Source organism: Vigna umbellata, chromosome 9 (assembly GCF_029865625.1).
Source record: "Vigna umbellata cultivar VRB3 chromosome 9, Vumbellata_1.0, whole genome shotgun sequence".
Classification (NCBI taxonomy): domain Eukaryota; kingdom Viridiplantae; phylum Streptophyta; class Magnoliopsida; order Fabales; family Fabaceae; genus Vigna; species Vigna umbellata.
The window spans coordinates 33666828-33734621 of record NC_142173.1 but is presented as its reverse complement, the minus strand read 5'-3'; the positions used below and the strand labels follow the sequence as shown (position 1 = coordinate 33734621).

The 67794-nt window shown below is 39.4% G+C and overlaps 2 protein-coding genes and 1 long non-coding RNA gene across 4 annotated transcripts; 1 reads left to right on the top strand and 2 right to left on the bottom strand.

Annotated features, from left to right (window-relative positions):
* The first annotated feature begins 11618 nt into the window (after positions 1-11618).
* On the top strand, positions 11619-16404 carry LOC148193320 (prolycopene isomerase 1, chloroplastic-like). 2 transcript variants are annotated; one of them, XM_088098240.1, is made up of 3 exons: positions 11619-12929; positions 13464-13670; positions 13762-16404. In XM_088098240.1, exons 1-3 carry the CDS (start codon positions 12489-12491, stop codon positions 13897-13899), a joined length of 786 nt encoding a protein of 261 aa, XP_087954366.1. In that variant the 5' UTR covers positions 11619-12488; the 3' UTR covers positions 13900-16404. The 2 variants fall into 2 exon arrangements, with proteins under 2 accessions (XP_087954366.1, XP_087954368.1); XM_088098242.1 differs by having other exon boundaries at positions 11624-12929; positions 13464-13686; positions 13762-16403.
* A 10219-nt stretch (positions 16405-26623) lies between these two features.
* LOC148193319 (APO protein 3, mitochondrial-like) lies at positions 26624-33964 on the bottom strand. The gene is made up of 6 exons (XM_088099543.1): positions 33733-33964; positions 33530-33659; positions 33324-33404; positions 27991-28387; positions 27258-27688; positions 26624-27165 (listed from the first exon to the last, which is right to left on the bottom strand). Exons 4-6 carry the CDS (start codon positions 28362-28364, stop codon positions 26756-26758), a joined length of 1215 nt encoding a protein of 404 aa, XP_087955669.1. The 5' UTR covers positions 28365-28387; positions 33324-33404; positions 33530-33659; positions 33733-33964; the 3' UTR covers positions 26624-26755.
* Positions 33965-39302: 5338 nt separating this feature from the next.
* On the bottom strand, positions 39303-40334 carry LOC148193318 (uncharacterized). Its single transcript, XR_015781829.1, has 2 exons — positions 39801-40334; positions 39303-39669 (listed from the first exon to the last, which is right to left on the bottom strand). It is a non-coding gene; the product is annotated as an uncharacterized LOC148193318 (long non-coding RNA).
* Positions 40335-67794: the final 27460 nt, after the last annotated feature.

Here is a 67794-nt window from a genome sequence, read left to right as displayed (position 1 = left end):
GGTGTGACGAACGCTCCAGCAGTCTTCATGGACTATATGAACCGGATCTTCAGGCCGTACTTGGACAAGTTTGTGGTGGTGTTCATTGACGATATTCTCATCTACTCCAAGAGCTGTGAAGAGCATGAAGAACACTTAAGGTTGGTACTTGGAGTGTTGAGAGAAAGAGAGTTGTACGCTAAGTTATCTAAGTGTGAATTCTGGATGAAGGAAGTACAGTTCTTGGGTCATGTTGTGTCCGCTGATGGGATTTCAGTTGACCCAGCTAAAGTACGAGCGGTATTGGAATGGGAGAGTCCGCGCTCGGTCACAGAAGTAAGAAGTTTTGTGGGACTCGCGGGCTACTATAGGCGTTTCATAGAAGGATTTTCTAAGATAGTAGCACCGTTAACACAACTGACCAGGAAGGATCACCCGTTCGCCTGGACCGATCGGTGTGAATCTAGTTTTCAAGAGCTGAAGCAGAAGTTGACGAGCGCTCCAGTTTTGGTAATTCCGGACACCGCCAAACCTTTCGAAGTTTACTGTGACGCATCTCACCAAGGTTTGGGGTGCGTTCTTATGCAAGAGAAGAAGGCAGTGGCGTACGCCTCTCGGCAATTGAAGATACATGAGAGGAATTATCCGACGCACGACCTGGAGCTGGCAGCGGTCGTCTTCGCTTTGAAGATTTGGAGACACTACTTGTATGGATCCGTTTTCCAAGTCTTCAGCGATCAAAAGAGCCTCAAGTACCTCTTCGATCAGAAGGAGTTAAACATGAGACAAAGGAGGTGGCTTGAGTTCTTGAAGGATTATGACTTCGAGTTGCTTTATCATCCTGGTAAAGCGAACGTTGTGGCGGACGCGTTGAGCAGAAAGGTGGTGCATGTGTCGTCCATGATGGTACGTGAGTTGAGCCTTGTGGAAAGCTTTAGAGACTTAAGGTTGCAGTTCAATTTAGAACCGGACAGCATCAAATGCTGCAACCTTAGGATATCCAGTAACGTGTTTGACCGGATCAGAATGAAGCAGCTTGAAGATGAGGAATTGATGAAGATAAGAGGCGCGCTCGGCACAGATCAAGCAAAACATTTCAATACTGGAACGGACGGCCTATTACGTTATATGGGTAGGACGTGCGTTCCAAATGATGGAGAGCTGAAGCGAATCATATTGGGAGAAGGACATCACAGTCGTCTTAGCATGCATCCTGGCATGACTAAGATGTATCACGATTTAAAGCAGTCGTTCTGGTGGCCAGGAATGAAGAGTGATGTCGCACGTTTTGTGGCTTCATGTCTAACTTGTCAACGTGCCAAAGCTGAATATCAAAGACCGGGCGGCCTACTGCAACCTTTGGAGATTCCAGAATGGAAGTGGGACAGCATCTCAATGGACTTCGTGACACACTTGCCTCGCACATTCAAGAATCACGATTCCATTTGGGTGATAGTGGATCGTTTAACAAAGAGTGCTCACTTTCTAGCCATCAACCTGAAGATGTCATTGACCAACTTGGCAAAGCTTTACATCAAAGAGATCGTTCGTCTGCATGGAGTGCCGTCCAGCATCATCTCTGACCGAGACACCAGGTTCACCTCTCGGTTTTGGCAGTCGTTGCAAAGCGAACTGGGCAGCAGACTCCAAATGAGTTCAGCGTACCATCCTCAGACGGACGGTCAATCCGAGAGAACAATCCAAACGCTAGAAGACTTATTGAGAACGTGCGTGCTGGATCATATGGGCGTTTGGGATGAAGTTTTGCCGTTAGTGGAGTTCACCTACAACAACAGCTTCCAGTCCAGTATTGGAATGGCTCCCTTCGAAGCTCTTTACGGACGTAAATGCCGCACACCACTTTGCTGGTTTCAAGAAGGAGAAAACCTATTGACTGGACCCGAGCTCGTTCAACAAACGACTGAAAAGGTGAAATTAATTCAAGAGAGGTTGAAGACGTCCAGAAGCAGGCAGAAGTCATACGCAGATAAGAGGAGACGACCCTTGGAGTTCGAAGCTGGCGATCATGTTTTCCTGAGGTTAAATCCAACTACTGGAGTAGGCAGAGCGTTGAGATCAAAGAAGTTGTCTCCCAAGTTCGTAGGGCCGTACCAGATCATGAGGAAGATTGGGCCAGTTGCGTACGAGTTAACTTTGCCTCCACAATTATCCAACCTTCATCCTGTGTTTCACGTCTCTCAACTCCGAAAGTACGTAGCTGATCCCTCGCACATATTGGAGCTAGAGGACGTTCATCTTCGACAAGACCGAACGCTGGTGATGAAGCCAGTTCGGGTGGAAGACGTTCGTACTAAATTACATAAAAGGAAGGACGTTCGTCTCGTGAAAGTGGTGTGGGATGAAAAGACAGGCGACTCTACATGGGAAGTTGAAGATGCCATGAAGGACTTATACCCTCATCTATTCCCTGGTAAGTCTTCAATTTTCGAGGACGAAAATTTTTGTAGTTAGGGGGATTGTCACGCCCCATTAATTATTCTGCTTAGTCACCTCTCCGCTTCCATTAAAGCACCATGCCACGCAACTCAATGCATTAAAAATCCACTGAGAACGAGCCCTGCATGCACGCCACTTGTCAATTTAGAAACTTCTGAAGTCAGTAGTGGGGTGCAGGTGTCGTCTAGAGGGACGCTCGTCCGTCTGACAGTGGGATTTGAACAAAAGTAACTTTCTGGAAAATCTCCCACTCTCTACGCGCACCTTCTCCCTTTCCAAACTCAGACTTTTCCTTTTCTCCTCCATCTCTCTAGAATTCTGATCTTTCTCTCTTCTGCAACTCACCATTCTCTACTCCGTTCACGTTTCAGCACCGTGAGAATGACCACTGCGACGTGAGCTTCATTTTGGACCGAACCATTTCCAGTTCTGGTAAGTTTCCTTGGGCGATCGTTTCTGGATTTACTACAAAACCTGATCCAGCTGCATGCATGGGTGTAAACTCAATTCTTCCATTTTCGTTTTGTTAAATTTTAGTTGAAGAGTTTAAGAGGAACCTTGAGAATAGAAAGCCACCTTTGGACGAGTAGAAACAACTCACTTTTAGGACGTGCACTACAATCCGGGTAAGGGAAGCTTATTAAGTTTAATTCTTGTAATTTACTGTGATGTATGAATGTAATACGAATTACATGTTTTGTATGAGCGTTCTGAAAATCTGTATGCAGTATGATGTTTGATATTTGATTTTTAGTATGATTCGAATTGATGTATGGAAATGATGAAGTATTCTATGGTTTGATTAAATTGAAAGTGAGCTGTATGATGAGTTGATGCATGAAAAAGTATGGATTTTGTCCTATAATCTGAGTAAATTGATGTATGAAAGTTTATACTGAAAAATGTGTTTACCGTAAGTTGAATTTAAGTATGAAATTCTATGATAATGAATGTTCGATATCGAAACGGTCTTTGACCGATCGGTATTTTTAGTAACTCCTTTGAAATAGTTGAACTCTTTCATTTGGGAAGAATTCTGGTCGAGTATGTGTTGTGTCGGTCTTCTACTTAGAGCTCATAATGAACAGTATCAAGTACCGTTGTTAATATAGATCATCCATCTGTGTCGACCGACAATGTCGAGTACCATTGTTAATATAGATCATCCATCTGTGTCGACCGACAATGTCGAGTACCATTGTTAATATAGATCATCCATCTGTGTCGACCGATAGTATCAAGTACCATTGTTAATACAGATCATCCATCTGTGTCGACCGACAATGTCGAGTACCATTGTTAATATAGATCATCTATCTGTGTCGACCGACAGTATCAAGTACCATTGTTAATACAGATCATCCATCTGTGTCGACCGACAATGTCGAGTACCATTGTTAATATAGATCATCCATCTGTGTCGACCGACAGTGTCGAGTACCATTGTCAATACAGATCATCCATCTGTGTCGACCACCCTTCTTAATGTAGGTCGTCCATCTGGGTCGACCGACCGTGTCGAGCCGCCTTGTAATATAGGTCGTCCATTTATCTTGAAGCCGGTATTACTTTATCTTGGAAAAGGGCAAGTTCTTCGGTCTCGTTCCTCACATTAGTTCTCGTTATAAAGAGGTAGTGATTTTAGGTACTTGGACTGAAAGACAAAAAAGACAAAAATGAAAATAAAAGTGAAAGATTAAAAATGATGAACATTATATGAGGTGAACTATGGTTGTGAATTTTTGAACGAGCGTTCCAGGGAGGAACGACTCTTGAATGGAAATTGAGATTTGTAAGTATGAACGTGGTAAGCTTAGATGGTGGTTCATCCTGATATTCCGTGAGTGCTCGTTCTCAAGTAGAGAGGAGTATGTCATGCGTGGGAATGACAGGAGGTCTAGTCCATAACTGTAACTTGGACAGAACAGACTAACCTCAGGTGGCTACTGATGAGCATTCCAGTTACCCCACCTGAGTGCACGGACGCCTTAGCTACACAGGATTCATACAGTCCGGACGGTCGGTCTAGTATCAGGATTTGGATGGAATTATTGTATGAATTGAATGTATATGTTGTGAATTTAATTTCTGAATTTGATAAGTATGAAATATCTGTCTGACTTGAATTAAATTCAATAAGCTTACCCTTGCATTTCCATTGTGTTGTCTGTCTATGTATATCCGTCTTGTCAAATGCAATGATCATCCGTGTGGATGTGAGCAGAGGGAGATGCTTCTCTGGAGCAAGCGCTTGAAGAAGAAGTTATTGCTGAAGATAACTTAGTAGAAGTTGAAGTGAAGGCCGAACAGTGAAGGCGTTCGGTTATTTTAGTTAGTGTAGTTAGGATAGCGAGCGGCTTTGAGCGAGCGCTCTTTTGTTGGTTGTAAATATTTGGACATTCGGTCATTTTTTGTAAATCGTTCGTCCTCATTCATTTTGTAAACGCTCATTAATTAATACATGAAAGGCCGTTCGGCCATTTATGAATTTCTACTCCCTTTTATATTAAAACTGTTTTGCCATATTGATTAATGTGATTATTCTAAGTATATAGTTGATGACTGTATAATTTTGGGATGTTACAATTAGTCATTTGTATGAATTTATATTTATATATCATACTTTTCATAATTATATATCATACTAATTTATTATTATTTTTCATTTAAGTATTTATTTTTACTAAAAATTATTATATTATTGCAATTTATAAATGGATAGATTTTGTTAAGGTTTTTCTGATCAATTTTTTTATGTAACTTATGCAATTAAATTTTATTTAAGTTTTTATATTATAAAGCAAGCAAGCAGTTACTGAAGCAGTTAACTACGGATATAAAAGTTCAGTTTTTTAAATTTTTATAGTAAAGATAGAGTTTAGTACAGTTAGACTAATTATACCTAGACCTAGTAATCATGTGAAAATTATCAAAAATTCTAAACTCTATAAATATATTTAAACTCACCATTATGAAACAAGAGGAATAACATAGAAAACAGTTCTCTTCTGTCTTATTTAGAGACTAAAACAAAAACTAAAAATTATTCAAGGAAATCCAAGTACTGCATCCATATCTAATTTTATAAAGATTTTTTTTTCACCAAGTTCTAGGACAGACTCAACAAAAGGTTTGAGCCAATTCAGGTCAAATTCAAAACACTGAACCTGTTCCCATGCACGTTGGAGATCATCAATGTCTTTAATCTTCTTAGTCTTCAGAAAAAAAGAACTTGACCCAGTGAATTGAGAGAACATTCAATAAAACATTTACTTTTCCTCGTCCTGTTCTCAAGGAGGGAGGGATAACGAGAACACAGGAATGAATTCTTTCTGCAACTCCAGTTGCTCTAAGAAAGCTGAAGCTGAATTCCTATCATAATGAAAATCTTTAAACATAATTCCCTGTATGCCACAACACAATAGCAAAAGATTAAAACCCAAACAAATAGCAAAAGAAACAGATTTTCATCACCAAGAAACCAAGTTTGAACGTTACCCGGATGAGCTTCCCCTTTACGTTCTCTGTTTTCTTTGCTTTTCTTTCTGGTTTTCTTAACCTAATCTTTCTTATTTATAGATAAACCCTACTATTCCGTTCTGTTTTTTTATTGTTTCAAATGTTAATTATTATTTTTTTACAAAAATAAAAAATCTGATCAAGAAACATATAATATCCAATGTAAAAAAAAATACATATTCTTTTTTTCAATGTCAAATATGAAATAAACATTATAATTTTATAAATATTAAATAAGAATATCAAATAACAATTAAATAAAAGTCAAAATAATTACTAAATGACCAATATAATTATATGGAAGATAATTTTTTATATGACAATATAAACAGTTTGTATGGTTAATAAATATATATTATTTTTTAAATGATAATATTTTAATAAGTAAAAATAAAATATATTTCTCTAAATTTAACTTTATTAAATGACCAATCAAATAATTAGAAATTATTAAGAAACAAAATTAAAAATAATTAATATTTTAATATAAGTTATTATTTAATAATTTATTAAATGACTAAGTGTGAGACCCTGGATAATTAGCAAAGATAATTCTGACACCTCACCACTTATGCACGCCACATCATTTCTCAGCCATTAAAACCCACTCCCTAATCTGATCCCATCCCTCTCTGACATACACGGAAAGCCGCGCCCATCATTTCTCTGAAACATTAAAAACGCACTAAACACTGCATGCACACATGCCACCTGTCGCGGGAGAAGCTTCCAATTCAGAGTTTGGTGTGCAGGTGTCAGCTTGGGAGACGTTCGTTCGAACGAACGTGAGTATAACAAAACCAGAATTTTTGAAAACTCTCTCTCTCACCTGCACCACTCATCTTCTTCCTCAGCACCCAAACCCTTCATCTTCTCCAACTTCTCTCTAAGAACTTTCATCTTCTCTCTACTATTACTCATTCCTTTCAACTCCGATCAATTTTCAGAGACCGTAGGAACGTTCACGGACCAGTGAGCTTCATTTTGATCCGAATCCATTTTGATTCTGTAACCGGTAAGTTTCCAAACCATACCCTAGTTCTGGAGTTACTACGAACCCTGTTTCATTTGCATGCAAGGATATAAACTGAGTTTTCTGAGTTTTCTTTGGTTGGACTTAGTTAAGGAGCGTAAGAAAGAGATTTGGAGGGTAGAAAGTCATAGTTGGGCAGATTCAAGTTATACTGTTAAACGTACACTGCTGTCCAGGTAAGGGAAGCTTATATGTTTAATTTATACCTGCCTGTTGTATGATCTGAGTTGCATGTATGAAAAGTATGATGTTTGAGCTGTTATGAACGTTCACTGATATCGGATATGATTTCTGGTTTGTTTTGCATGTTAGTTGATACGTATGAATGATGGATGAATATTGTAATGTATGAGTTATTAATGTGATGATTGTTGAATGTGAATTAATTTGGAAGTGAAAGTTATAAAGTTCATAAATTTGAGAATCATATGAAGTATAAAGTATAAGTTAAAATGTTGAAATCTGGAAATTTGTTAAGGTTGAGAAATCTGAAACTTAAATCATTCCCTTTGATAAATGACGCTCGTCACCGTACGGTCTTAGACCGTTCGGTTTTCCTTAAAATAACTTAGAATGGAATTCTTTCATTTGGAAAGAACTCTACTCGAGAACGAGCGTCCCCTTTTGAATGTCTGAGCGTTCGTTCAGCTCAGCTGTATATAAAAAAACCTTGAACTTTAAAATAATTATGTAACGTTCGGTCTTATACCGAACGTTCGTTCTATATAGCGCTCGGTCTCATACCGAAGCGTTCGTTCTATATAGCGTTCGGTTCCATACCGAAGCGTTCGTTCTATATAGCGCTCGGTCTTATACCGAAGCGTTCGTCCTAAATAGCGCTCGGTCTCATACCGAAGCGTTCGTCCTAAATAACGCTCGGTCTTATACCAAGCGTTCGTCATGATTGGTGCTCGGTCATTTACCGAGCGTTCGCATTAATGAAGTGTTCGGTCTTAAGCCGAACGCTCGTCCTTATCTTTGATTTATTAAATGTAAATAGCGTTCGTCCAAATATTACAATGTTCATCCTCTTACGTTCGTTCAAATACTGGCATCAGTTCTGTATGTACAAAATTTTACAAAGGAAATTCTAAGTGTTATTGACCATCCTTGATATATTGAACCTGGTCCAAGATCTATGTTATAAAAAATTTTCTAAGTATCATTATACCTTCAATAGAGTTAGTTCATTTAACTGATCAAACGGAGAGTCACGTCCGTCTATCCAGTAATTTATTTGGACGTTCGTCCTAATTCTTCAAAGGACTGAACGTTCGTCCTCTTGTGCTCTTAAAGTTAAAGATGAAAATGATGATAAATCATAACAAATTACAGTGCGAACACTATATTGAGTGAATCTATGATTATGGATTTTGGACGAGCGTTCCAGGGAGGAACGTCTCATATATGTTGAATATTGAATTGGTAAAGTATGACGGTGGATAGCTAATGCTGGCTTGGTCCATCCTGATATTCTGTGATACTCATCTTCACGTAGAAGGGAGTAGTCATGTGTGGGAATGGCAGGAGGTTCTATTCCTTAGGGGTACTTTGGATAGAGCTAACCTCGAGTGGCAGCTGTTGAGTGTATCCCAGTTACTACATCACTCGGGTGCAAGGACGCCTGTAGCTACACGGTTCATACAGTCCGGACGGTCGTCTAATATACATATAAATTACTATGTTATATTATGTTAAATTTTATGTTGTGCGTGTGCATTGAAATGTTGAGTGTGTATGTTGAATGTATGAATTAAATATTATAAGCTTACCCTTTCGTTTTCCTTGTGTTGTCAATTGTCCATGTACGTTCGTCCTGTCTTGCAATGATCATCCGTGTGGATGTGAGCAGATGGTGGTACGTCCCTTGAAGAAATGCTGGAAGAAGAAAATTTGGATGACGCTAATCTGGTGGAAGTAGAAGTTAAAGCCGAGCCTTAGAGCGCTCATTAGGTGTTAATGTATTAGTATTTCTGTATTAATTGTGAACGTTCGGTTTGGTATTTTGTAAAACCGTTCGTTATGAGCGTTCGCTATTTTTGAGCTGTATATTGAAAACGCTGTACCTTTAACCGTTCGTCTTTTGAATGCTGTTAATTGTAAAGACTGCATTGATTACTGTTAATCGTAATTAATTATAATTTATGGTGATTACTATATTTTGGGATGTTACACTAAGTAATTAGAAACTGTAAGGTAATAAAACTAAAAATAAAAAATATAGAGCATATGAGTTAATGTTTTTAATACAAATTATTCTTTAATAATAAATATATTAAAAATATATTAGAAATTTTTTTAAGATGATTAAAATGTGTTTAAGGGCACACATTAAAATAAGTAATTATCTATTTATTTTTAAAATTAACAAATTTTTAAAATAACTTTTAGGAATATATATCATAATTAAATCAATTAATAATATAATTCAAATTTTATACATAATTAACATTTTGGATATTGATATGAAAATTTTAAAATTGAGAAAATAATTAAAAACTAAAATAATAATTTATTAGATATTATATGATAAAGTTGAAATATATTGTTATTTTTATGGTAAATTAGTTTAAAAACCAATTAAATTGATAAAATAGTAAAATAACGGGGACAATTTTTTACATGGTAGTATAAACATTTTGTATAAAAATTAAAATTTAATAAATTTAAATTATTTTATATAACTAATGTATTTTTAAAAATAAATAATTTAAAATAAAAATAACTTAAATTCAATATATTTTACTTTCTTTTAATTTTTAACTTTTATTAATCTGGTGCGATTCGGCAAAATTCTGCAGAAACGAGCGTACATCCGAACAGTGCTCGACCAAATCGTGGTCGGCAAAATATAGGTGATGTAAATGGAGCCTACGTACAAATAGTGGTAGGCCAAGTGAGCGTTCGGTTTTGTATTCTCATGTAACGAGCGGTAGGATTCTTCCTTGAATAAAAGTTAGTAATATATTAGACGTTCGTCCTTAATTTAGTACTCTCATGAAGCAATCTCGAGCGTTCGGTCTTGGTAGATTAATGATTGTGAGCGTTCGTCCTAATTTGGTAGTCTCGGCTGGTGAACCTGAGCGTTCGGTCTTAAATTGGTAGGTTTCAATCTTAAGCTTTCGGTCTTCGTGAAACAGTGATCGTAGGCGTTCGTCTTTAAATTGGTATTCTCAGAGAGAGATCTTTAGCGTTCGGTCTTCGTTCTGTATTAGTATTTTAGGCGTTCGAACTTAAGTTGGTGTTCTTAGGCTTCAATCTTGAGCGTTCGGTTTTGGTGTAATATTGATTATAAGCGTTCGTCCTAATTTGGTATTCTCGGATAATGATCGCGAGCGTGCGGTCAATCTTGAGTGTTCGGTTTAAATGTTGAGCGTTCAGTCTTTGTGACTTAGTGATTGTTTAATTGTGATTGTGAGCGTTCGGCCTTAAGATAGTATTCTTAGGTTTAAATCTTGAGCGTTCGGCCTTGGTGAATTGTGATTGTGAGCGTTCGGTCTTAAGTTGGTATTCTTAGACTTGGATCTTGAGCGTTCGGCCTTTAGTTGGTTTTAAATAAAAGTATAAAATTTATTTATTTAATAATATTAAAAAACTTTAATTATTAATTAAAGATGATTTTAATTATTTTAAATACATTTAAAAATATTTTTTAGAAATTATAAATGATTTTAATTACTAAAAGTTAAAAATTAAAATAAAGTAAAGTTGTGTTGGGGTACACGACTTCTCTTATTGAAGTCGTGAACCCCCCTACGATTTCAATTTTTTTTATATTTTTTTATTAAAAACGGTATGGTAATCGATTACAACATGTGGTAATCGATTACCATACCCTAAAGTCGTTTTTGGGGTGCACGACTTCAACTCTGGTCAAATGAACAGGGTGAAGTCATGCAGGGAGGGCACGACTTCTTCAATTGAAGTCGTTTGGGTCCCCCCACAACTTCCCCATTTTCGCAATTTTGGTTGAATTTGCCCATTTCGGTAATATTAAAGGCAAATATGCCTAGTTTGGTGCAAAAACCCTGACCGTGAGTTGTGGGCTGTGTGTGAATATGGAGGATGGGTGTTTGGCCGTGTGAAGTTCAATGGGGGATCATCATCAAATGTTGGAAGTGAATCGAAGTTGGAAAGTGATGAGAGAGTCAGATGATGATGATCATGGTGGAGATGGTGTGAGGATGGTAAAAAAAAATGGAGAAGGTCTTGTGATGGTTGTGGTAAGGTGAAGATGATGATATTGGCTGGGAGTGTGGCTGTGACTCAAAGATGGGTTCTTGGTGGTCCCGTGGAGGTGCTACCTAGTGGCTGATGAGTGAAGTGGTCACGGTGATAATGGCGCAAGATGGCTGGGTGATTTGGTTTGTGTTAAGGATCGCCGGATGCATGGATATGGATATGGTTTAATGATAGAAAGACGAAACAGTGAATTGGTGGATTATGCATGAATCTTCAAAATTCAGATTGAATAATGGGCATGGGAAAGATAACATGAACTCAGTGCAACATTATAATTCACAGTAACATCAACACACAAGATAATCTTTGACGTGCAGTCCAATATCATAGCTAAATAGTTTTACGTACCTCAGAGATGCATTTCAACAATGAATACAATCACAATTTAAACACACACCTCTTGAAGCTTCCTTTAGTTTCTTCCGCTCTCCGTAGCCTCCTTCAAGTGCCCTTGCTCTTTCCAGTAGCTTTCTCTTTGCCCTCCCTGTAATCTTCCTTTCTTCTTTCTCTCCGTTTGCGGCTTCTTCGCAACACTCAGAGTTACTCGTTTCGGGTCCTTCCTTTCCACTTCGGTTCCTTCCTCTTTCTATGGCATTCTCCTTCCCGTAGCCTCTCTAGTGGTTTCCTCTCTCTGGTGAATGAAGATGTGGACGTTGGCTGTGAGGTTAAGATGTTGGATATGGTGATGGGCGCAGGCCGTGAAAGCGAAAAGGTAAGGGTGATAGCCGTGAGTGAGGATATAGTTATGGTGACTGGTGCATATGGATGAAGGTGATTTCGGTGAGGGTAGGTGGTGGCCTTTTTGTGTTGGTCGAGATGATTATGCTGAGGTGATGAAGCTGGAGCTTGAGTCTGGTTTTGGTGAGGACGATAGGTGTTGAGAGTGAAAAGGATCGGTGATGATAGGAAGTGGTATCTAGATGAAGATGAGGGTGATGAGCGGAGAAGAAAATAGCCTTGGCAGGGTGTTGCACGCGTTTCAGATGCCAGACGGAATCAGTACAGGTGCCAGATGGGGGCTCGTGGGAGACCAACTCAGGTGGACCAACTCAATTAATTAAATTTAATAATTTGTCAGCTTTTGGATAAACTAATGACAAACCAAACATTGTGTGTGTTGGGCAGGAATCAAATTTAGATGTGAGTGGAATCCACACACATTAACACCATTACAGAACATAACCAGCATCCAAAGGCAAATGCCAGTTTTTCGCACTTCCACTTTCCACCAGACCACAACCTTCTCCTCCTTCTAATCATGATCCCTTCCCCTTTCCTCTCCCTTTGTCGACACTCCTTTTCCCATAATTTCCCAACAGGGGCTGCTTCTCAAAGTTCAAACTTTCTGCTAAAGTTTCAATCTTTTGCTTTTGGAAATCATGCAGGGAGTGAATTTCCATCCGGGTCTTTCTCCAATGCTCTCAGAAGAAAAAGGGTGTCCGTGGTGTGCTCAACGTCAACTCTGACTGTGGAAGAAGTGGCAGAGAGAGGAGTGAAGGGTAAGGGTGAAAAGTTTGATGCAATTGTTATAGGGTCTGGGATTGGAGGGTTGGTTGCAGAAACACAGTTGGCAGTGAAGGGTGCCAGAGTTTTGGTTTTAGAGAAGTATGTGATTCCTGGTGGAAGCTCTGGATTTTACCAGAGGGATGGCTATACTTTTGATATCGGTTCTTTTGTCATGTTTGGTTTCAGTGATAAGGTCAGTTATTTATTTGTTTAATTTGGGTGCATGCCTTTTTGTGTGTGTAATCATTTACTTTAATTTCATTATTGATGTGATGAAATGTGGATGGTATAGAAATTTTACGGGTGAGCTCATGAGTTAAATGTTACACTTAAAGGAATATGGATGCTTTGCTTGTGAGAGGGACTTTCTGTTTCTCTCTGGTTGTAATGCATTAAATTTTTATTTTATTTTTGTTTTGGAGACATTCATTTGTAAACAACACTTTATTTTGTGTTGCCATCAGTGTTATTGTGCTTAGCTGGTGCCTGGTGTTCATGAACAAAATGATTGCGTCTAGTTTTCTCTTTTGGTTAGTTTAATATTAAGAAAGATTTGGTTCATTATGTGAAGCTTGACTTTTGATCAATTAAGCTCCAAATAAATGTAATTTGCTCATCTTCTAATAATACCTTAGCCAGCAGTAGATTCGAGCACTTCTAATTGTTCTTTATGTTGAATGGTATGCTTCCTAGGATCATGAACACCATGTGCCTTAAATTTGTGAAGGGTAATCTCAATTTGATAACACAAGCGTTGGAGGCAGTCGGTTGTCAGATGCAAGTGGTACCTGATCCAACAACCGTTCATTTCCATCTACCAAATAACCTTTCTGTTCGAGTGCACAAAGAATATGATAAATTCATTGATGAACTGACTAGTTACTTTCCCCACGAAAAGGAGGGTATTCTTAAATTCTACAGTGAATGCTGGAAGGTTTGTCTAAATTGAGGTGATTGCAGCCCCCTTAAGGCATTTTTGCCTCTCCTTGAAGTTTACCTTTTAAGATCTTTTGTGTTATGGTTAGATTTTCAATGCGCTGAATTCCTTGGCGTTGAAGTCACTGGAAGAGCCACTCTACCTTTTTGGACAGTTTTTTCAGAAGCCCCTGGAATGCTTGACACTAGGTACTTTCATGTTGTTTATTTTAAACTGTGTTATGTAGTAAGGATATTTATGTAATAACATAAATATTTTAGACAGTTAAGATATTTATCAAAGCCACTAACCACATTTTTAGGTAAGGTGGTTATTTTTATTTTGCTTATAAATACAGTGACAGGACCAAAGTCCAGGTACGTTCTCTTTATGCTCTAGAGATCCTGAATAATATTTCAGAGCAGTATCATAATCATTCTCCTGAGAGCTTCAGCTCCATAATTCATATCTGACTTGAGCGTCGGAGTATCTTTGCAGGTACCTCCCCTCCTTTGGTGAGTATGAAGAACAACAATTGAAGATCAGCAAGCAACCCAGACAGCCAAGAACAGTAAAGACACGCAGGAAAATGTACACCGAAACATTTTGGCGCCCACCGTGGGGCCGAATGGCATCCCACTGAAACTGCAAGGAACGAAGACCAGCGTTCAATCTTTACATCATTGCTTCGGAGGAACATTAGGAATTTTCAGTAAAGCGAAAAATACATCATATGGTGATCTCTATGTGGAAGTTCATCAACAAGATAAGTATTATATACTGACGCACTTCTTTTATATTATAATAATATAATATATAATCTCACCCTCCCACGATTCCATAATAATATGATCAGGCAGCACGAAAAGCTCGCTTTGCATTTGTTTTATTCCATTTTATTATAGTTTATCATGCTTAAAAGGTTTAGAAGAATCTTGAATACGGGAATAGGGAAGGAAAAGGTAGAAGTCAATGTTATGAATGAAGAATCAAATTCTAAGGGTCATCGCATTCTGGCGGTGATTGCTGACAAGACAATCTCTATGATGATGATGATACTTACCACTTCTACTTTTGACTGTGAAAGCCAGGGATTTCATTATACCCCAAATTCATTACACTCCACCGCAGAACCATCGTCTTGATCGACGTTTCCACACATCGACGCCGCCATGGTTTCCCAGCATCAAACTTGATAGATAAGGTTTGTCGCGCAGGGTTTCATAGACTGAAATTTGGAGGCATAATCGGTTTTGGAGGTCCCTCGCCCGTGCGAGCGCTGATGACTGGAATGCACCGCCATTGCCTCCGGCGCCACCCTCACCCGCCTTGAGGAGCAAGATTCAAGCCTAAACCTACGACCCATTGCTGCTGCTGCAAGGGTCAATTCATTTGGTTGAGCCCCCGCGTCATCCGCCATACAGAGCTGGTGCACAAAACTAGGGTTTCTGGTCAAACCCATTCTCCACGTCTTCCGCAACCCTCGCGCAATCCACGCGTGATTCGGTTCTGCCTCCACGTCATTCAACCCAAAGTCTATTCCCCAAAATTCAACCATTCGGCAATTCGACGCCACAGCGTTCGGTTATCCGACCAAACTGACGCTCAGTTACGGAACCACCATAACGTTCGGCCACTATTCTCTCTGGTGGCCGTTCGGCCTAGAGCGTTCGGTTCACGGACATTCGACCCTATTGATGGTCCGCCATTCGGTGCAATTAACGTTTGACCTTAGTGACGATCGGCCATTCCACTTAACTTGCTCGACCATTGATCCTGACGTTCGCCCTTTGGTTTCGAACGTTCCACTCGGTCCCCAACGACGTTCGTCCACTCCGCTCTCAGTGATCAGCAACGTTCGCCCTCGACGTTCGGAATCGAACGCTCGACAATCAGTGTGTACGAGCGTCCAAACAGCCAACGTCACTTCGCTCATCAATGACGTTCGTCTTGGAACGACCCTAATTACGTTCGTCTGGGAACGTCCCTAACTCAGCCTCTCGTACGACATTGACGTTCGGCCTAGAGCATTCGTCTCTTCGCTCATCATCGACATTCGGTCCCTCGTGCTACTCGACCGCTCGACAACTCATGTGTACGAGCGTCCAAACAGCCGGACGTTCAACCTCGACTTTCGGAACCGAATGCTCGACAATCAGTGTGTACGAGCGTCCAAAAAGCCGGGCGTTCGTCCTCGCCCTTCGGACTTGAACGCTCGACAATGCCGGTGGACGAGCGTTCAAGCAATCAGCCGTTCGCCCTCGGACCGTTCGTCCTCAACCTAAGGTTTCGCACGCTCGGAAACGCCTGTGGACGAGCGTTCAAGCAACAAGCCGTTCGTCCACCAGCCGTTCGTCCTCTCCCTTCGGACTGGAACGCTCGACAATGCCTGTGGACGAGCGTTCAAGCAACAAGCCGTTCGTCCACCAGCCGTTTGTCCTCACCTTTGTATTCGGACGTGAACGCTCGACAATGCCTGTGGACGAGCGTTCAAGGAATAAGCGGTTCGTCCTGAAGCGCCCCAAGTTCAGACTCGCGTACGTCAAGGACGTTCGTTTTAAATGTCTCAAGCCCGCCTCGCGTACGTCAAGGACGTTCGTCCTGAGACGTCCCGCAATCAGCCTTGCGTTCGGCCTTTCGGTTTCGAGGACGTTCGATCTCTATCGCTCGACCAAACTTCAACACGAGCGTTAACAAACCGCTCGACAAGCCATGTGACGAGCGTTCAAACCGTCCTCACGCCCAGCCGCTCGACACTCCACTTGGTTTAGGCCGCTCTACAAACAATGGGAAGAACGTTCAAATCATCCCCGACGTTCGTCCACTTAGTCCAAAACGTTCGCCAACTCGATCACCAGCGACGGTCGTCCACTCTGCTCTCAATGATCAGCCATCCGGAGTCAATGACGTTCGTCCTCAAAACGTCAAGCACACGACCTCGCTAACGTTCGGCCTCGACTTTCGTGCTCGAACGCTCGACAATCAGTGTGTACGAGCGTCCAAACAGCCAACGTTCGGCCTCGACGTTCAGAATCGAACGCTCGACAATCATTGTGTACGAGCGTCAAAACAATTAGCCATTCGTCCTCGGACCGTTCGTCCTCGCCTCCTGGTTATGACCGCTACACGCTCCAACGTTCGTCCCTTCGACGCCATCAATGTTGGCCACCCCTCTCAACGACATTCGGACGCTTGGGCTCAACCGTTCGAACAATCCATCTCATCGAGCATCAATCGTCCAGCCTGCATCCTTAATAACGTTTGTTCTGAAAATCAGCATGAAGCGTTTCAGCATTCATCCTAATGGACGTTCGGCCACCAGGTTTGCAATTTGACCAAACGGTCTCACCTATATGCTTAATATTATTTCTTACAGTGCAGATAATCGTATCTTGTACATAAAAGCGGCCACCTGAGAGCCGTTCATCCTGAAGCACTCCTAGACCCGGTAGATGTTCGCCCAAGAACACCCAGGTGCATAAAGGGATACACTCCCGCTGGTAGATGTTCTCCCTAGAACACCCAGGTGCATCGAACAAAGGGACACACTCCCGCTGGTAGATGTTCTCCCTATAACACCCAGGTGCATCGAACAAAGGGACACACTCCCGCCGGTAGATGTTCGCCCTAGAACACCCAGACCATCAAACCTAGGGGACCATCCCCATAGCCTAGCTTATGTTCACCCAAGAACATCAACTTTTCAAAGATTCTGTCGTTCAACATCGAAAGTGTTCGTCATTTGGTCTCAACGCTCGACAAACAAATGCCAACGAACGTCCACTCAGTCAGTCGTTCTGCCTCAACGCTCGACAATCAAATGTCAACGAGCGTCCAAACATCGCTCGACATTCCGTTTCAACGAGCGTTCCATAACCGCTCGCCAATCCATGTCAACGAGCGTCCAAACATCGCTCGACATTCCATTTTACCGAGTGTTCAAGAGCCGCTCGTCAATTCATTTTAACGAGCGTTTAAGAAGCGCTCGCCAATGCATGTCAACAAGCGTCCAAACATCGCTCGACATTCCGTTTTCAACGAGCGTTCCATAAGCGCTCGCCAATCCATGTCAACGAGCGTTCCATAAGCGCTCGCCAATCCATGTCAGCGAGCGTCCTAACATCGCTCGACATTCCAATTCAACGAGCGTTCAAGAGCCGCTCGTCCATCCATTACAACGAGCGCTCAACAGCCGGTCGTCCATCCATGTCAATGAGCGCTCGACAATCCATTACAACGAGCGCTCAAGAGCCGCTAGTCAATCCACATCAACGAGCGCTCGACAATCCATGTTTACGAGCGCTCACAAACCATCCTCACGCTCAACCGCTCGGCAATCCATGTTTACGAGCGCTCAAGAAGTTGGCCGTTCGGCCTCAAATTTATTCAACCTTTTGGTTTTAAGCGCTCGACAACCCATGTGTACGAGCGTTCAAGACAGTCGGCCGTTCGACTTCCCTTTGCTTTCAACCACTCAGTCTCACGTGCCACTCGACCGCTCGACAACCTCTGTGTCGAACGTTCAAACAGTCCTCATGATCGGCCTCGCATGCCACTCGACCTCTACCGCTCGGTCATACGTATCCTCACGTTCGGCCTCACTTGCTCCAGCTTTTTGCCGTTCGTCTTCACCTCCTTTTGGTCCATCAAATTCCTCACTTGCACACGCTCTCTAATTACAGCGAAGACAGCCTCCCTCAAACTCATAAGTCCTATAGTTACCACGTTCATAAAACGGAACGGTTAACTCGGACTTGGGGGGCATGTTATGTAGTAAGGATATTTATGTAATAACATAAATATTTTAGACAGTTAAGATATTTATCAAAGCCACTAACCACATTTTTAGGTAAGGTGGTTATTTTTATTTTGCTTATAAATACAGTGACAGGACCAAAGTCCAGGTACGTTCCCTTTATGCTCTAGAGATCCTGAATAATATTTCAGAGCAGTATCATAATCATTCTCCTGAGAGCTTCAGCTCCATAATTCATATCTGACTTAAGCGTCGGAGTATCTTTGCAGGTACCTCCCCTCCTTTGGCGAGTATGAAGAACAACAATTGAAGATCAGCAAGCAACCCAGACAGCCAAGAACAGTAAAGACACGCAGGAAAATGTACACCGAAACAAACTGTAAGGCCACAAATTTGAACTCTTAACTTTAATTCCAAAGGTAGTATTGTTTTTTAGTTCCACTTGGTTTATCTTTTCGGTATTTTGGTAGATTGGAGAATGTATGTTTTAACTTATGAGTTAAAAGAATTGTTGAGGGAAGCAAAGGGTGAAAAAGAGAACAAATACGTCACTCAACTCTGCAGTTTGTTGCTTAACTCCACTGCATATAACTAGTTGACCACATCATAATTCATCTGTGTGGTATTGAATTTTTTCTAAACAAATAATTAGTAACTCATAATAAATAGTAAACAAATTGTTTCATGGGAAGCAAATTTGAAAAATCTAGAGGAAGAACATGAGTTATAATCGATGTCTTATTCAATATTCATTTCAAATGAATTTAAAATAGTAACTACATAAATTCCACCATTTTTCATTCTTATATACCAAAAAGGGGAATGATAACATTTCCTATTTTTCAATCTCTTTTCAATTTTTTTTTAATCTTTTTGTCCTCTATATACTCTAAGTTCTACTTCGGTTATTTCCCACTCTAATTAATATACTGAAGAAAAAACCATAAAAAAATATAATATAGTATAGGAATTGTTTGAAAAGTTGAAATTATTCAGAAAAGAGTATAAAAAGGGTTTTAATATCAGTTATCTGAAATCTTATAAATGACAAGAGTAGTGGTTTAGAGAAAATAATAATAATAATAATAATAAAATAATATAATAACAATGAAATGAAAAGTTGAAGGGGGCGGTGCCCTAAATGAGAGGGAAAGTAATGAAAGATGAAGATGACGTTGACTCGTAAAAAGTGTCATGGTGAGAGTGATGAAGAATTGCACACTATACACTCCATTCTTGTCCTTTCATTTAAATATCAAACTATTTTTTATTTTAATATATTAGAAATTTTACGTTTACTATAAATAAAATCAATTTAGAATATATATTATTTTATAAATCAATTTTATAAAATTAAATTAAATTTAAAGTTTATTTCTTAACCAAAATATTCTTATTTCTTTCGTACAAATTATTTAGTCAAGTTTATTCATGATATCATCTCTAATATAATATTTTAAAATTTAAATGTGTTATGTAGTAAGGATATTTATGTAATAACATAAATATCTTAGATATTTTAGACAGTTAAGATATTTATCAAAGCCACTAACCACATTTTTAGGTAAGGTGGTTATTTTTATTTTGCTTATAAATACAGTGACAGGACCAAAGTCCAGGTACGTTCTCTTTATGCTCTAGAGACTCTAGAATAATATCTCAGAGCAGTACCATAATTACTCTCTGGAGAGCTGAGGTTCCATAATTCACATCTGACTTGAGCGTCGGAGTATCTTTGCAGGTACCTCCCCCTCCTTTGGCAAGTATGAAGAGCAACAATTGGAGAAGAGCAAGCGTCCCAGACAGCGTCCCAGACAGCGAGGAGCAATAAAGACACACCGGACAAATGTACACCGAAACATTTTGGCGCCCACCGTGGGGCCGAGTGTCATCTCACAAAAACCACAAGAGGAGCACTCGGCCTTGATGAATCATTTCTTCGGATAAAGCTACTCCATGGAGACGTCTGCCTCATCGCCACAAGGATTCTCCCCCTGAGCCATTAGCACCACTGTAAGCACCGTTTGCGAAATTGTGCCTCTTTACGGGTCAGACCCAGCGCAGAGAACGCCCCCAGATCAAGTCCATCCATCAGCCACCGTCACGCCACCGGACACCGTTGTCACAGGGAGATTATTAATTCATCCCCACCGTCTCCCAAACACGGTCACGCTGATCCTACGACAGTGGTGGAGACCACCGAACTCCTATCCACGATGCGTCTCAAACAAGAACAACCCACACCAGCACCTTCATTAGCGCCACTCTTCAGATCCCAAAACGCGCAATCTAAACCAACCCCAATTCGAAAACTTCACAACCTCTACTCGCAAAAACAAAACGATCAAAACCACAATTCCAACCAATGAAAATCCAGTTACACCAGGAATCCCTAATTTCCCAATTTTCACAAACCCCAATTCCCAAAATCGGAGAAGAACAGGAACCCTCAAAGCTCCATGTCGCCGCCGTCTTTTCCGATCACAGCGTCGCTGCCCTCGCCATCTGCACAGCATTCGAATTTGCGAGCTCTTCACACATGAATCGAAACCCCCAAGATCATAATCGAGACCGAGAACAGAAAAACCCCAAACCGGGCCCTGTCCTGACCACGCATCACCCTCGTGATTCAAAAGCCACTGTCGCGCTCTTATCCTCTTCGGTGTCGCAGCGGTGGCGCCACCTCCGTCATCTCCAAACTCCATCAGGTGCGGCTCAAGCGACAACCACACCAGGGCCATCGCCATCAAAGTTCCACCGCAAAGCCGCTAAACATATCCGCCAAGCCTGGGGACCCCATGGTCTTCGATCATCTTGGATCACAGCTTCTGTCGACGACAACCTCATGATCAGCCGTTACACAGTGTGACTGATTCTAGGGTTTTTTGGGGGTAAAGATGGATTTGACAGAGAAGCGAGAAGAAGACGGTTGTCACCCAGGGACGAACCCTTTCGGCGTCCTGTCAGACCCATTATCCACGTCTTCCGCAACACTCGCGTCATCCACGCGTCATGCGGTTCTGCCTCCACGTCATCCAACCCAATTTCTATTCCCCAAACTTTAAACGCCAGCCGTCCGTTCAACATCTGTACGAGCGTTCGACAACATATGTGTCGAACGTTCAAACAGCTCAGCCTCGCTACGTCATTGACGTTCGACCTTCGTATACAAACGCTCGACAAACAGTGTGTACGAGCGTTCAACCAACAAGCCGTTCGTCCACCAGCCGTTCGTCCTCACCTTCGTATTCAAACGCTCGAAAAACACTGTGTACGAGCGTCCAAGCAGCCCTGCGTTCGTCTTCGCCCTTCGGATTCGAACGCTCGACATCAATGTGGACGAGCGTTCAAACAAGAGATCGTTCGTCCTCGCCCTTTGGATTCGAATGCTCGAAGCTTAGTGTGGACGAGCGTTCAAACAAATGACCGTTCGTCCTCGCCATTCGGACGTGAACGCTCGACAATGCCTGTGGACGAGCGTTCAAGCAATAAGCGGTTCGTCCTGAGGCGCCCCAAGCTCAGCCTCGCGTTCGTCACGGACGTTCGTTTTGAAATGTCTCAAGCCCGCCTCGCGTACGTCAAGGACGTTCGTCCTGAGACGTCTCTAAATCAGCCTTGCGTACGTTCGGCCTTTCGGTTTCGAGGACGTTCGATCTCTACCCCTCGATCAAACTTCAACACGAGCGTTAACAAACCGCTCGACAAGCCATGTGACGAGCGTTCAAACCGTCCTCACGCCCAGCCGTTCGACACTCCACTTGGTTTAGGCCGCTCTACAAACAATGGGACGAACGTTCAAATCATCCCTGACGTTCGTCCACTTAGTCCAAAACGTTCGCCCACTCGGTCACCAGCGCCGTTCTTCAACTCTGCTCTCAATGATCAGCCATCCGAAGTCAATGACGTTCGTCCTCAAAACGTCACGCACACAACCTCGCTAACGTTCGGCCTCGACTTTCGTGCTCGAACGCTCGACAATCAGTGTGTACGAGCGTCCAAACAGCCAACGTTCGGCCTCGAGGATCAGAATCGAACGCTCGACAATCAGTGTGTACGAGCGTCAGAAAAAATGAGCCATTCGTCCTCGGACCGTTCGTCGTCGTCCTCCGGACTTGGACGCTAGACAATGCCTGTGGACGAGCGTTCAAACAGAAGACCGTTCGTCCTCGCCTTCTGGTTACGACCGCTACACGCTCTAACGTTCGTCCCTTCGACGCCATTAATGTTGGCCACCCCTCTCAACGACATTCGGACGCTTAAGCTCAACCGTTCGAGCAATCCATCTCATCGAGCATCAATCGTCCAGCCTGAGTCCTTAATAACGTTCGTTCTGAAAATCAGCATGAAGCGTTTCAGCATTCATTCTAACGGCCGTTCGGCCTAAAGCGTTCCGCACTTCACTCACATTGACGATCGGTCTCTAGCGCTCGACCTTGAACGTTCGGCATCTTGGCTTCAACCGTTCGGGCAATAACTTCCTTAACGTTCGACAATTCCCGCAGGAAGCGTTCGGTCATTCGGACTCACTGGCGTCCAGCATTCGGCCTAATGGACGTTCGGCCACCAGGTTTGCAATTTGACCAAACGGTCTCACCTATATGCTTAATATTATTTCTTACAGTGCAGATAATCGTATCTTGTACATAAAAGCGGACACCTGAGAGCCGTTCATCCTGAAGCACTCCTAGACCCGGTAGATGTTCGCCCTAGAACACCCAGGTACATTGAACAAAGGGATACACTCCCGCTGGTAGATGTTCGCCCTAGAACACCCAGACCATCAAACCTAGGGGACCATCCTCTAGTCTATCTTATGTTCGCCCAATCACATCAAATTTTCAAAAATACTGCCGTTCGACATCAAAAGCGTTCGCCCAATCACATCAAATTTTCAAAAATACTGCCCGACCATCAATATCAACGAACATTCAAAGAGTCGGCCGTTCGGCCTCAAAAGCGTTCGTCATATGTTTCAGCGATCGTTCTCAAATTCGTGTGTACGAGCGTTCGAACACCTCTCGACCGCTCGTCAATTCATGTGTACGAGCGCTCCAACACCGCTCGACAATCCTTGTTAACGAGCGTTGAAATACCGCTCGACAAGACATGTGACGAGCGTTCAAACCGTCCACGCATTCAACCTACGTGTCGAGCGTCCAAACCGCCCTCACGTTCAACCGCTCGACACTCCATTTGGATCCGGCCACTCGACGCCAACGACGTTCATTCTCTTGGGGCCAATCATTCGGCCATTAGATGTTCGAGCGTTCGTCGCTTCGACCATCATCGACGCTCGGCCTCAAGGGCTCAACACTCACTCAGTGATCATTCGGCCATCGTTCCATCTCTTTGACGTTCGGCCTCTAGAGTTCGGTCATGCACGATCTCAACACTCAATCGTTCGGCCATACTCTTGTTCGGCCTCGCGTACGTCAATGACGTTCGTCCTGAAACGTCCCGCACTCGGCCTCGCCTCAGAATTCGAACGCTCGACAATCACTGTGTGCGAGCGTCCTTGCTGTCGGACGTTCGGCCTCGAAGATGTTCGACCATACTTCAACACGGGCGCTCGTCAACCCATGTCAACGAGCGTTCGAATGTCGCTCATCAATTCATTTCAACGAGCGCACGTCAATTCATTTCAACGAGCGCTCGTCAGACCGATGTCAACGAGTGTTCAAATACCGCTCGTCAATCCACATCAACGAGCACTCGTCAATCCATGTTTTTGAGCGTTCAAGAAGCTGGCCGTTCGGCCTCAAATTTGTTCGACCTTTTGTTTTTTAAGCGCTCGCCAACCCAGGTGCACGAACGTTCGACTTCCCTTTTGTTTCAACCTCGGTCATACGTATCCTCACGCTCGGCCTCACTTGTTCCAGCTTTTTACCATTCGTCTTCGCCTCTTTTTGGCTCATCAAACCCAATTGCTCGGTCATCCTTGATTTAAAACGTTCAATCCACACATGAACGACAACCACAAACACGCTCCCCAACACAGCCTCCCTCAAACCCATAAGTCCTATAGTTACCACGTCCATAAAACGGAACGGTTAACTCGGACTTGGGGGGCATGTTATGTAGTAAGGATATTTATGTAATAACATAAATATCTTAGATATTTTAGACAGTTAAGATATTTATCAAAGCCACTAACCACATTTTTAGGTAAGGTGGTTATTTTTATTTTGCTTATAAATACAGTGACAGGACCAAAGTCCAGGTACGTTCTCTTTATGCTCTAGAGACTCTAGAATAATATCTCAGAGCAGTACCATAATTACTCTCTGGAGAGCTGAGGTTCCATAATTCACATCTGACTTGAGCGTCGGAGTATCTTTGCAGGTACCTCCCCCTCCTTTGGCAAGTATGAAGAGCAACAATTGGAGAAGAGCAAGCGTCCCAGACAGCGTCCCAGACAGCGTCCCAGACAGCCAGGAGCAATAAAGACACACCGAACAAATGTACACCGAAACAAAATGTAAATCTTCATTATGTTATATGTTTAAGTTAAAGTGTTTATGTATAAATGTTGAATTTTATTTTTAGATTTAAGACTATGATCAAGGCAAAATATTAAAATTCTTTTAAGGACTTATAAGAGAACAACTAAGAAAAACAAATAAACTAATTAACTTGTCAAAATTAGGTTATACAAACTAATTTGTAAAAGTTTTAACTTGTCTTAAAGTAATTATTTTAAGTTGAGTACAGAAGAATTTTAGTCTATCAAAAAATTATTTTGTTTTATTTTTCTTACTTTTCTCTAGTAAAAGTTTTTATATTAAAATTTATTCAAATAAATGTGGGCAAAATTTGGATTTGACCAAAATTATGAATTATATGAAATAGGTGACTAATTGTCTTTATTATTTAAAATAGAATCAAAATCGTACAGACCGAATAAAATAGAGAAATCAAAATTCTACGACATAAAACTAATAAGGCTTACTGTAGTAAATATATGAAACTTTCAATTAATATTTATCATAATAAAATCAATGATATTCATAACTGTCGAGTTATTATGTTATTTAAGTATATCTTTTAAGAGTTTAGAGTTTTTGATGAATGAAAAAGTATTTATTAATTTTTTAATAATTTCCACCAATGATTACTGTCGTGATATTTCAGTGAACCGAATAAAATATTTTACTAAAAGAATTTGGGTATCATTATTTTTATTTATTTATTTATTATTATTATTATTATTATTATTATTATTATTATTAATGGCCAAAATATGAAGTTATAAGTGTTTTAAAAAGATGTTATAAGTTTAAAGAAAATGTGTGGACAACTAAAGTTGTCATTAAATAATGCAGAAGCCACCACCTTAAAATCTCTGACACATGGCACAACAATTTTCCATTTTTGCTTCCACGTGTTACCTCTTATTAATATAACTTTCTTTTTAGGTTTTAGCCTACCTTAGTTTTCGTTATAGATATAAAAATGGCCTTCTAGTTAAAAAAAATAATATTATATTAGGTAAAAAATTAACCTAAATTGAATCGTTGTATATGGTTAATTTCAATGTAAATAATTTTGAGTTATGTTTTATAGAATAATTATTGAAAAAATTAATCATATGTATAGACTATGAATATGAATACTCTATTGTTTAAATCAAGTTAAAATTGAAACATTTCATTTAGATTAATTTTGCAAAACTTGCCTAGAAGTCTTAACATGAGAAAAGTATTTCCAAAAGTTGGAAACAATACTAACATTAGAGGGAAAAAATCAACGACTTTGACTAAATGTGGTAGCATGTAGAAATTTGTTGGAATTTTTTTTTTATCAGTTGGACTTGTATTTAATACTACAATCTTTTCACAATATAAATGAAAAGGTCATAATTCTTAAAGACCGTGATAGTTTCACACTTAATCGCGACAGTGATTTTTGTCTGATTATCCAGAATTTTTTTTTATTGATCAGAAAATAATTAAAAATGAGAAGAAAAAGATAAACCTTTGACACGCGTGACATATACACGAGTCCTAAAAAAGATATGTTTTGTGTCTGTGTTCTGCTGTGTTTCTTGTATTCAACTTCCATCCATATAGCATTTATATGGATAATTGCAAAGCTTCTATGCATTATGTATTTTGATTTTGAGTGGTAACATAGTTAGGCTAACTTAATGTAGCATATTTGCGGGGGGAAAAGAAAAATGAAAACCTATACACTAATATAAATTAGACCCTAAATATAAGATTGATTTGGTTTAGCTTGAGATATTATATTATATGTCTTGATACAAATTTTTATTAAAAGAGTGGTAACACATGATTAAGAAGTGTTCGATTGTGTCCATGCAGAAGAAGTCACTGAATCCAATGATTTAAACAACCCACTTTTCCTCATCCATTTCAGGGATTGCAACATCTTCCCTCATCATAGATGCATAATTCTTTCCAACCGGTGCTCCAGCCTGAGCAAATAGCTCAACCACTGCTGGCAGCATACCGTAGTACCTTTTCAACTCATTTACCAAAGGTTTATTTCCTTGCTGATCTCGAATGTGATAGACACACACTGGAGGTGCCAGATCATTAATTGTTGCCTTCTGCCATGCATGTTGTCCATCCCTCATCTGGTGTTTGAAAGCTTGACAATTACGAACTCTATGACCTTTGGGCCCCACTTGTACCTCTGGACAATATCCACAAGTTTGGACATCATACTTCTCCATAAGTTTTGAAGCTCCTGTGCACATTTTTTCCCAGGCTTTCATGCCCAGAACAGCAATAGCTGCACAGAAGCAAGCACATAGTCAATACAGTTAACAAAGGATACAACTTAGTAATGTCTGGGAAAAGAAAAAAGTATTTGTTTCCAAAAACCTTGGATATCGTCAGAATGCATCACCATGGAATTTGTGTCTTTATTGAACTTTTTTTTCTTATGCCAAAATCCATGTGCTTCTATATCTGCCCCAAGAGACATTTCTTTCGGAAATCTTTTCTCAAAATCTATAATCCTACCAGCAACACAGTAAACAGGGAAGGTCCTTCTCCTGGTAGGGTACTCTGGTATGTCAAAACCTGCCTGGACACACAATTCCACAATTGCTGGAATTCGGTCGACTTCAAGCATTTCATTATGTGAAACAGCCCTCCCTATTCTATCATACAGATGAAATGATTCTACAAGTGGCAGAACATGTTCAACACCACCTTTGACCCAACTATGTTCTTTGCTTGATGGGCTTCCTCTAACATCACATGTTTTAATTTTATGTGGCGGATGACCAACATGAACTTCTCCACATAAGCTGCAAAGCATCTAACATTAAAGCAACAATAATGCACATTTAAACCAAGTGATGAATCATTTTAACATTATTCATGTTATAAATCTTGTTCACATTATGAATTCTTCTAAAACCCAGAATGCATTGAAAAATGGTATAATATTACTTAGTTGACAAGTTAAAAATACAAGTCAATTCCAAAAATACCAGAAAAAGAAAAATACTTCTGATTGGAACTCGATCGTACTTGAATGGAAGTTTTGTAGGCAAAATGCTAAATGCTTAAACAACCACAATGAAAAATACTAGGGTTACAGCACTACCTGCATACATAAATAGCAGTATAGTTGACGAGTCTTGAAACACAGGATAATAGTTCACATCTGGCAGCAAAAACTTCATGAGCAACAGGAATCAGATTCTTAACCAGCATGCCATTTTCAGGAGGTTGTAATATAGTCTCATGCACCTTTTGTCTCTCCTTTTTCTTTAGTCTAGCTTCTCGCTTAAGCTCGTTAAAACTTGTCACTAGCGGTTTCCGCTCAAACTTGTTGAGCTTTTTTGGCATCTCATTGCAAGTCGACAGAGTGGAGTACCAAAGACAAAAATGTCCATGTATACCTCTGAGTTTTGAAAATCGAACAAGTTTAACTCTCTCAAGGAGATCACTAAGAGTTTGAACATGTCTTGGCAGCATCACTGCTCATTACAAGAGGATACCTACATACATGGACAAATTTATATATACTTTAAGCAAACTAAAAATTTGTGGCAATTATTTATTTTATGTTTTTATAAGTAAAATCCAATTCGTTGAAAAAACATGCATTATGATTTAATGTCTTCATGTTGGCTTTCCAACAAAACAGAAGGTTGTTAAATCCAAACTTTACGGCCGAAGTTACACATGTAACAGAATCATGACTACAGCTAGGAAAAAACACCCACACAAATATGAGCTTCAGCAGTTAACTTCATACACATAACCTACTTAGATTATGAAAATTGTAAACTCAATCAACAAGCAATTATTATTCACATGCTTGGATCGAAACCATTTAATCATGCAGCTTTTGGGACAACCAACATTCTCTTATAAGTTTTAAGTTCTGTCCTTTTGTGGATGACTGTAATATCAGCTACCGAACTACTATTATACTCTGACGGTTCTCTTTATTGGAATGTGGACGCCAAAGTTATATGATTGTGGTTATTATATATTTGGGATGCCACACAAGCCATCTGTTGATTCTGCTCTGGAGATGAGAAATCACGTTAAGAAGTTTCAAGGTAAAAGAAATGGAAGCAAATATCAACATACTGGACAACCGAAAGAATGATTTAGAGGAGCAACAAAATATATTGAAGAAAAGGATTTCTGACATAAGTCTAAGCCTTGAAATAATGAAAAAAAGAGATGGCGACAAGAAAAAGAAGGGTATGTCGAATTGGATATGGACGGAGAACTTGAATATCCAGAATAAATTTTTCTAGCCTTTGTTATTGCCAGTGTTTTTAGTTTTTAGTGAGTTTAGCATAATCATGAGATACTCATTTTGTTTTGAATTCATTTTACAGATATTAAAGTTCACTGGCACTGTTAATGAATTCATTTATGAAAATTTTTGTTTAAATGGATGAGATTTCACCAGCAATTTACTATCAGTTTTTAGTAAAACGTTGTTCCCTGTTATTTATAATTTTAAAAGTTCAATACAATATTCATTACTATATTTTGAAAATTATAAAATATAATCTTTAATTATTTTACACATTTATCATGAAATTGCCACAAAAGACGAATAATAAGAGATGGAGAAATTTATTTATTTAATTAGAGGGGTAAATGGTATAATATGAAATCAGATAATGATTTTAATAGTAATGAGAACATTAATTGTACTTCTCATTTACTATATCAACCATAAAAGACACTCAAAAAGGAACAAAGGTCATGGCATACATGCGCACACACATAACCTTAATGAACTAATCAAAAGCACTATTAGACCTGCAGTTAACATAAATTCAAAATCTCTTATTTACAAATCAATTGATGCCCTTTAAAAAAAGTACAAACACATTCGTTTTTACAATAGAGCAACAAATTAGAAACAAGGCCGACATTTCCCAATATCTCAGCTAATGATCCAAAACGGTAATGGGCAAATCAAAAACAACATATGTGCCATAAGTATAGCCAACCTTCAACATAAATTGAGCCATGGCAAGAAATATTTTCAACACTGGCAGAACTTTTCCATGAATCTTTCCATTTCATATAACCAGGCACAAAGACCATAATTTATTTAATACTTCAAAAAAGAAACAATACTTGGATAGATAAAACTTACTCGTTTCAAAAAGGAAATTGTCATGCAAAGTCTCTATGGCTTTATCATTATCATGCTCATCTTTAACATAAAAATGCTTAGTTGAGCCATTCCAAGATAATCCACTTAATCCATTAAATATGTCATGAATCTTTTGCCATTTATCCTTCTACACCTTTTGTCTATTTTTTATATTATTTTTGTTTAACCCAACTAAATTAGATTAGTGTAGGTGGTCGAGAATGTTATTGTATGCTAGCGACATCCAATTGTCATCCACCCCATTACCCAATCGAGCTTTGTCACCAAATTGTCACCCTTGCTTCTTTGTTGTGTGCTGCTTGTGTATGTTTTCCTTTGCGATGATCATCCATTTGGATGGAGCAGATGTTGTTGAGGAGGTTCCCTTGGAGCAAGAGTTGGAGGATGCTGATGATGCAGTATAATATTTTTAGGATTTCTAAATTTAAGTTGGTGTTATTTTGAAATACTCTAAACTGATTAAGTTTTAAGTTCTGTCCTTTTGTGGATGATTGTAATATCAGCTACTGAACTACTATTCTACTATGACTGTTCTTTTATTGGAATGTGGACGCGTAAGTTATATGATTGTGGTTATTATATATTTGGATGCACACAAGTGGTATCAGAGCCTAGTCTCTCCCAGTACGATGTGGTTCGAGGACGAACCAAGCGGAAGTTGATGGGCATGTGACACCCGGGCACTGACGAGGGCGGGGAGTGATCGCCGGTGCAAGAGGCACGTAGTGCAAGGGGCACTGACAAGGAGCGGCTCTTGGCAAACTTCTAGTGGAAGGGACACATGGATGAATCGAACATACACCGGAATGAGAGGGATCTAAAGACTGTATAAGTATGAGACTATACAGTTGAATGATAGCTGAAAGGAATTGATTTGGCTACTCATATCACCAAAATGCATTTGCTTTTCGGTAGCCTAACCCATAAGAACTCCATGGTTAAGCGTGCTTAGCCTACAGTAATTTAGGGATGGGTGTGTGGGGGCTTGGAAGTGTTTCAACAGCTCAAGTGATGCTTCAAGCAAGTTTATGTCATCAATTTGAAGTTGTGCAACCACTTACACAGCCAAGAAACAAATTGCAATGAAAAATCACTGGTTCACTTCCATTTAAATCAAATTTTGATGGTTTAAAAGGTGATTCTGCATATAGGCTGAAAAATGACCAAAGGATCAGTGCAAACAACTTTGAAATGGCAATTTAAACTTGCTCAAACGTTGGAAATGCACAAAGACAGCAAGATTCAACAAATCACTCTTGTTATAGTCAAATATGCAGCAAAATGCACCAAAAACAGCACCACAAATCAGATTTGAGAGAATGAAAAAGAGGATAACAGCAACCAGGACTCTAGGAAGGCCTAATGCACTAGAGCTAACTGAAGATAATCAGCTAGAAGATTATAAGCACCTAAGACACAGTCAAAGAAAGCAATCACGGTGAAAAAGCTTGATGGAAACAGATTTTTAGGCATGTTTCTGGTAAAAAACAAGTTGCTGAAACAGATTTTTCTGAACTAATTTTGCTCATGATTGAGACTCTCTTCAAGAGGATCAGTCATATGTGGATGTTTTGAAAAGTTCAGAATAGATCAAGCACTTGTGCTGTGATTTTTATACTATCGTTAGGGAAGGGATGTGCTAGGAATTCGTTTCTAACAAATTTGATTAGGACTACACTAGCCACTACCTTGTCATGTGCTAACTTCTATATCATCACTTTTCTTTTCAGATGTTGAGGTACAAACATTCCCAAGCCTTCATATCAAAATATTCATGAAAGAATAGTAATGATAGAGAAAGGATCACACAATCCTTTTATACTGGTTCACTCTCAATTTTTGAAAGCTACACCCAGTCTCTTTGCATTAATCTCCTCTGTTTTTTAAGTTGTCAAACTTTAATATCTAACCTAACTTTCACTGCTGTATTGTAAATAGGTAGAGATTTCTTTAAGCTTTTTTTAGCATTGGTTACTAACTTTGCATATTAAACATTTCTCCTCCTTTTGGTTATGGGAGAAACCAATACAATCTTAAAGATTTGTAACTTTTGTTTTTTGCTTGTTTCAAAGACTTGTTATCCTCTTCTTTATATGTAACAAAATATAAACGATTTCTATTACAAATGATGGATGGTCAGAACATTATAACAATTTATGCTTAAGTTTTGATATTTTAAATATACAACCATCATTAACCTTGCAATAATCAATAATGATAAATAATTCTGTTCTGATCAACCAATATTGTGTAGAATGCTTGATGGTGTCACTTGATCATGAAAGGATCAACCTGTTGTGCTGTTCCATTGCATTTCAATTGGCAATATTTTATTGTTCATTGCTAGGTTTCTTGCAAAAAGTATTGGAAAAGAAGCAGGAACTTGAATCTTTGGAATCAAAAGCAAAATCCTTAAGTGAATTCTTACAGAGTCACTGCAAGATGGAAGGAGACCAAAGCTTTACTGACACTGTGAAAGCTGTTTCTGGTTATTTGAGGAAGAGAATGCCTTGCAAGTCTATACGCCAGAATTTGAAGGTCTTGTGACTTTAAATATAGTTCTGTCCTCATACCAGTTATAATATATATATATATATATATATATATATATATATATATATATATATATATATATATATATATATATATATATTTAATAATGCTAAACATCCTTTTTCTTCTATTTTTTTCTTTCCCAGTTGTGGGAAATTGAAGATTTTGAGCGCAAGGATGTCTGTCACAATGTTTGTCTCAACTATTGTGGTTATGTAACCCAAAGTTTAGTTAATTTTGCTCCACTTCTTTTTGTGGTTGAAGCTGAAGTGTATCTTTTATGATATGACTAAATATGAAAGTTCCAACTATTTTGAGGGAATGCAGGGTCACTGTAAATACTGGTCAATCTAGCATAATAACATCAAGTAGTTTGAATGATGTGAATATTGGGAAGGTAATTTAATTAACAATTATTCTCTTTTATTACAAGATTCAACACATGTATCCTACACTAATATCAACACATGCTCATAAAATTTCTCATCAAAAACCACTTATGATCTGCCCAAAACAGCTAGCATAATTCCACAAATAAACCACGAAGGACACCAAAAAATTATAAGCATCACAATCATGGGCATTCACTCATGGATATCAAGCATTCAAACACATAAACCAGTGACCAAAATCAGCTCCATCTTAACAAAACTTCAACTTCCCCATTTTAAACGCAATTAAAACCCAAAATAAAGCAAGCCAAACACAAGAGCACGAACTTCACCTACCTGGAAATGATGAACTCTTGGACACTTCAGTGCAGCCCTTCAGCAATGACACGCCTCAGACCCTGATCGAAGCCCCAAAACCTTGTAAATTAATGGAAAAATGACATTAGCAAAACCTAACAGGAACAAATATTAATCATCAAAAACACCCTGTTACCCAGCAAAAGGGGCTAAACACATTCAGGTTCGATTAGAAACCTACTTACCTCAACGACAGGGGAAGAAAGACAACCCAAAACCTCTACCAAGAGGATTTAGACAAGCTCGCTCACACGCACAAACCACACTCCAGCAAGAACCCTCCAAGAACAACCCTCCAACCCTCGAACAACAACCCTGCAAGAAGAACACACACGTCACAGCAAGTGGAAACTCACCGTTTAACTGCGAAGCCAAGCGCTGAACCTACCTTTACGATGGACGAACTCCGATGGCGATTGCGACACACCCAATCACGGACACGCGATTTCGACACAGCCAATCACCAACACGGTGGCTGACGGTCACGCTAGCTGATGGAAAGGGCCTCTGCTGGTGAAATGATGGTGAAATGCTGGTGAAATGTTGGTGAACGAAGGGGGAATGCTGGTGAGGAATCGAACTCTCGAAGAAAGAAAGAGAATGTGTTTGGCTCGAAAAATGAAAAACTCCCTTATTTGAATGATTAAAGACTCTTTACCTAAATCTATCTTTAGATTTCTTTATTCATTTATTGGATTAGGAGATATTAAATTTCTTTCAGTAGAAGATAATGAAACATTTCCACTTCAACAGATATGCTAGTGTAAATTTCTTAGTCTTTAACTATAAAAACAAAATAAAATGTTAGCCAATTCAACCAAACCTAATTATATATATAATATTTAATTCATTTAATTTAAATTTAAAATTAATATATCTAATTTGATGTCAGAAAATACTAATATTTTATACCATCTATATCTATTAGAATAAAATCAACAAAACATATTTATAAATAAATTTGGCATCGATTAATTAGTTAAGTTATGAAATCATATATTATAAATGTTTTACAAAAGTAAAAGTTAAGGAATTTTCTCACATTTGCAAAACATTAATATAATTTTGATCATTTCTACAATATAAATACTACTTATATCACATATATGAGAAAATATGTAACACGCATTTACTCATAATTTTTTTTTAATCTTCAATTATATATTGTCTTTTAAGATATTTGTCTTTAAAAGATTGAGAGATTTTTCACTAATTGATATATTTTAGAAGAAAAATGTAAATAAATTTGTTTTATTCTATGCAATAAAAATGTTTTCTCTCTAAAATAACTTTTTACGTATTTCAATCCAAAATATTTTTATTATTTTCTTAAATTATAATTGAATTATATTTTTGTTATTATTTATTTCACTTTCCTAATCTTTATCTATATCTTTATCTTATTTTTATATAATTATTATTATTTATTTTGATTATTTTTTTAATAATTTTTATAATATTCATATAAAAACTTGATATATTGTATGAAAAAAAATTAAGTTTGTGTCTCTGTTGTACCTTAGTTATAAAAAACAATTTTTTTTCTGTTTCAATTTTTTAAATAAATGTCTAAATAGGTTGAAATCATAATTTATTTTATTGAAAAGGTTACTTTTCTGAAATGAAAAAGTTTAAACAGCATAGTATACTTGGTATCTAAAGAGTAGACATAACAATAATTTTAGCAATATATATATATATATATATATATATATATATATATATATATATATATATATATATATTTTATATAAAGATTCTAGCCTAGTTAAGTTGATTAAGCCTTTCTGAAATGACAATTCTCAAGAAATCATCAACAAAAATGTTTGATTTAACCCAAAAAAAAAATTGCTTTTAATTCAGATGTTTACTGATTTGGAATTAATTGTCCACTTGATTGACATATTAGGTGAATAATCACCACCCATATGATTGGTATGCAATATTAACTATTTAATAAATAGTTCAACCTAATCTATTTAATAAAATATTAGAATTAAACCTCTAAAATTATTAATTAAGATCAATCACCGTCAAAAAAATATATATGTCGACTATTTAAAATATATGTCAAATTCACTCTTATTTGTAAGATAAAAAGAATACACAATATACAAGTTAAATATATGACTGGTTCAATTTTTCATTTTTTTAAAATAAAGTCTAGATGCATATGGAGACTTTTTACTACATTTTATATTAAATGAGTTTTTCATATTTAGTAACTTTTATTGATTTAAATTTAAAAATTAAACTTTATAGTTATACATTTCTTTTTTATATTTCTAGAAATAATCATTAGTTGTTTATATTTTTAAGATGTAATTAGACTTTTTTTTAGATAATAAATTTTGAATAAAATTTGTGTAAACCAAGCTAATTTGAGTTTTGATGATTAAAAATAAAAGTAAACTATGCTAAATATTTATACTGAAGTATACATTTTCATTTTATACAAATAGATTAAGATTTTAAACTGGAGATATCAATATACATGATAATGTCTAACGTAAATGTATTTTGAAACCAGAGAATATGCAAAATGTGAAATCGTCACATGCATGAAGACTTCACTTAAAAAAAATTAAAGTCCTCATATACTTGGATAGCTGTATTTTCAAAGATATAGACGAGTTTTTATATAATAAAAAAGTTAAAAAATATGAAAGTAATTTTTGTGTGAGAAAACCTACAAAATATAACTTGAAATTATAGATTTTCGTTGCAAATCTATCGGCATGTTCCTGAAATTATGCAGAAATTGTTCTGATCCTGATAAAAGTTTGATTATTTTATTCAATTCATTGGAAAAATTCATTAATTTTTTTTTCTTTTTTTTGTATATTTTCATACATATTTCCCTTTATATATAAACTTGAGGTGTCTTAAGAAAAACTAAAAAATAAAAAATAAAAATTTCTCCATCTCTTATTATTCGTCTTTTGTGGCAATTTCAAGATAAATGTGTAAAATAATTAAAGATTATATTTTATAATTTTCAAAATATAGTAATTAATATTGTCTTGAACTTTTAAAATTATAAATAGGTTTAATCATTCACGAAGTTCCTATTTTCGCGTGGAATCTCAATTTAGTCCATTTGTTTATGGAAATCTCAATCCGGTCCCAAATTTATGAAAATTGCAACAATTGGATCCTTTCCGTTAAACTTTCTGCAACGGCGTTAGTGTGTGTTTGACGTGGCACGCTGTAGTCAGTTTCTTAACTGACGTGACTGACTAAAGGAGGGGCAGGTCAAGCACGTGAATGATTAAACCTTTTTGCGTTGTATCACTCTCGCCGTTATACCACTCTTTGCAAACCAAAGAAACCGAGCTTTTGTCCTTTTGAGATTTTAACATCCCTATAATTCTTTCCAATACCTCATAAGGAAAAGTGGAGTTTGATTTTGGATTATCCCTCTTTCTCCAACACTCCATCTTCAACTCAAGAATAGAGAGACAAGAAAAGAGCCAAATTTTTCGACACCGTGTGGATCAACAATGAGATTTTTAAGCAGCCACCTTGTCAAATTATGGTAAAGCAACCATGAAAAAGGAAGACTCAAACAAAGTGAACTTAAGGAGCAGAAAAAGAAACGGGTACAAGGAAAAGGATTTGCAGAGAGCAGCAAATTGTCAATGACAATAAATAATTCCCAAAAAGAAAGTGTAAAAGAGTGAAAGAAAAGAAAGAAATTTGCTGAGTGAACTCTCCAAAGTTGAAAAAGAACCTCTTGCTATGTACCGTTCACTGTTGACTGCAAAGGTACCTGCTTTCAGCCATGTTTTCTCTTTGAACACAAGAAAACAACAGAATTTAAGAGCATTCGGAACTGAAACAAAAATTTGGAAACCCAAATGAGCTTGATGGAATCTGCTATCCGTTAAGAGGTGGAAGGAGATCCAGAAGGTATATATTTATACGGGTGTATGTGAGAGGAGGAAGGAGAGAGAAAAGGTTAGGTCGCTGAAAATTGGGATCTTTTTCCCTGTACAGAAACTTCTCAAATCACTTATATCCGATGATGACGACAATTGCACACACTCTGTCAAGGTCAACTTGGATTAAACCCTAAATCCCCAAAATGATACCCCAATTTGTGAAATGGAATGAACGGTGGACGAACCCTAAAAATACTCAGAAGAATCTCAATCCCTAATTCGATCAAATAAAAATCTAAATCCCAAGTTTGGTTTAAAACTTTCATTTTCTGTTTACTTAAAAAATTTTATTATCCACGTACTTCAGCTGCCCCTGCTTCAGTCAGCCACGTTAGTTAAGAAACTGACTACGGCGTGCCACGTCAAACACACACTAACGACGTTGGAGACAATTTAACAGAAAGGATCCAATTGTTGCAATTTTCATAAATTTGGGACTCAATTGAGGTTTCCAGAAACAACGGGAATAAATTGAGATTCCACACGAAAATAGGAACTTCGTGAATGATTAAATCTTGTAAATAGTAGGGAACAACATTTTACTAAAAACTGATAGTAAAAGGTGTGAAGGTAGCAATTGCTGGTGAAATCTCATCCATTTAAACAAAAATTTTCATAAATGAATTCATTAACAGTATCGGTGAACTTTAATATCTATAAAATGAATTCAAAACAAAATGAGTATCTCATGATTATGCTAAACCCACTAAAAACACTGGGAATAACAAAGGCTAGAAAAATTTATTCTGGATATTCAAGTTCTTCGTCCATATCCAATTCGACAAAGCCTTCTTTTCTTGTCGCCATCGCTTTTTTCATTATTTGAAGGCTTAGACTTATGTCAGAAAACCTTTTCTTCAATATAGTCTAAAAACCTTTTCTTCAATATATTTTGTTGCTTCTGTAAATGATTCTTTCGGTTCTCCAGTATGTTGATATTTGCTTCCATTTCTTTTACCTTGCGAAACTCTTAACGTGATTTCTCATCTCCATAGCAGAATCAACATATGGCTGGAGCCGGTTAAAATTAAAACATTGAAGTTCTTCCCATGCTACTTGTAGATGATCACATTTCTCATCATTCATATATCTGATTTGGGTTAAATATGTTTTTAGTCCCTAAGTTATTGGTCGTTTCTGGTTTTCGTCCCTCTTTCAAAATAAGGTACAATTTGGTCTTCATTCTTTTAGAAACGTTCGTTTTAGTCCTCAAAACTTTGGTTTTAGTCCTCATTTTGTTGACTAAATGAGGACCAAATTTTTAGCGGTGTTAGTTTTCGAGGAGTTAAGAAAATTCGCATATCGCACCAGTACATTTGCGCTGAGCGAATTAATGAAGTTAAGTGGCTTTAAAAGACGTGACAAAAAGACAGAAACATTCTTCTAACAGAAGTTCTGGACAAAAAAAAAGAAACCAAAACATCTCAGGAACTTCCGAAGACTACTTCAAGGCATCAAGACACCATTTTTGTAAGGGATTGCTTCAAATGTGTACGTTTAGATGACTATGAGTAGTTTTTCTTTCGTTGGAATTGGATGTAATGAATTTACTCCGGTGTAATTTTCTTGTTTAATCAAAAACTTGTAACTTTTTGGCAAGTATACCAAATCGTTCCAAGTAATATAGAGTAAATTCAAAGTATCGTTCTCCTATGGGACTTGTGCAACACATGACAATTCTTTCTTTTATAACTCAATTAGACATAAAAGAAACTTTGTTGGAATTGGGTTCATGAATCATATGAAGATAAAACTCTGTACAATATATTATTATTTCATTCAAACATTCACATCAAGGCATACTAGTCCTAATCCCTTAGCAATTAGTTCTAAATTAATATATCAAAATGCTAATTCCTTAGTCAATTTAACATACAATTTGCATTAAGTCCGATGTTAAGAATGACTTAGGTGCTCTATCTATGTCCATGTTCAAAGTTACTTTCCAGTAATCAGAAACATTCAAATAACATTATATTTCCATATAATGATAGTAAATTCAAGAAAGAGCATATGAACGAACAACGATATATTAAACAAGAAAATTACACCAGAGTAAATTCATTACATCCAATTCCAACGAAAGAAAAACTACTCCTAGTCATCTAAACGTACACATTTGAAGCAATCCCTTGCAAAAATGGTGTCTTGATGTCTTGAAGTAGTCTCTGGAAGTTTCTGAGATGTTTTCGTTTCTTTTTTTGTCCGGAACTTCTGTTAGAAGAATGTTTCTGTCTTTCTGTCTTTTAAAGCCACTTAACTTCATTAATTCGCTCAGTGCAAATCAAATGTACTGGTGCACTATGCGAATTTCCTTCTTCTGGCAGTGCGAATTTTGGCTTTCGCTTTGCGAAATTTGGCTGACAGTCTAAATAATATTCCTGTATAATATTTTACATAACAATTTACTATTATAACTTTTCAATGAGGAACAACATGAATAATTATAAGATTGAACTTATTTATAAGTATAAAAACAATTCATTTTCACACTTATCAAAAACCTACTTACCTCAACGGCAAGGGAAGAAAGACAACCCAAAACCTCCACCAAGATGATTTAGACAAGCTCGCTCACATGCACAAACCACACCACACTCCAGCAAGACCCCTCCAAGAACAACCCTCGAACAACAACTCTGTAAGAAGAACAAACACATCACAGCAAGTGGAAGCCCATCCCTCGATGACAATCGGTGAAACTCATCGTTTAACTGCGAAACCAAGCGCTAAACCAACCTTTGCGATGGACGAACTCCGATTGCGACACACCCAATCACGGGCACATGATTTCGACACAGCCAATCACCAACACGGTGACTGACGGTCACGCTAACTGATGGAGAGGGCCTCTGCTAGTGAAATGCTGGTGAACGAAGGGGAATGATGGTAAGAATCGAACTCTCGAAGAAAGAAAGAGAAAGTGTTTGGCTCGAAAAATGAAAAACTCCCTTATTTGAATGATTAAAGACTCTTTACCTAAATCTATCTTTAGATTTCTTTATTCATTTCTTGGATTAGGAGATATTAAATTTCTTTCCGTAGAAGATAATGAAACATTTCCACTTCAACAAGACGCTAGTGTAAATTTCTTAGTCTTTAACTATAAAAACAAAATAAAATGTAGTCAATTCAACCAAACCTAATTATATATATATATATATATATATATATATATATATATAATATTTAATTCATTTAATTTAAATTTAAAAATAATATCTCTAATTTGATGTGAGAAAATACTAATATTTTATACCATCTATATCTATTAGAATAAAATCAACAAAACATATTTATAAATAAATTTGGTATCGATTAATTAGTTAAGTTATGAAATCATATATTATAAATGTTTTACAAAACTTTTTTTTACAAAAGTAAAAGTTAAGGAATTTTCTCACATTTGCAAAACATTAATATAATTTTGATCATCTCTACCATATAAATACTACTTATATCACATATGAGAAATATGTAACACGCATTTCAATCGAAAATATTTTTATTCTTTTCTTAAATTATAATTGAATTATATTTTTGTTATTATTTATTTCACTTTACTAATCTTTATCTATATCTTTATCTTATTTTTATATAATTATTATTATTTATTTTGATTATTTTTTTAATAATTTTTATAATATTCATATAAAAATTTGATATAATGTATGAAAAAAAAATTAAGTTTGTCTCTGTTGTACCTTAGTTATAAAAAACAATTTTTTAAATAAATGTCTAAATAGGTTGAAATCATAATTTATTTTATTGAAAAGGTTACTTTTCTGAAATGAAAAAGTTTAAACAACATAGTATACTTGGTATCTAAAGAGTAGACATAACAATAATTTTAGCAATATAATATATATACATATATATATATATATATATATATATATATATATATATTTTATATAAAGATTCAACAATACTAATACTTTTAATTGTTACATCAAATCCTTTTCTATATATTTAAAGTGGTTGAAAGTACTAAGAACATTAAGAACACCAAATGGTGCACCGAGGTAGCTAGAGCTTCTGGCTTTTTTGATTAGTCTTGTGAATATTGTATTTCACTTAGCATTAGTGTGACATCCGGCACTGATGAAGGCGGGGAGTGATCGTCGATGCAAGAGACACGAAGTGCAAGGGGCACTGACAAGGAGCGGTTCCTGGCAGGCTTTCAGTGGAAGAGGCACATGGACGAATCGAACATACACCGGAATGAGAGAGATCTAGAGACTGTATAGGTATGAGACTATACATTTGAAGGATATCTTAAAGGGATTGATTTGGCTACTCATATCACCAAATGCATTTGCTTTTTGGTAGCCTACCTCATAAGAACTCCATGGTTAAGCGTGCTTAGCCTGGAGTAATTTAGGGATAGGTGACCTTCTGGGAAGTTTTCCCAGAAAGTGTGCGAGTGAGGACAAAGCACATTGGCAATCGATATTCACTATAAGTTGTCGGGGCGTTACAAGTGGTATCAGAGCCTAGCCTCTCCCAGTACGGTGTGGTGAGGACAAAGCACATTGGCAATCGATATTCCCTGTAAATTGTCGGGGCATTACAAGTGGTATTAGAGCTTAACCTCTTCTTTTCCAGTAAGGTGTGGTTTGAGAATGAATTAGACGAAAGCTGGTAGACATGTGACATCCGAACATTGAAAAAGGATAAGTGACTTTCTGAAAAGTTTTCCCGAAAAGTGTGCGAGTGAGGACTGACACCTGACGAAAGCCCTTCAGAAAAGTTTTCCAAAATAAATTAAGTTACAATGGTGAAACACATCAATAGTGCAAGCAATCACATGTTATGATCATAGGCGCAGCTTTATCTGAAGAATTCATATACTTGTTTTGGAGATATTCTTAACTCTACAACAATGTTTAATTGACTGAAGTTTATCCATTTGCTATGATTCTAGCCTAGTTAAGTTGATTAAGCCTTTCTGAAATGACAATTCTCAAGAAATCATCGACAAAAATGTTTGATTTGACCAAAAAGAAAATTGCTTTTAATTCAGATGTTTACTAATTTGGAGTTTATTGCCCACTTGATTGACATATTAGGTGAGTATATCACCACCCATAAGATCGGTGTTCAATATTAACTATTTAATAAATAGTTCAATCTAATCTATTTAATAAAATATGATCTAATTCTATCCCTTGATATTAACTATGTTAGTATGGAACTTAAAAACAAACACTGAATTGTTTCAATTTTTTAAAAATTAGAATTCAATTAAGATGAAAGAAAAATATAAAGAATCTATTTGAGAAAAGTTGTCAGGATTAAACCTTAAAAATATTATTTGAACCTCTAAAATTATTAATTAAGATCAATCACTGTCAAAAAAATATATATGTTGACTATTTAAAATATATGTCAAATTCACTCTTATTTGTAAGATAAAAAGAATACACAATATACAAGTTAAAGAAAGCTTTATATATATGTCTTGTGTATTGAAATGTTCAAGGTTGTTTAGAATTTACAAATGTAATATTTTTCTAAAAAAAAAATTACGGTCATATACTTGTACATTAAACTGTGAAAAAACCACAATTTTTAAGATGAACTTATTTTTTCAAAACAAAAGTTGCCATGTATATGACTGGTTCAATTTTTCATTTTTTTTAAATAAAGTCTAGATGCATATTGTGAGAACCTGATTTAATTAGCACACAAATCTATTCTCTGATCCTCATTTAATGCACCGTGCCACGTCTAAATGCACTCACACTTCCACTGCATGCGCCTGCCATGTGTCACGGTTGGAGCATTATGAGAAATGTTAGTGGGAGACAAGTGGCGTGTGGAGGATGGGGAGTTCATTCTGCATGGGAAGAGAAAAATAATTCTGAAAACTCTCCCTCTTCCTCCTGCATGCTTCATCTTCTTCCCAGAAGTTCTGCTTTCAAATTCTCTGCTCTCTCTCTAAACCGTTTTCATCTTCTCTCTAAGATCACTCACCACCAACATCTCTGCTTCCATTTCAGAAACCGTAGAATCATTCACGGTGTTGTGAGCTTTCATTTGAACCGAACACATTAGAATTCTGTGGCTGGTAAGTTCTTGTCCCTGAACGTTCTCCTCTTCTGTTTCTGCGAACCAAATTCTGGTGTGCATGCATGAGTTATAGGTCTGAACCTTATGTCATTTTGGTTTCTTAGATTTAGTGAAAATCGTGGAGTGACTCGTTGGGTAGAAAGCCGTGAGAGCACTAGAGAAACCATAAGCATTTGGAAGTGCACTGCTAGATCAGGTAAGGGAAGCTTTAGTAATTTAATTTAATACTGGTTTGATGTCTATGACAGTAATGAAGTGTACTGGTTGTGTAAAACGTATGAAATATATGAATTTTGAGTGTGCCTGAATAAGTATGGTTGCCCTGGATGTATATTATGAATGTTGTTTGAACCGTATGCAGAGAATGAGATGTATGATTTGGAATATGATTGAATTTCTGTATGATTTGGAATGATAATACTTGGAACTGGATGTTGATGATGATATGTTTGAAACTGGAAAATGGAAGATTCTGTATTGATGAAATGATAATATGAATTCTGTAATGTATGAGATTTGTGTTAAAGATAAATTCTAAGTTATGGATCGTATGAAAATTTTGAAGTTAATGTGAATGAAAAATCTGGAAATCTGATCTTTTCTGATTGATGATGTACGCTCGTCATCGAACGGTCTTATACCGTTCGGTTTCCCTGGAAAATAACTTAGAATAAGATTTCTTTCATTTGGAGAGGATTCTGATTAAGAACGAGCGTTATTTGTGTGAAGAGCTAGTTTTGAGCGTTCGGCTCAGCTTAGAGTGTCCAACCATTTAAAATAAATTGTAGAGTAATTAGGACGCTCGGTTTTGTTACCAGCGTTCGTCATAAGTAGCGCTTAGTATTAGATTGAGCGTTCGTCCAAATGAGCTCTCGGTCTTAGATTGAGCGTTCGTCCTAGTTAGCGTTCGGTCTGATACTGAACGTTCGTTCAAATGCGCGTTCGTTCTATTTTGGTGCTCGGTCATTGACCTGGCGTACGTCCTAAGGAGGGTTCGGTTTATACTGAACGCTCGTCCTTATTATTGCTTCGTGAGTGAACGTAACTAGCGTTCGTTCGAAATTCTGAATTAACGTTCGGTCATTGACTGGCAGTGTTCGTTTCCGAATTTAATAATGCTCTGATTATTCTTTGAATATATTTAAAATGTGTTTGTCCTTTTGATTTAACCTCAAGTCTTTATACTTAGAATTTTCCTAAGTATTACTCTGATCTTCTAGACTCAATCTCAATTAAATTACTCATTCGTTTTAACGTTCGTGAATGGATAATGATTCGTTTCTTTTGTTCAGAAACGTGATTGCAGTGTACTGTAATACATTCATCCTGATCTATTAAGTGAAAAACTTTTGTTTAAATTAAGAGAGTGGAACACAGAATGGAAATCTGAATAAGAGGAATGGATAATAATGTACGAATGACATTCTGAATGAATTTTTATTGGATTGGATTGTGAACGAGTGTTCCAAGGAGGAACGTCTCCATGATGTGAATGTTAGAAGTTATGTAGTATGACCATGGTAAAGTTGCTGATGGCTGTTCATCCTGATATTCCGTGAGTGCTCATCCTCATGTAGAGGGGAGTAGGTCATGCGTGGGAATGGCAGGAGGCCCTAGTCCTACTGAGTACTTTGGACTGATAGGGTTAACCTCGGGTGGCAGCTGTTGAGGGCATCCCAGTTACTACACCACCCGGGTGCAAGAACACCTGTAGATACATGGCTTCATACAGTCCGGACAGTCGTCGTTTATGAGAATTTGGATAATTTCTAATATGCTTTGTGTATGTACTGTTATTGATTTGTACGATTGATTTTATATGTTAAAGTTTATGTTGGTGGTATGAATTAAATTACCTAAGCTTACCCTTGCAATTTCCTTGTGTTGTCTACTGTTTTTGTATGTCCGTCTTGTCAATGCAATGATCATCTGTTGTGGATGTGAGCAGATGGTGAGGCACCCCTTGAAGCAATGCTGGAAGAAGAAAATTTGGAGGATGCCAACTTGGTAGAAGTAGAGGTTAAAGCTGAACAGTAGAGTGTTCGTTCTTTAGAAATTGCTAGCGTTTATGTGCGGTATTTTGAGACGTTCGGTTATTCATTTTGTAAGGCCGTTCGTCCAGATTTTTGAAGCCTGGTAGTTAGAAAACTGAACGCTGTATAACTTTGTACGTTCGGTTTTTATTTTGAGCAGCTGTTGTAAATATTAAGACTGCACTGTAATTTCTGTAAATGTGATTAGTTCTGATTAATAGTAATTACTATTTATTGGGATGTTACATTTAGTGGTATCAGAGCAGTTTTGTTCTTTTAAGGAACACTGTAGGTTATGAGTGCACTACGTTTTTGCTGTGTGCTTATTATGTGTTAATGAGTTATTGTTTTAACTCTTGAACTTTACTAACGCTCGTTTTCTCTGATCCGGAGAACTAATGGCGCCTAGACTTCCTCCTCCTCCCCAACCGAATGAGTCCGATACGTCCAGCAACACTAGGTTGTTGGAAACCGTGGTTGAAAGGCTGCATCAACAGAACACAACGTTACTGGAGCAGAACGCCACCCTGATGCAGCAAAACCAAGCTGCTATGCAAGGTTTGGAGGCATCGCGTGTCAATTCTGAAAACACGCAAAGGCAATTGATGGAGATCCTGGCTGCAACTAGAGGTGCGCCTGGAGCATCTTCTTCAAACGCTGCTCAACCGAATGCTGAATGGAGTTTGGAGAGTTTCCTTCAGCATCACCCTGCCAAGTTCAGTGGCAAATGTCTTCCTGATGAGGCGGACCAGTGGCTAAGGCATATGGAGAGACTTTTCAATGCCAAGAGGTGTCCGGATGAGAACCGCTTGGCATACACTGAATACTTGTTGACGGGAGAGGCGAGCCACTGGTGGGCGAGCGCTAGGGCCATTCTAACGGATGCTCAACAGCCAATCACTTGGGAAGTTTTCAGAAACAAGTTTTATGAAGAATACTTCCCTGACAGCGTACGTTTTGCAAAAGAGGTTGAATTTTTACAGCTCGTTCAAGGCAGTATGTCCGTTTCTGAGTATACCAACAAGTTCAAGCACCTTGTTCGGTTCAATACAATGGCCACCAGTGAAGAGTGGCAGTGCAGGAAGTTCGAGAACGGTTTAAGAAGTGATTTGAAGGTTATGATTTCAAGCTTGTGCATACGAACTTTTCCTGCCATGGTTGAGAGGGCAAAGGTGTTGGAGAAGAACATGGCAGAGGCGGAGAAGCACAAGAAGCAACAACAAGTGAATAGGGGACCAATAGTGTCTAGGGGAGGTTCTGTTCAAAGGAGACTACCTTACGCTCGTCCAAACCAGTCATCTCATGCAAGCGGATCACAAGCTTTGGTCACTGTTAACCAATCTGGACAGCCGAGAAGCTTAACTTGCTATCAGTGTGGAGGACCACACTATCGATGGGCTTGTCCACAATTACCAGGAGGAAAGTATTGTACTCGTTGCAGACAGAATGGGCACTTGGAGAACGAGTGCAATATGGGAGGACGTGCGGCAATGAGGCCGCCGAACGCTGGGAGAACACAACAAGGGAGAGGTGGACGTGCGCAAGCTACAGGGAGAGTGTACGCAATCACGGGTGCTGAAGCTGCTCGTTCAGGTACACTCATTACCAGCACTTGCATGTTATATGGAAAGCCTTGTTGTGTACTGTATGACTCGGGGGCAACTCATTCCTTCATCTCGAAGGCGTGTGTTGAGAAACTGGGGATAGTGGAGAGTGAATTACAGTTCGACTTGGTGGTGTCTACCCCAGCAGCTGGTGGGATTAAGACATCTACAGTTTGTGTAAGATGTCCTATAGAAGTTGAGGGGCGTAGATATAAGGTCAATCTTATTTGCTTACCCCTTCAAGACTTAGAAGTAATTTTGGGGATGGACTGGTTGGCTACCAATCGGATCCTCATTGATTGTGGGAAGAAGGAGTTAGTCTTTCCAGATGAAGAAGAAGAAGAACTGTCTATTACTCTCGGACAGTTTAAGGAGGACATCATGGAGGGAGCAAGTTGTTTCTTGATCATGACGTATGAAGACAACGAGGTAGAGCGTTCGTCCAACAATGAGAGCAGTAGAGGACGAACAATAATAGATGAATTTCCAGATGTCTTTCCGGATGAAGTCCCGGGTCTACCTCCCATTCGTGAGGTTGAATTCACGATTGATCTTGTAACTACTGCTGCACCAATCTCGGTTCAACCTTACAGAATGGCACCAGCTGAATTATTGGAACTCAAGAAGCAGATTGAAGAATTGATGGACAAGAGGTTCATCCGTCCAAGTGCTTCACCTTGGGGAGCACCTGTATTATTGGTAAAGAAGAAGGATGGCAGCTCCCGTCTTTGTATTGATTATAGGCAACTTAATAAGCTGACCATCAAGAACAAGTATCCTCTTCCAAGGATAGACGACCTGCTGGATCAGTTGCATGGTGCGTGTGTGTTTTCTAAGATTGATTTACGTTCGGGCTATCATCAAATTAGAGTGAAAGAGGAGGACATTCAGAAGACTGCATTTCGGTCTCGCTATGGCCATTACGAGTACGTGGTGATGCCCTTTGGAGTGACGAACGCACCTGCAATCTTCATGGATTACATGAACAGAATTTTCAGGCCGTACCTTGATAAATTTGTTGTGGTATTTATTGATGACATCCTCATTTACTCCAAGAGCTTTGACGAACATGAAGAACACTTGAGGATCGTCTTGAGCGTGTTGAGGGAGAAAGAGTTATATGCCAAACGTTCAAAGTGTGAATTTTGGATGAAGGAGATCCAATTCTTGGGGCACGTTGTTTCTGCTGGTGGTATTGCAGTGGATCCAGCCAAGGTGAAAGCAGTGCTGGATTGGGAGAGTCCACGTTCAGTCACGGAGGTTAGAAGCTTTGTGGGACTCGCGGGCTATTATAGGAGATTCATTGAGGGATTTTCTAAGATAGTAGCCCCTCTGACTTACCTCACTAGGAAGGATCAGCCATTCGCTTGGACGGATCGTTGTGAGGAGAGCTTCCAAGAATTGAAGAGGAAATTAACGAGTGCTCCTGTGTTGGTCATTCCAGACACGGCCAAACCATTTGAAGTGTATTGTGATGCATCGTATCAAGGTTTGGGCTGTGTACTGATGCAGGAAAAGAGGGCAGTGGCTTACGCTTCCAAACAATTGAAAATCCATGAGAAGAATTACCCCACACACGATTTGGAGCTGGCAGCAGTGGTGTTTGCTTTGAAAATATGGAGACATTATCTGTATGGTGCAACATTTCAAGTGTTTAGTGATCACAAGAGTCTCAAGTACCTCTTTGATCAAAAGGAATTGAATATGAGGCAAAGGAGGTGGCTTGAATTCTTGAAGGATTATGAATTCGAATTGTTGTATCACCCTGGAAAAGCTAATGTGGTGGCGGATGCCTTGAGTAGGAAGGCAGTAAGGGTCTCGGCAATGATGGTTAAGGAGCTGAACTTGGTGGAGAGTTTTAGAGATCTAAGGTTACAGTTCGACTTAGGAACGAACGTTATCAGGTGCTGTAACCTTAGAATTTCCAGTGATGTGTTTGACCGAATTTGGAGGAAGCAACGTGAGGATGAAGAACTGGTAAAAATCTTGAGCGTGCTTGGTACAGATCAGGCTAAGGGATTTAATGCTGGAACGGACGGTCTACTGCGATATATGGGGAGAACGTGCGTCCCAAATAATGGGGAGCTGAAGAGGATCATACTGTAGGAGGGACATCACAGCCGTCTTAGCATGCATCCTGGCATGACTAAGATGTATCAAGACCTTCGTTCATCATTTTGGTGGCCTGGGATGAAGAGTGACATTGCACGTTTTGTGTCTTCTTGTTTAACTTGTCAGCGTGTAAAGGCTGAACACCAAAGACCAGGAGGATTGCTGCAGCCATTGGAAATTCCAGAATGGAAGTGGGACAGCATTTCCATGGATTTCGTGACTCATCTGCCACGTACAGTCCGAAACCATGATTCAATTTGGGTGATTGTAGATAGATTAACTAAGAGCGCCCACTTCCTGGCCGTTAATTTGAAGATGTCCATGACAAACTTGGCCAAATTATATGTTAAAGAGATTGTTAGATTGCATGGAGTTCCTTCAAGCATTATTTCAGACCGAGACACGAGATTCACATCTCGTTTTTGGCAGTCATTGCAAGGAGAATTGGGAAGCAAACTGCAGATGAGTTCTGCCTATCACCCTCAGACGGATGGCCAATCTGAGCGAACCATCCAGACACTCGAAGACTTGTTGAGAACATGTGTTATAGATCATATGGGAGTATGGGATGAAGTTCTGCCGCTTGTTGAATTCACGTATAATAACAGCTTTCAAGCAAGCATAGGAATGGCACCGTTTGAAGCTCTTTATGGAAGAAAGTGTAGAACTCCTTTATGTTAGTTCCAAGAAGGCGAGACTGCATTAACCGGACCTGAATTAATCCAGCAAACAACCGAGAAGGTGAAGCTGATTCAAGAACGATTGAAGACGTCTCAAAGCAGGCAGAAATCGTATGCTGATAAGAGAAGAAGACCCTTAGAGTTTGCTGCTGGAGATCATGTTTTTCTAAGGCTGAATCCAATCACTGGAGTGGGAAGAATCCTTCGTCCAAAGAAGCTTTCACCCAAGTTCGTAGGGCCATATCAGATTCTGAAGAAGATTGGATCAGTGGCGTATGAGCTAGCATTACCTCCTCAACTGTCCAACCTCCACCCAGTCTTTCATGTTTCTCAACTCCGAAAATATATAGCTGATCCATCACACGTACTGGAGTTAGAAGACATCCAAATTCGCCCAGACCGGACACTGGAGATGCAACCTGTTTGTGTGGAAGACAGCCGCACCAGACTCTACAAAGGAAAGAATGTTCGTCTCGTGAAAGTGGTGTGGAATGCAAAGACTGGTGACTCAACATGGGAGGTTGAAGAGGCTGTAAAGGAATTGTACCCGCACCTATTCCCTGGTAAGCTTAGAATTTTCGAGGACGAAAATTTTTGTAGTTAGGGGGAATGTGAGAACCTGATTTAATTAGCACACAAATCTATTCTCTGATCCTCATTTAATGCACCGTGCCACGTCTAAATGCACTCACACTTCCACTGCATGCGCCTGCCATGTGTCACGGTTGGAGCATTATGAGAAATGTTAGTGGGAGACAAGTGGCGTGTGGAGGATGGGGAGTTCATTCTGCATGGGAAGAGAAAAATAATTCTGAAAACTCTCCCTCTTCCTCCTGCATGCTTCATCTTCTTCCCAGAAGTTCTGCTTTCAAATTCTCTGCTCTCTCTCTAAACCGTTTTCATCTTCTCTCTAAGATCACTCACCACCAACATCTCTGCTTCCATTTCAGAAACCGTAGAATCATTCACGGTGTTGTGAGCTTTCATTTGAACCGAACACATTAGAATTCTGTGGCTGGTAAGTTCTTGTCCCTGAACGTTCTCCTCTTCTGTTTCTGCGAACCAAATTCTGGTGTGCATGCATGAGTTATAGGTCTGAACCTTATGTCATTTTGGTTTCTTAGATTTAGTGAAAATCGTGGAGTGACTCGTTGGGTAGAAAGCCGTGAGAGCACTAGAGAAACCATAAGCATTTGGAAGTGCACTGCTAGATCAGGTAAGGGAAGCTTTAGTAATTTAATTTAATACTGGTTTGATGTCTATGACAGTAATGAAGTGTACTGGTTGTGTAAAACGTATGAAATATATGAATTTTGAGTGTGCCTGAATAAGTATGGTTGCCCTGGATGTATATTATGAATGTTGTTTGAACCGTATGCAGAGAATGAGATGTATGATTTGGAATATGATTGAATTTCTGTATGATTTGGAATGATAATACTTGGAACTGGATGTTGATGATGATACGTTTGAAACTGGAAAATGGAAGATTCTGTATTGATGAAATGATAATATGAATTCTGTAATGTATGAGATTTGTGTTAAAGATAAATTCTAAGTTATGGATCGTATGAAAATTTTGAAGTTAATGTGAATGAAAAATCTGGAAATCTGATCTTTTCTGATTGATGATGTACGCTCGTCATCGAACGGTCTTATACCGTTCGGTTTCCCTGGAAAATAACTTAGAATAAGATTTCTTTCATTTGGAGAGGATTCTGATTAAGAACGAGCGTTATTTGTGTGAAGAGCTAGTTTTGAGCGTTCGGCTTAGCTTAGAGTGTCCAACCATTTAAAATAAATTGTAGAGTAATTAGGACGCTCGGTTTTGTTACCAGCGTTCGTCATAAGTAGCGCTTAGTATTAGATTGAGCGTTCGTCCAAATGAGCTCTCGGTCTTAGATTGAGCGTTCGTCCTAGTTAGCGTTCGGTCTGATACTGAACGTTCGTTCAAATGCGAGTTCGTTCTATTTTGGTGCTCGGTCATTGACCTGGCATACGTCCTAAGGAGGGTTCGGTTTATACTGAACGCTCGTCCTTATTATTGCTTCGTGAGTGAACGTAACTAGCGTTCGTTCGAAATTCTGAATTAACGTTCGGTCATTGACTGGCAGTGTTCGTTTCCGAATTTAATAATGCTCTGATTATTCTTTGAATATATTTAAAATGTGTTTGTCCTTTTGATTTAACCTCAAGTCTTTATACTTAGAATTTTCCTAAGTATTACTCTGATCTTCTAGACTCAATCTCAATTAAATTACTCATTCGTTTTAACGTTCGTGAATGGATAATGATTCGTTTCTTTTGTTCAGAAACGTGATTGCAGTGTACTGTAATACATTCATCCTGATCTATTAAGTGAAAAACTTTTGTTTAAATTAAGAGAGTGGAACACAGAATGGAAATCTGAATAAGAGGAATGGATAATAATGTACGAATGACATTCTGAATGAATTTTTATTAGATTGGATTGTGAACGAGTGTTCCAAGGAGGAACGTCTCCATGATGTGAATGTTAGAAGTTATGTAGTATGACCATGGTAAAGCTGCTGATGGCTGTTCATCCTGATATTCCGTGAGTGCTCATCCTCATGTAGAGGGGAGTAGGTCATGCGTGGGAATGGCAGGAGGCCCTAGTCCTACTGAGTACTTTGGACTGATAGGGTTAACCTCGGGTGGCAGCTGTTGAGGGCATCCCAGTTACTACACCACCCGGGTGCAAGAACGCCTGTAGATACATGGCTTCATACAGTCCGGACAGTCGTCGTTTATGAGAATTTGGATAATTTCTAATATGCTTTGTGTATTTACTGTTATTGATTTGTACGATTGATTTTATATGTTAAAGTTTATGTTGGTGGTATGAATTAAATTACCTAAGCTTACCCTTGCAATTTCCTTGTGTTGTCTACTGTTTTTGTATGTCCGTCTTGTCAATGCAATGATCATCCGTTGTGGATGTGAGCAGATGGTGAGGCACCCCTTGAAGCAATGCTGGAAGAAGAAAATTTGGAGGATGCCAACTTGGTAGAAGTAGAGGTTAAAGCTGAACAGTAGAGTGTTCGTTCTTTAGAAATTGCTAGCGTTTATGTGCGGTATTTTGAGACGTTCGGTTATTCATTTTGTAAGGCCGTTCGTCCAGATTTTTGAAGCCTGGTAGTTAGAAAACTGAACGCTGTATAACTTTGTACGTTCGGTTTTTATTTTGAGCAGCTGTTGTAAATATTAAGACTGCACTGTAATTTCTGTAAATGTGATTAGTTCTGATTAATAGTAATTACTATTTATTGGGATGTTACTTTTAGTGGTATCAGAGCAGTTTTGTTCTTTTAAGGAACACTGTAGGTTATGAGTGCACTACGTTTTTGCTGTGTGCTTATTATGTGTTAATGAGTTATTGTTTTAACTCTTGAACTTTACTAACGCTCGTTTTCTCTGATCCGGAGAACTAATGGCGCCTAGACTTCCTCCTCCTCCCCAACCGAATGAGTCCGATACGTCCAGCAACACTAGGTTGTTGGAAACCGTGGTTGAAAGGCTGCATCAACAGAACACAACGTTACTGGAGCAGAACGCCACCCTGATGCAGCAAAACCAAGCTGCTATGCAAGGTTTGGAGGCATCGCGTGTCAATTCTGAAAACACGCAAAGGCAATTGATGGAGATCCTGGCTGCAACTAGAGGTGCGCCTGGAGCATCTTCTTCAAACGCTGCTCAACCGAATGCTGAATGGAGTTTGGAGAGTTTCCTTCAGCATCACCCTGCCAAGTTCAGTGGCAAATGTCTTCCTGATGAGGCGGACCAGTGGCTAAGGCATATGGAGAGACTTTTCAATGCCAAGAGGTGTCCGGATGAGAACCGCTTGGCATACACTGAATACTTGTTGACGGGAGAGGCGAGCCACTGGTGGGCGAGCGCTAGGGCCATTCTAACGGATGCTCAACAGCCAATCACTTGGGAAGTTTTCAGAAACAAGTTTTATGAAGAATACTTCCCTGACAGCGTACGTTTTGCAAAAGAGGTTGAATTTTTACAGCTCGTTCAAGGCAGTATGTCCGTTTCTGAGTATACCAACAAGTTCAAGCACCTTGTTCGGTTCAATACAATGGCCACCAGTGAAGAGTGGCAGTGCAGGAAGTTCGAGAACGGTTTAAGAAGTGATTTGAAGGTTATGATTTCAAGCTTGTGCATACGAACTTTTCCTGCCATGGTTGAGAGGGCAAAGGTGTTGGAGAAGAACATGGCAGAGGCGGAGAAGCACAAGAAGCAACAACAAGTGAATAGGGGACCAATAGTGTCTAGGGGAGGTTCTGTTCAAAGGAGACTACCTTACGCTCGTCCAAACCAGTCATCTCATGCAAGCGGATCACAAGCTTTGGTCACTGTTAACCAATCTGGACAGCCGAGAAGCTTAACTTGCTATCAGTGTGGAGGACCACACTATCGATGGGCTTGTCCACAATTACCAGGAGGAAAGTATTGTACTCGTTGCAGACAGAATGGGCACTTGGAGAACGAGTGCAATATGGGAGGACGTGCGGCAATGAGGCCGCCGAACGCTGGGAGAACACAACAAGGGAGAGGTGGACGTGCGCAAGCTACAGGGAGAGTGTACGCAATCACGGGTGCTGAAGCTGCTCGTTCAGGTACACTCATTACCAGCACTTGCATGTTATATGGAAAGCCTTGTTGTGTACTGTATGACTCGGGGGCAACTCATTCCTTCATCTCGAAGGCGTGTGTTGAGAAACTGGGGATAGTGGAGAGTGAATTACAGTTCGACTTGGTGGTGTCTACCCCAGCAGCTGGTGGGATTAAGACATCTACAGTTTGTGTAAGATGTCCTATAGAAGTTGAGGGGCGTAGATATAAGGTCAATCTTATTTGCTTACCCCTTCAAGACTTAGAAGTAATTTTGGGGATGGACTGGTTGGCTACCAATCGGATCCTCATTGATTGTGGGAAGAAGGAGTTAGTCTTTCCAGATGAAGAAGAAGAAGAACTGTCTATTACTCTCGGACAGTTTAAGGAGGACATCATGGAGGGAGCAAGTTGTTTCTTGATCATGACGTATGAAGACAACGAGGTAGAGCGTTCGTCCAACAATGAGAGCAGTAGAGGACGAACAATAATAGATGAATTTCCAGATGTCTTTCCGGATGAAGTCCCGGGTCTACCTCCCATTCGTGAGGTTGAATTCACGATTGATCTTGTAACTACTGCTGCACCAATCTCGGTTCAACCTTACAGAATGGCACCAGCTGAATTATTGGAACTCAAGAAGCAGATTGAAGAATTGATGGACAAGAGGTTCATCCGTCCAAGTGCTTCACCTTGGGGAGCACCTGTATTATTGGTAAAGAAGAAGGATGGCAGCTCCCGTCTTTGTATTGATTATAGGCAACTTAATAAGCTGACCATCAAGAACAAGTATCCTCTTCCAAGGATAGACGACCTGCTGGATCAGTTGCATGGTGCGTGTGTGTTTTCTAAGATTGATTTACGTTCGGGCTATCATCAAATTAGAGTGAAAGAGGAGGACATTCAGAAGACTGCATTTCGGTCTCGCTATGGCCATTACGAGTACGTGGTGATGCCCTTTGGAGTGACGAACGCACCTGCAATCTTCATGGATTACATGAACAGAATTTTCAGGCCGTACCTTGATAAATTTGTTGTGGTATTTATTGATGACATCCTCATTTACTCCAAGAGCTTTGACGAACATGAAGAACACTTGAGGATCGTCTTGAGCGTGTTGAGGGAGAAAGAGTTATATGCCAAACGTTCAAAGTGTGAATTTTGGATGAAGGAGATCCAATTCTTGGGGCACGTTGTTTCTGCTGGTGGTATTGCAGTGGATCCAGCCAAGGTGAAAGCAGTGCTGGATTGGGAGAGTCCACGTTCAGTCACGGAGGTTAGAAGCTTTGTGGGACTCGCGGGCTATTATAGGAGATTCATTGAGGGATTTTCTAAGATAGTAGCCCCTCTGACTTACCTCACTAGGAAGGATCAGCCATTCGCTTGGACGGATCGTTGTGAGGAGAGCTTCCAAGAATTGAAGAGGAAATTAACGAGTGCTCCTGTGTTGGTCATTCCAGACACGGCCAAACCATTTGAAGTGTATTGTGATGCATCGTATCAAGGTTTGGGCTGTGTACTGATGCAGGAAAAGAGGGCAGTGGCTTACGCTTCCAAACAATTGAAAATCCATGAGAAGAATTACCCCACACACGATTTGGAGCTGGCAGCAGTGGTGTTTGCTTTGAAAATATGGAGACATTATCTGTATGGTGCAACATTTCAAGTGTTTAGTGATCACAAGAGTCTCAAGTACCTCTTTGATCAAAAGGAATTGAATATGAGGCAAAGGAGGTGGCTTGAATTCTTGAAGGATTATGAATTCGAATTGTTGTATCACCCTGGAAAAGCTAATGTGGTGGCGGATGCCTTGAGTAGGAAGGCAGTAAGGGTCTCGGCAATGATGGTTAAGGAGCTGAACTTGGTGGAGAGTTTTAGAGATCTAAGGTTACAGTTCGACTTAGGAACGAACGTTATCAGGTGCTGTAACCTTAGAATTTCCAGTGATGTGTTTGACCGAATTTGGAGGAAGCAACGTGAGGATGAAGAACTGGTAAAAATCTTGAGCGTGCTTGGTACAGATCAGGCTAAGGGATTTAATGCTGGAACGGACGGTCTACTGCGATATATGGGGAGAACGTGCGTCCCAAATAATGGGGAGCTGAAGAGGATCATACTGTAGGAGGGACATCACAGCCGTCTTAGCATGCATCCTGGCATGACTAAGATGTATCAAGACCTTCGTTCATCATTTTGGTGGCCTGGGATGAAGAGTGACATTGCACGTTTTGTGTCTTCTTGTTTAACTTGTCAGCGTGTAAAGGCTGAACACCAAAGACCAGGAGGATTGCTGCAGCCATTGGAAATTCCAGAATGGAAGTGGGACAGCATTTCCATGGATTTCGTGACTCATCTGCCACGTACAGTCCGAAACCATGATTCAATTTGGGTGATTGTAGATAGATTAACTAAGAGCGCCCACTTCCTGGCCGTTAATTTGAAGATGTCCATGACAAACTTGGCCAAATTATATGTTAAAGAGATTGTTAGATTGCATGGAGTTCCTTCAAGCATTATTTCAGACCGAGACACGAGATTCACATCTCGTTTTTGGCAGTCATTGCAAGGAGAATTGGGAAGCAAACTGCAGATGAGTTCTGCCTATCACCCTCAGACGGATGGCCAATCTGAGCGAACCATCCAGACACTCGAAGACTTGTTGAGAACATGTGTTATAGATCATATGGGAGTATGGGATGAAGTTCTGCCGCTTGTTGAATTCACGTATAATAACAGCTTTCAAGCAAGCATAGGAATGGCACCGTTTGAAGCTCTTTATGGAAGAAAGTGTAGAACTCCTTTATGTTGGTTCCAAGAAGGCGAGACTGCATTAACCGGACCTGAATTAATCCAGCAAACAACCGAGAAGGTGAAGCTGATTCAAGAACGATTGAAGACGTCTCAAAGCAGGCAGAAATCGTATGCTGATAAGAGAAGAAGACCCTTAGAGTTTGCTGCTGGAGATCATGTTTTTCTAAGGCTGAATCCAATCACTGGAGTGGGAAGAATCCTTCGTCCAAAGAAGCTTTCACCCAAGTTCGTAGGGCCATATCAGATTCTGAAGAAGATTGGATCAGTGGCGTATGAGCTAGCATTACCTCCTCAACTGTCCAACCTCCACCCAGTCTTTCATGTTTCTCAACTCCGAAAATATATAGCTGATCCATCACACGTACTGGAGTTAGAAGACATCCAAATTCGCCCAGACCGGACACTGGAGATGCAACCTGTTTGTGTGGAAGACAGCCGCACCAGACTCTACAAAGGAAAGAATGTTCGTCTCGTGAAAGTGGTGTGGAATGCAAAGACTGGTGACTCAACATGGGAGGTTGAAGAGGCTGTAAAGGAATTGTACCCGCACCTATTCCCTGGTAAGCTTAGAATTTTCGAGGACGAAAATTTTTGTAGTTAGGGGGAATGTGAGAACCTGATTTAATTAGCACACAAATCTATTCTCTGATCCTCATTTAATGCACCGTGCCACGTCTAAATGCACTCACACTTCCACTGCATGCGCCTGCCATGTGTCACGGTTGGAGCATTATGAGAAATGTTAGTGGGAGACAAGTGGCGTGTGGAGGATGGGGAGTTCATTCTGCATGGGAAGAGAAAAATAATTCTGAAAACTCTCCCTCTTCCTCCTGCATGCTTCATCTTCTTCCCAGAAGTTCTGCTTTCAAATTCTCTGCTCTCTCTCTAAACCGTTTTCATCTTCTCTCTAAGATCACTCACCACCAACATCTCTGCTTCCATTTCAGAAACCGTAGAATCATTCACGGTGTTGTGAGCTTTCATTTGAACCGAACACATTAGAATTCTGTGGCTGGTAAGTTCTTGTCCCTGAACGTTCTCCTCTTCTGTTTCTGCGAACCAAATTCTGGTGTGCATGCATGAGTTATAGGTCTGAACCTTATGTCATTTTGGTTTCTTAGATTTAGTGAAAATCGTGGAGTGACTCGTTGGGTAGAAAGCCGTGAGAGCACTAGAGAAACCATAAGCATTTGGAAGTGCACTGCTAGATCAGGTAAGGGAAGCTTTAGTAATTTAATTTAATACTGGTTTGATGTCTATGACAGTAATGAAGTGTACTGGTTGTGTAAAACGTATGAAATATATGAATTTTGAGTGTGCCTGAATAAGTATGGTTGCCCTGGATGTATATTATGAATGTTGTTTGAACCGTATGCAGAGAATGAGATGTATGATTTGGAATATGATTGAATTTCTGTATGATTTGGAATGATAATACTTGGAACTGGATGTTGATGATGATACGTTTGAAACTGGAAAATGGAAGATTCTGTATTGATGAAATGATAATATGAATTCTGTAATGTATGAGATTTGTGTTAAAGATAAATTCTAAGTTATGGATCGTATGAAAATTTTGAAGTTAATGTGAATGAAAAATCTGGAAATCTGATCTTTTCTGATTGATGATGTACGCTCGTCATCGAACGGTCTTATACCGTTCGGTTTCCCTGGAAAATAACTTAGAATAAGATTTCTTTCATTTGGAGAGGATTCTGATTAAGAACGAGCGTTATTTGTGTGAAGAGCTAGTTTTGAGCGTTCGGCTCAGCTTAGAGTGTCCAACCATTTAAAATAAATTGTAGAGTAATTAGGACGCTCGGTTTTGTTACCAGCGTTCGTCATAAGTAGCGCTTAGTATTAGATTGAGCGTTCGTCCAAATGAGCTCTCGGTCTTAGATTGAGCGTTCGTCCTAGTTAGCGTTCGGTCTGATACTGAACGTTCGTTCAAATGCGCGTTCGTTCTATTTTGGTGCTCGGTCATTGACCTGGCGTACGTCCTAAGGAGGGTTCGGTTTATACTGAACGCTCGTCCTTATTATTGCTTCGTGAGTGAACGTAACTAGCGTTCGTTCGAAATTCTGAATTAACGTTCGGTCATTGACTGGCAGTGTTCGTTTCCGAATTTAATAATGCTCTGATTATTCTTTGAATATATTTAAAATGTGTTTGTCCTTTTGATTTAACCTCAAGTCTTTATACTTAGAATTTTCCTAAGTATTACTCTGATCTTCTAGACTCAATCTCAATTAAATTACTCATTCGTTTTAACGTTCGTGAATGGATAATGATTCGTTTCTTTTGTTCAGAAACGTGATTGCAGTGTACTGTAATACATTCATCCTGATCTATTAAGTGAAAAACTTTTGTTTAAATTAAGAGAGTAGAACACAGAATGGAAATCTGAATAAGAGGAATGGATAATAATGTACGAATGACATTCTGAATGAATTTTTATTGGATTGGATTGTGAACGAGTGTTCCAAGGAGGAACGTCTCCATGATGTGAATGTTAGAAGTTATGTAGTATGACCATGGTAAAGCTGCTGATGGCTGTTCATCCTGATATTCCGTGAGTGCTCATCCTCATGTAGAGGGGAGTAGGTCATGCGTGGGAATGGCAGGAGGCCCTAGTCCTACTGAGTACTTTGGACTGATAGGGTTAACCTCGGGTGGCAGCTGTTGAGGGCATCCCAGTTACTACACCACCCGGGTGCAAGAACGCCTGTAGATACATGGCTTCATACAGTCCGGACAGTCGTCGTTTATGAGAATTTGGATAATTTCTAATATGCTTTGTGTATGTACTGTTATTGATTTGTACGATTGATTTTATATGTTAAAGTTTATGTTGGTGGTATGAATTAAATTACCTAAGCTTACCCTTGCAATTTCCTTGTGTTGTCTACTGTTTTTGTATGTCCGTCTTGTCAATGCAATGATCATCTGTTGTGGATGTGAGCAGATGGTGAGGCACCCCTTGAAGCAATGCTGGAAGAAGAAAATTTGGAGGATGCCAACTTGGTAGAAGTAGAGGTTAAAGCTGAACAGTAGAGTGTTCGTTCTTTAGAAATTGCTAGCGTTTATGTGCGGTATTTTGAGACGTTCGGTTATTCATTTTGTAAGGCCGTTCGTCCAGATTTTTGAAGCCTGGTAGTTAGAAAACTGAACGCTGTATAACTTTGTACGTTCGGTTTTTATTTTGAGCAGCTGTTGTAAATATTAAGACTGCACTGTAATTTCTGTAAATGTGATTAGTTCTGATTAATAGTAATTACTATTTATTGGGATGTTACATTTAGTGGTATCAGAGCAGTTTTGTTCTTTTAAGGAACACTGTAGGTTATGAGTGCACTACGTTTTTGCTGTGTGCTTATTATGTGTTAATGAGTTATTGTTTTAACTCTTGAACTTTACTAACGCTCGTTTTCTCTGATCCGGAGAACTAATGGCGCCTAGACTTCCTCCTCCTCCCCAACCGAATGAGTCCGATACGTCCAGCAACACTAGGTTGTTGGAAACCGTGGTTGAAAGGCTGCATCAACAGAACACAACGTTACTGGAGCAGAACGCCACCCTGATGCAGCAAAACCAAGCTGCTATGCAAGGTTTGGAGGCATCGCGTGTCAATTCTGAAAACACGCAAAGGCAATTGATGGAGATCCTGGCTGCAACTAGAGGTGCGCCTGGAGCATCTTCTTCAAACGCTGCTCAACCGAATGCTGAATGGAGTTTGGAGAGTTTCCTTCAGCATCACCCTGCCAAGTTCAGTGGCAAATGTCTTCCTGATGAGGCGGACCAGTGGCTAAGGCATATGGAGAGACTTTTCAATGCCAAGAGGTGTCCGGATGAGAACCGCTTGGCATACACTGAATACTTGTTGACGGGAGAGGCGAGCCACTGGTGGGCGAGCGCTAGGGCCATTCTAACGGATGCTCAACAGCCAATCACTTGGGAAGTTTTCAGAAACAAGTTTTATGAAGAATACTTCCCTGACAGCGTACGTTTTGCAAAAGAGGTTGAATTTTTACAGCTCGTTCAAGGCAGTATGTCCGTTTCTGAGTATACCAACAAGTTCAAGCACCTTGTTCGGTTCAATACAATGGCCACCAGTGAAGAGTGGCAGTGCAGGAAGTTCGAGAACGGTTTAAGAAGTGATTTGAAGGTTATGATTTCAAGCTTGTGCATACGAACTTTTCCTGCCATGGTTGAGAGGGCAAAGGTGTTGGAGAAGAACATGGCAGAGGCGGAGAAGCACAAGAAGCAACAACAAGTGAATAGGGGACCAATAGTGTCTAGGGGAGGTTCTGTTCAAAGGAGACTACCTTACGCTCGTCCAAACCAGTCATCTCATGCAAGCGGATCACAAGCTTTGGTCACTGTTAACCAATCTGGACAGCCGAGAAGCTTAACTTGCTATCAGTGTGGAGGACCACACTATCGATGGGCTTGTCCACAATTACCAGGAGGAAAGTATTGTACTCGTTGCAGACAGAATGGGCACTTGGAGAACGAGTGCAATATGGGAGGACGTGCGGCAATGAGGCCGCCGAACGCTGGGAGAACACAACAAGGGAGAGGTGGACGTGCGCAAGCTACAGGGAGAGTGTACGCAATCACGGGTGCTGAAGCTGCTCGTTCAGGTACACTCATTACCAGCACTTGCATGTTATATGGAAAGCCTTGTTGTGTACTGTATGACTCGGGGGCAACTCATTCCTTCATCTCGAAGGCGTGTGTTGAGAAACTGGGGATAGTGGAGAGTGAATTACAGTTCGACTTGGTGGTGTCTACCCCAGCAGCTGGTGGGATTAAGACATCTACAGTTTGTGTAAGATGTCCTATAGAAGTTGAGGGGCGTAGATATAAGGTCAATCTTATTTGCTTACCCCTTCAAGACTTAGAAGTAATTTTGGGGATGGACTGGTTGGCTACCAATCGGATCCTCATTGATTGTGGGAAGAAGGAGTTAGTCTTTCCAGATGAAGAAGAAGAAGAACTGTCTATTACTCTCGGACAGTTTAAGGAGGACATCATGGAGGGAGCAAGTTGTTTCTTGATCATGACGTATGAAGACAACGAGGTAGAGCGTTCGTCCAACAATGAGAGCAGTAGAGGACGAACAATAATAGATGAATTTCCAGATGTCTTTCCGGATGAAGTCCCGGGTCTACCTCCCATTCGTGAGGTTGAATTCACGATTGATCTTGTAACTACTGCTGCACCAATCTCGGTTCAACCTTACAGAATGGCACCAGCTGAATTATTGGAACTCAAGAAGCAGATTGAAGAATTGATGGACAAGAGGTTCATCCGTCCAAGTGCTTCACCTTGGGGAGCACCTGTATTATTGGTAAAGAAGAAGGATGGCAGCTCCCGTCTTTGTATTGATTATAGGCAACTTAATAAGCTGACCATCAAGAACAAGTATCCTCTTCCAAGGATAGACGACCTGCTGGATCAGTTGCATGGTGCGTGTGTGTTTTCTAAGATTGATTTACGTTCGGGCTATCATCAAATTAGAGTGAAAGAGGAGGACATTCAGAAGACTGCATTTCGGTCTCGCTATGGCCATTACGAGTACGTGGTGATGCCCTTTGGAGTGACGAACGCACCTGCAATCTTCATGGATTACATGAACAGAATTTTCAGGCCGTACCTTGATAAATTTGTTGTGGTATTTATTGATGACATCCTCATTTACTCCAAGAGCTTTGACGAACATGAAGAACACTTGAGGATCGTCTTGAGCGTGTTGAGGGAGAAAGAGTTATATGCCAAACGTTCAAAGTGTGAATTTTGGATGAAGGAGATCCAATTCTTGGGGCACGTTGTTTCTGCTGGTGGTATTGCAGTGGATCCAGCCAAGGTGAAAGCAGTGCTGGATTGGGAGAGTCCACGTTCAGTCACGGAGGTTAGAAGCTTTGTGGGACTCGCGGGCTATTATAGGAGATTCATTGAGGGATTTTCTAAGATAGTAGCCCCTCTGACTTACCTCACTAGGAAGGATCAGCCATTCGCTTGGACGGATCGTTGTGAGGAGAGCTTCCAAGAATTGAAGAGGAAATTAACGAGTGCTCCTGTGTTGGTCATTCCAGACACGGCCAAACCATTTGAAGTGTATTGTGATGCATCGTATCAAGGTTTGGGCTGTGTACTGATGCAGGAAAAGAGGGCAGTGGCTTACGCTTCCAAACAATTGAAAATCCATGAGAAGAATTACCCCACACACGATTTGGAGCTGGCAGCAGTGGTGTTTGCTTTGAAAATATGGAGACATTATCTGTATGGTGCAACATTTCAAGTGTTTAGTGATCACAAGAGTCTCAAGTACCTCTTTGATCAAAAGGAATTGAATATGAGGCAAAGGAGGTGGCTTGAATTCTTGAAGGATTATGAATTCGAATTGTTGTATCACCCTGGAAAAGCTAATGTGGTGGCGGATGCCTTGAGTAGGAAGGCAGTAAGGGTCTCGGCAATGATGGTTAAGGAGCTGAACTTGGTGGAGAGTTTTAGAGATCTAAGGTTACAGTTCGACTTAGGAACGAACGTTATCAGGTGCTGTAACCTTAGAATTTCCAGTGATGTGTTTGACCGAATTTGGAGGAAGCAACGTGAGGATGAAGAACTGGTAAAAATCTTGAGCGTGCTTGGTACAGATCAGGCTAAGGGATTTAATGCTGGAACGGACGGTCTACTGCGATATATGGGGAGAACGTGCGTCCCAAATAATGGGGAGCTGAAGAGGATCATACTGTAGGAGGGACATCACAGCCGTCTTAGCATGCATCCTGGCATGACTAAGATGTATCAAGACCTTCGTTCATCATTTTGGTGGCCTGGGATGAAGAGTGACATTGCACGTTTTGTGTCTTCTTGTTTAACTTGTCAGCGTGTAAAGGCTGAACACCAAAGACCAGGAGGATTGCTGCAGCCATTGGAAATTCCAGAATGGAAGTGGGACAGCATTTCCATGGATTTCGTGACTCATCTGCCACGTACAGTCCGAAACCATGATTCAATTTGGGTGATTGTAGATAGATTAACTAAGAGCGCCCACTTCCTGGCCGTTAATTTGAAGATGTCCATGACAAACTTGGCCAAATTATATGTTAAAGAGATTGTTAGATTGCATGGAGTTCCTTCAAGCATTATTTCAGACCGAGACACGAGATTCACATCTCGTTTTTGGCAGTCATTGCAAGGAGAATTGGGAAGCAAACTGCAGATGAGTTCTGCCTATCACCCTCAGACGGATGGCCAATCTGAGCGAACCATCCAGACACTCGAAGACTTGTTGAGAACATGTGTTATAGATCATATGGGAGTATGGGATGAAGTTCTGCCGCTTGTTGAATTCACGTATAATAACAGCTTTCAAGCAAGCATAGGAATGGCACCGTTTGAAGCTCTTTATGGAAGAAAGTGTAGAACTCCTTTATGTTGGTTCCAAGAAGGCGAGACTGCATTAACCGGACCTGAATTAATCCAGCAAACAACCGAGAAGGTGAAGCTGATTCAAGAACGATTGAAGACGTCTCAAAGCAGGCAGAAATCGTATGCTGATAAGAGAAGAAGACCCTTAGAGTTTGCTGCTGGAGATCATGTTTTTCTAAGGCTGAATCCAATCACTGGAGTGGGAAGAATCCTTCGTCCAAAGAAGCTTTCACCCAAGTTCGTAGGGCCATATCAGATTCTGAAGAAGATTGGATCAGTGGCGTATGAGCTAGCATTACCTCCTCAACTGTCCAACCTCCACCCAGTCTTTCATGTTTCTCAACTCCGAAAATATATAGCTGATCCATCACACGTACTGGAGTTAGAAGACATCCAAATTCGCCCAGACCGGACACTGGAGATGCAACCTGTTTGTGTGGAAGACAGCCGCACCAGACTCTACAAAGGAAAGAATGTTCGTCTCGTGAAAGTGGTGTGGAATGCAAAGACTGGTGACTCAACATGGGAGGTTGAAGAGGCTGTAAAGGAATTGTACCCGCACCTATTCCCTGGTAAGCTTAGAATTTTCGAGGACGAAAATTTTTGTAGTTAGGGGGAATGTGAGAACCTGATTTAATTAGCACACAAATCTATTCTCTGATCCTCATTTAATGCACCGTGCCACGTCTAAATGCACTCACACTTCCACTGCATGCGCCTGCCATGTGTCACGGTTGGAGCATTATGAGAAATGTTAGTGGGAGACAAGTGGCGTGTGGAGGATGGGGAGTTCATTCTGCATGGGAAGAGAAAAATAATTCTGAAAACTCTCCCTCTTCCTCCTGCATGCTTCATCTTCTTCCCAGAAGTTCTGCTTTCAAATTCTCTGCTCTCTCTCTAAACCGTTTTCATCTTCTCTCTAAGATCACTCACCACCAACATCTCTGCTTCCATTTCAGAAACCGTAGAATCATTCACGGTGTTGTGAGCTTTCATTTGAACCGAACACATTAGAATTCTGTGGCTGGTAAGTTCTTGTCCCTGAACGTTCTCCTCTTCTGTTTCTGCGAACCAAATTCTGGTGTGCATGCATGAGTTATAGGTCTGAACCTTATGTCATTTTGGTTTCTTAGATTTAGTGAAAATCGTGGAGTGACTCGTTGGGTAGAAAGCCGTGAGAGCACTAGAGAAACCATAAGCATTTGGAAGTGCACTGCTAGATCAGGTAAGGGAAGCTTTAGTAATTTAATTTAATACTGGTTTGATGTCTATGACAGTAATGAAGTGTACTGGTTGTGTAAAACGTATGAAATATATGAATTTTGAGTGTGCCTGAATAAGTATGGTTGCCCTGGATGTATATTATGAATGTTGTTTGAACCGTATGCAGAGAATGAGATGTATGATTTGGAATATGATTGAATTTCTGTATGATTTGGAATGATAATACTTGGAACTGGATGTTGATGATGATACGTTTGAAACTGGAAAATGGAAGATTCTGTATTGATGAAATGATAATATGAATTCTGTAATGTATGAGATTTGTGTTAAAGATAAATTCTAAGTTATGGATCGTATGAAAATTTTGAAGTTAATGTGAATGAAAAATCTGGAAATCTGATCTTTTCTGATTGATGATGTACGCTCGTCATCGAACGGTCTTATACCGTTCGGTTTCCCTGGAAAATAACTTAGAATAAGATTTCTTTCATTTGGAGAGGATTCTGATTAAGAACGAGCGTTATTTGTGTGAAGAGCTAGTTTTGAGCGTTCGGCTCAGCTTAGAGTGTCCAACCATTTAAAATAAATTGTAGAGTAATTAGGACGCTCGGTTTTGTTACCAGCGTTCGTCATAAGTAGCGCTTAGTATTAGATTGAGCGTTCGTCCAAATGAGCTCTCGGTCTTAGATTGAGCGTTCGTCCTAGTTAGCGTTCGGTCTGATACTGAACGTTCGTTCAAATGCGCGTTCGTTCTATTTTGGTGCTCGGTCATTGACCTGGCGTACGTCCTAAGGAGGGTTCGGTTTATACTGAACGCTCGTCCTTATTATTGCTTCGTGAGTGAACGTAACTAGCGTTCGTTCGAAATTCTGAATTAACGTTCGGTCATTGACTGGCAGTGTTCGTTTCCGAATTTAATAATGCTCTGATTATTCTTTGAATATATTTAAAATGTGTTTGTCCTTTTGATTTAACCTCAAGTCTTTATACTTAGAATTTTCCTAAGTATTACTCTGATCTTCTAGACTCAATCTCAATTAAATTACTCATTCGTTTTAACGTTCGTGAATGGATAATGATTCGTTTCTTTTGTTCAGAAACGTGATTGCAGTGTACTGTAATACATTCATCCTGATCTATTAAGTGAAAAACTTTTGTTTAAATTAAGAGAGTAGAACACAGAATGGAAATCTGAATAAGAGGAATGGATAATAATGTACGAATGACATTCTGAATGAATTTTTATTGGATTGGATTGTGAACGAGTGTTCCAAGGAGGAACGTCTCCATGATGTGAATGTTAGAAGTTATGTAGTATGACCATGGTAAAGCTGCTGATGGCTGTTCATCCTGATATTCCGTGAGTGCTCATCCTCATGTAGAGGGGAGTAGGTCATGCGTGGGAATGGCAGGAGGCCCTAGTCCTACTGAGTACTTTGGACTGATAGGGTTAACCTCGGGTGGCAGCTGTTGAGGGCATCCCAGTTACTACACCACCCGGGTGCAAGAACGCCTGTAGATACATGGCTTCATACAGTCCGGACAGTCGTCGTTTATGAGAATTTGGATAATTTCTAATATGCTTTGTGTATGTACTGTTATTGATTTGTACGATTGATTTTATATGTTAAAGTTTATGTTGGTGGTATGAATTAAATTACCTAAGCTTACCCTTGCAATTTCCTTGTGTTGTCTACTGTTTTTGTATGTCCGTCTTGTCAATGCAATGATCATCCGTTGTGGATGTGAGCAGATGGTGAGGCACCCCTTGAAGCAATGCTGGAAGAAGAAAATTTGGAGGATGCCAACTTGGTAGAAGTAGAGGTTAAAGCTGAACAGTAGAGTGTTCGTTCTTTAGAAATTGCTAGCGTTTATGTGCGGTATTTTGA

Bases quoted from the DNA above. Each gene is read 5' to 3' on its own strand.
- LOC148193320 (XM_088098240.1), top strand. From the start codon at position 12,489: ATGATCCCTTCCCCTTTCCTCTCCCTTTGTCGACACTCCTTTTCCCAT. The intron at 12,930-13,463 runs GTCAGTTATTTA...AAATTTGTGAAG, and splicing joins TGTTTGGTTTCAGTGATAAG to GGTAATCTCAATTTGATAAC. The intron at 13,671-13,761 runs GTTTGTCTAAAT...TGTTATGGTTAG, and splicing joins TCTACAGTGAATGCTGGAAG to ATTTTCAATGCGCTGAATTC.
- LOC148193319 (XM_088099543.1), bottom strand. From the start codon at position 28,364: ATGCTGCCAAGACATGTTCAAACTCTTAGTGATCTCCTTGAGAGAGTT. The intron at 27,689-27,990 runs GTAGTGCTGTAA...GATGCTTTGCAG, and splicing joins ACTGCTATTTATGTATGCAG to CTTATGTGGAGAAGTTCATG. The intron at 27,166-27,257 runs GTTTTTGGAAAC...GCTTCTGTGCAG, and splicing joins GCATTCTGACGATATCCAAG to CTATTGCTGTTCTGGGCATG.